Source organism: Condylura cristata, unplaced genomic scaffold, assembly GCF_000260355.1.
Source record: "Condylura cristata isolate star-nosed mole 26May11 unplaced genomic scaffold, ConCri1.0 scaffold00021, whole genome shotgun sequence".
Taxonomy (NCBI): Eukaryota; Metazoa; Chordata; class Mammalia; order Eulipotyphla; family Talpidae; genus Condylura; species Condylura cristata.
The window spans coordinates 10519736-10580387 of NW_004567122.1; the positions used below are offsets into that span (position 1 = coordinate 10519736).

The 60652-nt window shown below is 41.0% G+C and overlaps 1 protein-coding gene across 1 annotated transcript; it reads right to left on the reverse strand.

Annotated features, from left to right (window-relative positions):
- Positions 1-32100: 32100 nt before the first annotated feature.
- TNIP3 (TNFAIP3 interacting protein 3) lies at positions 32101-55495 on the reverse strand. The gene is made up of 11 exons (XM_004686488.1): positions 55418-55495; positions 52449-52529; positions 50725-50790; positions 49316-49447; positions 46930-47058; positions 42628-42747; positions 39580-39705; positions 36284-36334; positions 35367-35468; positions 32796-32856; positions 32101-32207 (listed from the first exon to the last, which is right to left on the reverse strand). Exons 1-11 carry the CDS (start codon positions 55481-55483, stop codon positions 32101-32103), a joined length of 1041 nt encoding a protein of 346 aa, XP_004686545.1. The 5' UTR covers positions 55484-55495.
- Between the last annotated feature and the right edge of the window lie 5157 nt (positions 55496-60652).

A 60652-nucleotide genomic window follows, 5' to 3' on the forward strand; every position in this document is an offset into this window, starting at 1 on the left:
ATATATATATACATACATATATAACAGTTGGGAATCAAATTAGAAAGATGTGACAGTATGCTACAAAAAAAAAAAAGACTATGGAAAATAGATATCAGAATCTGGTAAGTTTTGATTAATGATTGCAGAGTCACTAGGTAGATGAACAAAGTAGGGCCCACAGTCATCTTAACACTGAAATTGCATCCTAACACTAAAAGCTGACACTGACTTGCTTTTACTGCTTAAGTGATGGGGCTGACTTCAGTCCCACCTCTCCTGTTTATGCCAGGCGTCGACAGTGGGTAGTCATTTATCTTCTTAACCGCCTACTATCCCGTAGTAGAGTAATCAAGTTGTCTCGTCTCTAGGACTAGGGAATGAGCTGCGAGACGGCTCAAAGTACAAAGGTATAATAAATAAGGTGTGTGAATGGCATTTGTATTTGTACACATAATATGAAGTGGAAACCTAATGTTTGAAACTACATTTTGGCAAATGATTTAAAGGTGAATATAAAATTCCATGTTAGTTTTGGAGAAACTTTATTGGTTTACTACACGTTACTAAGTACGTTATGTAAGGAAGAACACTTACTCTCACAAATTTAAAAAACACTTTTCAGTGGTGAAGGTTTTGAAATTACTTGGAGAAGGTATTATAGTGATTTCTATGTGACAGAAGGGAAGAAAAGTACTCCCCTCAGCTTCCACAAGGAAAACAGAACCACTGTGTTTAGTGATGTCAGAGTGAGTCAGGCTTGCTTTATGAAATATGTATTCTTTGATAGTTCCAGTTATTGCCTCAAAGAGTTTGCTCTTAAGGGGCTGACGATTTCTTTTATTGGTTGTATGGGTTGACATGTGGAGGAAGCTTGTCATGAAGTTGGAGGTTTAAACGGCCGATAAAATGCATTTACAGTGCATCTTGATTTTGCTCCCTCAAGGCTGCAGTTCCTCAAGATAAGGCGTTAATAATGAATTTGCAAGCTGTGTTTACTTATAAAACATCATATGCCGGGCCCTTTCTGGTAGTGCATTGGGTTAAAGGGCAGCACTATGAAGCTAGCCATTTCAGCACAAGTTCAATCCCCAGCCCAGGCAGTGTGCCACAAAGCATGGCACACCTTTCCTGACCTGCCCGCTGCTCCCCTCAGCAGTATACTTGGTCAGTCTGCCTGTTCTGCTCCCCATTCTGTCTCTGGTGAAGCCTTTCACAACCCCTGCACCTCTGGCCCACATCCCAACTATGTATGCATAAATAAATAATTCTTAAAAAAAAAAAAGAAAAGTATCATATGCCACAGGATATTAAGTAAATGCTTTAAAAAGACTGGTCAGAAACATAGTATGAAAATGAAAAATTTCTTTAGAAGCTGCCTTAAATATACTAAAGGGGAAACCATGACAAATTTCAGTTAATGAAGAGAATTTTTATATTCATTCAGCAATGGCAACAGGGATGGAATGTCATTTGCATTAGAAAATGTCAAAATATGCACATTAAGTTCAGTTGTGTGTCCTGGGCTGGGAGACTGCTTGACAGACATACCACAGTGAAAGTTTGTGTGTGCTTCCGCACTTGGGTTTTATTATCTTTATGTTAAGCACTTGAGCTGTAGGGCTTTTATTTAAACCTCTATTTATTGTGTTATTTTTAAAAATTTCCCACTCATGATTTTATAACTTAGATATTTTCAATTTTTGCGATTAAGCTAACTCAGAATTGACTCGTCTTAACAGCTGAGAGATAAAAGATTTTGAGGATGCAAGCTGTCACATGACATGCATTTAATTGCTCGTGTCATTTATATTTTTGAAAAGTTTGCATTCGACCAGGGGCTCTGAAAATGGAGCTCTGTGGTGGGATCAGCAGCTCAGGCTTCACGCAGACTCTTCACAAGTCTGCACAGTTCCCTGGACGTCAGACTGCCAGAATAGACTTGATTCAGAAACCTGCTTTGCCAGACAAAATGAAGGGTTATTAGAGGAGGAGCACTACTAAGAGGTTCTGAGAACTCTGCCTTGCACATTAGGCATAAAAAAAAAAAAGATTGAAATATAGTTTACAGACTTTCTTTGCTATCAAGATACTTGGCTGCTGTGATATTTCAGTTTTATATGTGAGAGTAATCAATTTGTTTAGGAGTGGGAGAGTGTCCCCAAGGTTTCCTGGATTCATTTTGGTTCTTTAAAAAGGAAGGTCTGGAGGTTTTAAATGTGTGAATTGTCTTTTATCAATGCAAATAATCACAGTGTGAATGATCAGATTATCTTTCACCCTTCTTCCCCACATCTATTTTGCTGCTATCCACTGTGATTTTAATGCATTAAAAGTTGATTTCATGTGTACTCAACCTTAAGTGCAATTTACAGAATAAAAATGTTTCTTTAAGTGGCCCATTTTCAAAAGATAACGTTAAATAAAATACCTGTGTGACTAAGCAAGAGTTCATTTTAAAAAGTGAACAACCCTGGCCCTCCCTGGTGGCATGGTGGGTTAGAGCACAGCACTGAGAAGCTAAAGCCACTTCCGCATGAGTTTGATTCCCGCCTGCCCTGGAGGTGACCACACGGCACTGCAGACCTCTCCTGACCCGCCCTCTGCTCCCCTCAGCAGTGTACTTCGTCCATCTGCCTGTTCTGCTCCCCACTCTGTCTCTGGTGAAGCCTCTCACCCTCCGCATCTCTGGCCTGTACCCCAGTTCTGTACGAATAAATAAATAAATCTTTAAAAAAAAAAAGTGAACAACCCCATTAAAAAAAATGGGCAGAAGAGCTAAAAAGACACTTCTCCAAAGAGGAAATGCAACACGCATATGAAAAGATGTTCAACATCACTCATAATAAGGGAGATGCAAATAAAAGCCACATGAGATACCACCTCACCCCGGTGAGAATGGCACATCTTCAAACAACTAGCAACAACAAATGTTGGCGAGGATGTGGAGAAAAGGGAACTCTCCTGCACTGCTGGTGGGAATGCAAACTATTGCAACCACTGTGGAAAGCTTTGCGGAGGTTTTTCAAACTACTAAAAATGGAGCTACCATGTGATCCAGCAATTCCATTGCTAGGGATCTACCCAAAGGACACAAAAACAATAATTCAAAAGGACAGCTACACCCCTATTTTTTTTTTTTGCTGCCCCATTTACAATAGGGAATATGTGGAATCAACACAAATGTCCAAAAATAGATGAGTGGATCAAGCAGATGTGGTAGATATACACAATGGAATATTACTTAGCAATCAAAGAAAGATAAACTCATGGCATTTTTGGCAATATGGATAGAGCTGCAAAAGATCATACTTAGTGAAATGAGCCAGAAAGAAATAGAGAAATACTGGATGGTTTCACTAATAGCAGGAGTATAAGTAAAATAAATAAATAAATATAAACTGTATAAAGTAAAAAAGAACATCAACTGACAACTAGAAATCAGACACATTCTACGGGGGACGAGGAGAAGGATGAAAATCAAAACTGAGGTGGGAAGCGCATGGGACTATGGTGATGGCACATGGGTGAAGAAGTAGTGGTTGGAAGTCCATGGGGGGTACAATCGAGATGAAAAAATGTACAAAATTAAGAATAATATAAAAATGTATAAAATAAAAACAAAGATAAAAAGGGCATCATCTAGCATTATTTCTGATGTAACATTCAATGAGAAAGTTTTAGAAAAAGGTTCTTTCTGAGACATCATTCTCATTCTCTTGAAACAATAGTTCCATCTAGTGGACATTTTACTTAGAAACAAATCTTGGATACCAAATAGTAGAGAATTATTTTTTTCTTTACATTAAATCAGCGTGGAAGAAAAATAAGAAGGATAATGGAAGAGAGAATTTGTTTAAGATATGAAACCCACAGTTAATAAGCAAGACATTAAATGATTAAATTTGGAAACAAGCCAAAAGAGTCAATAAAACATGGGGTTCTATTTAAGAATACCCTAGAAATTTGGTTTAAAAAAGGTCACTCATCAATGGAGAGGGCCAAGTTGTATAATACTGGGGTGACTTTGATAATAAACAAACCACAGCTTAATGTTGGAAAAAATCTGTTACAAATATTTTCAAAAATACAGTGTCGGAAATTACTCATTTATTTATTTCAGCAGTGATACTTCTCAGACTTTGCCTAAACTATCTGCTGGTCTTTTTCTAATGTCTGTGAAACTGACCATTGCTTCAGTGAATTGCCCCAGATTTGCAGTTTGCAGAAGCAGGGCTACCTATCACTTCAGGGATAGTTATCTACAGGAGATGGATATGTGATGTTCACACATGATGGATCACTACTCAGCTGTTAAAATGAGCTCTTGCCATCTGTGACGCCATGAATGGAACTGGCCCTCCAAGAGAAGTAAGTCAGAGGGGGAAACTCAAATACCAGTTAGTGTCACTCATATGAGGTAGATAAAGAAACAAAGTGAAAGACCTTAGCAAGGACACATTATTTCAGGTGCAATAAGGGAAGGTCTTTTTGAGCTGGGGTTTTTTATTTATTGGAATTTGAACAAAGAACTTTAAACAGAGAAAGCGTCTTGCAGAAGATCCTTGCAGGAGGTATACATTCCTACCCTACCCTGCACCTGTTTTCTCATTGGTGTCTTCCTTCTTGGCTTTTGTGAGAACTGTGTTTGTGAACCTAGCCCAGTGCGATAGTCTGTATCAGCTGATCAGAGTATGTTTGTCACTAAAACTGAGCAGCCAGTGGGAGATTGTTTAGCAAAAACCAAGGTGCTTTGTTATGACTTTAAACAGCACAGATAGACTTGCTTTTTCTGTCATCTAATCAAATGCACATAAAATCTGCTAAGCACCTTGTATGTGAAACCTCAACTTGCATCCAGGCCATGGGAGGGACAGTTAAAACAGCTCACTGGGTTGCCACCTGGGGTTTCTGATGCAGCTTCGGGTGTGACCTGAGATTACAAGCCAGGTACTGCATGTGTGGCTGATCCGGGAACCACACTATTTGGGGACCTCCCTTGGTGGTTTTGGGGTTAAGTCTCAGTGCTGTCAATACTACGGCCTGAGTTCCATCCCCAGCCGGGATGTTGACCCACATGGCACAGCAGGTCTCCTGTTCTGCTGTCTACGCTGTCTGATGAATGCACTAACCCCATGCACCTTTGGCCTATAACTCAGCTCTTATACAAGTAAATGAATCTTAAAAAAGAGAGACAGAGAAAGGGCCCTCCCTGGTGGTGCAGTGGGTTCAAGCACAACACCATGAAGCTATACACAGCTACTGCAGCGCGAGTTTGAGCCCCAGCCAGGGAGGTGATCCACATGGTGTGGCAGACCTCTCCTGACCCACCTGCTGCTCCCCTCAGCAGTGTATTTCAGTAGATCTGCCTGTTCTGCTCCCCAGTCTGTCTCTGGTGAATTCTCTCACACCTCTGGCCTGTACTCTTAAAAGAGAGAGAGAGAAAATTATTGTTTGTAAACATTTGACCATGTCATTTCTTACAAGGAGGAAATCAGTGTTTAAATGACAAAAGTGACAGAGCACTGTGTAAAGCCACCAGGTGAAGATGGAATCTGCACCTGAGTAAATGCTCAGCCCCTGAGAGGTTTTGCCAGTGTTACCTGCTTACCCAAGATTGCATAATTGCATATACAAATGACAGGTGGGATGTGGAAACATTGCACACATTTCATCTCAGTGGAAGAGAAAAGATTTTATTTATGCATACAGAACTGGGGTTGACCCTCCCTGGTGGTGCAATGAGTTAGGTAGGATACAACACTGAAAGGTAGCCATAGCTGCTTCAGTATGAGTGCGATCCCAGGCCCCAGAGGTGACCCACATGGCACGGCAGACCTCTCCTGAACCACCTGCTGCTCCCTCTGCAGTGTACTTCATCGATCTGCCTGTTCTGCTCCCCACTCTGTCTCTGGTGAAGCCTCCCACCGCCCCTGCACCTCTGGCTTGTACCCCAGTTCTGTATGAATAAATAAACTTTTAAAAAAAGAACTTGGTTACAGGCCAGAGACACAGGGGTGGTGAGAGTCTTCACCAGACACAGAGTGGGGAGTAGAGCAGGCAAAGTGACGAAATACACTACTGAGGGGAGCAACAGGCCAGACAGGAGAGGTCTGCTGTGCCATGTGGTTCACCTCCGGGGCTGGGGATTGAACTCACACTGAAGTAGCTGTGGCCAGCTTTCAATGCTGAGTCCCAACCAATTGCACCACCAGGTAGGGTCTGGGATTATATTTTTTTCTTCTTTGCAAAACAGAACTCAAGCCCACATTTTAAGAAAGCAAAACCAAAAATACTCACCATTGTCTCTTATAACCCCAACTCTTCACCTCTGGTAGCCTCTGTTTGGTTATCATTATCCTGTAGTTTATTTTTATTTTGCCTTGTCAGTTCATCCACTTACTTTCCTTATGTTGTCCACTTAGGTGACCCATCCAATATTTGTCCTTATCTGACTATCTTGACTTCGCACAATCTCATTGAATTCCTTCTGTTTTGCTGCTGGTGCAAAATTTCATCTTTCCCTGTAGCGGAGCAGTGTTCCTGCGTACATAGCCCACATCTTTCTCCAGTTCTCTCTCCCTGGGCACTTAGGCTGTGCCCCTATGTCAGAATGTACACATTCTATAGTCGGTATCGTTTCACAATACCTACTGTAGCACACAGCTCTTCAAGGTGAGAGCTGATTCTATTAGGCAAGGCTGATTGGGTCATGCAGGTCGATGGAGGTCGTGAAAAACCTAGCAAGGTTGTTTTGAATTTTCTATTAAATAAAAAGGTCCCCTTCGATCCAATGCTGTAAGCCAGTGCTTCTATAAAATTGTTTTAATTTCTGCAAAGTCAATTTGAGAGCTTCTGTGTACTCCAGTCATGAATCAAATCAAAGTGTGTACCACATAGATCTTTGAACTTCCCCTCCGTATTTGAAGAACATTGTCTGCTGGAACAGGCACAAAGAGAATAGCATAGAATAGACTTCCTGGTGATTCCACAGGCAGGTCTGGGCACTTGCATGGATCTTAAATCAAAAGCGCCACCACTGAGATCCAGCAAGCTACCGCTCACCCGTGCATTATTTAAGCACTCCAAGATGAAGTGGCTTATTTGGCCTCAAATACATCACTGAAATAATTGGAAACAGAAATAGCTTTTGCACGCTCCTCCTTTCTCTGACTACTGGATACATCTCTTTGGTAAACAGGTTTCACCCTAAGACAAGATAAAGGTTCAGAACAACTGTAGCATGGACTCAAATTGGTGAAGGAGTTTCCAGTATTTATCTGCGAGAGACCAACCTTTCCTTGGTACCTATTACTTTCAAAAATTGGCCTATTTGTATACCCCTTTCAATCAGCAAGCCAATTTGGAAAATCAGTAGGCGATAGGCTCCTATTTTAAACGGGATTAGTTTACAAGAATATGGTTATTCTGAAAACTGGCACTGTGGGGTCTGCAAATAAAAACATGGAGGCCCTGAATAGGTATCATAGGAAAGCATTAGCGTCTCGTTAGGAATGCTGTTGGAGGGAGCTGGGGTGTGAGGGTGGAGCCCAGCTTCTTTAAGGGAAGGTAGGGACTATTGAGGGCTCCTCATTAAGCAGGACTTAAATGCAGGCTCCTGGCTGCGAAGGGAAGCCAGGCCTGCTAGGTGGAGGAGGAGGCTTCTACTAACAAGCCTGGTATGGGGGCTTACACAGCAAATCAGCACACTCGACTTCCTTTCTTGTTTCCACTAGGCTGTTATGTGGCGAGAAGGAAGGCCCTGACGGGTTAGTTAGGGAGATCCCTTTTGAGGGAGCCTTAGCAAAGGAGCCAGATGGTATAATAAAGACTAGCTGAGATCAATGTGACCCACAGCACCCCCTGGTTTCAGCTGTGGCATGCTGGAAAATACGGGTCTGTCCACTCCTACTTACGCACTGCTGTCTGGTGAGAGCCTCTTGAGTGTCCCCATGTAAATGCAAGATGCTAAGACCATCCCTGGACACACAAAGGCCACTAGGTGAGCAATTCCATGGTGTCTTTCTCCACCTGTGGTGCCGCGTTGAGAGCTGGATGAGCACAAGTCCCCAATGCACCGATGGGGAAATTCCTGCTGTGGCCCAGCCCACTCAGGCAGCTCGTGTTCTTTGAAGCACTTAGACATACTCAGCCTATGCTGACTGTCTTTACGGTTTCAGAACTCATGTCCACCTGGAGATGACCGGGTCCCTACAGCTTGTTCCCCACTGCGTGATTGTCCCCAAATGCACATGTCAAGAGGAAAAGATCAGCTTCAGAGCTAGAAAGTTAATATTGCAGGGCTATTTTCACGAGGAAGGTCTGAGGTATCATGTGCATATTTGCAGAACCTTAGCCCAAGAAAATGTTTTGAAAAGTGCTGTGGGAACAGTGGAGTAACATGTGGACAAGAAGCAGCAGCATCGGGTCCCGAGGCTGGAAATGACAGACAGTGAGAAGGTTTGCAGAATCTACCTTTATAGCTTCCTAGTTCTTGTTGCTTTGAAGGGATTCCGGAAAGAGATTTGTTTATTGCATCAAAGCAGCTGCCTTCTCAGAATCTCTTATTGACGCTAATGCCGGCTCTTCAATTTGCCAAATGAGAATTCTCGCCAGATGTTTGGCATCTGTAAAGTAGGGTTTCTTCTTATCTTCAATCAGGGCCAGAGGCTCAGTGATCTGATGCCAGTTCATGGCAGGGCCTGAGTGGTCTTGCCTTGGCCTCACATTGTGTCCAGTCAGCCAGTGTGTTTCCCTTCTGCTTTCATTTCAGGGAAATATTGTTGACGTTGTTTATTTTTTTCTTTTTCTTATTGTGTTATTTTTTATTGAGGGAACATGGGCTTACAACATGGGCTTGCATGATTTAGTGGCACAGGTTGTTACCTCTTAAGATTAATGTTACCCCAACATCCACACCACCAAAGAACCAGTGTGGCCCCACCACAGTTCCTTGGACCACCTGTTGTCTCTTCCTACCCCCAACCTTCCCTTTCTGGTACTTCAGTTCTACAGTCACATGCCCACGGGTGGTTTTCTCTTTCTTTGTTTTGTTTCTCTATAACCCATATATGAGTAAAATCATGTGGTATTTGTCTTTTCCTTCTGCCTTATTTCACACCCACCCCTCCCCCACCCTGTTCCATCTGTGTGGTTACCAAGGTCAAGATTTCATTTTCTTATAATATTCCATTGTGTAGATATACCCCATCTTCTTAATCTGCTCATCTGTCACTGGGCCTTAGATTGCTTCCATACTTTGATAGTGACTATTAAGCAAACCTCTGCCTTTTGGGAGGGTCAGTCTTAGGAATTTCATAATTGATTCTCTAGTGAAGGTTGAGCCACTGCAGTCGTGACATTGCTTATTGCCAGGTAGATTGCTTCTCAAGCCCCAGGCACGATTACCCGTCATGTTGCAGCCAGGTGGAAGCCTCTGCAAAGAAAAACCTCCAGCATCACCGACAAAACACTAGCCAGGGGATGCGAGGTTTCAAGATGTGAGCTAAAGATAAACAAGGTCTTCAGCGAGAAGACTCTGGAATGATTACAAATAAAGGATGGGGGCGAGGGTGGGGGGAACTTGTTTTCCAAAACCTACGACCAAAAATATTACAAAGACTTGCATGTGGCTTTTGTTTCTATACTTCAACATCTCACTTTAAGCACGGAGATCTTAACTTTGTTGTTAAAGCATTTCAAAGGACATCTGAAAGACTTTTGGATGGAGAAACAGAACTCACAACAGTCACAATGGCAAGATCATGTTGTCTTGCCATGTGGCGCTGTGTTGAGACGCTCTCAATGTGGTTTTGTCACCTGTCCCCTGGGCTGGACGAGTGGGGCGGCACCCTCTCGCCTTAGCCCACTAACCTCTACCTGTCTGACCTTCCTCACTGGCAGGGCTTGTGCAGGACGAACAGTGTCAGTCAAGGCCTCTTCAAACCTTTGTTTCCTCTGGTGTTCACCAGGTGTCTGAGCCTGTCCATGTCGCTATAATAAAACCCAGGTTGAGTGGCTTATAAACAACAGAAATTCATTTTTCACAGTCCTGGAGGCTGGAAGTCCTAGGTGCCAGCGGGGTTGGACTGGCAAAGGTGGCTCCATTCTGAGTTAAATAACTTTTTTTTTTTTAAGATTTATTTATTTATGCATATAGAACTGGGATATAAGCCAGAGCTGTGTGGGGTGAGAGGATTCAGCAGAGACAGAGTGGGGAGCATAACAGCAGATTGATGAAGTACACTGCCGAGGGGAGCAGTAGGCCAGATAACAGAGGTCTGCTGCGCCATGTGGGTCACCCCCGAGGCCTGGGATTGAACTTGCACTGAAGCGGCTGTGGCCAGCTTGCATGCTGCGTCCTAACCTGTTGTGCCACCAGGGAGGCCTGCAGAACTTTCTGCTGCTTCTTTTCACATGCTCTCATGTGGCACAAGGATGCGCCCACACTCTGTAGCCCCCTTTATGGGGCACTTCTCTCATGCTTGAGAGTCCTTACGACCGAATCTCCCCCCAAGCCTGGTCTACTTTCCCGGTCAGCTGACAACATAGGAACTGGGGGAGCGACCCTGCACTCAGACCATAGCACCTTCAAGCAGACATTCTATAAGTTGGAAGGGGATGCTGATAGAGGTTGAATTATATTGTCAGGCACAGGTGTTGAAGTCCCAGCCTCTGGAATCTCATCCTATGACTTTGCTTGGAAATTATACAGGGCAGGTATAATTAGCTAAGTTAGGATGAGCTCATTTTGCAATTGGATGACCCTGACTCCAGTATGACTAATGTCCTTTAAAAAGAAAGTCGCGCACAGACGTGCACCCAGGAAGAATGCCACGGGAAGTTGAAGGCAGAGATGTTTCTGCAAAACAAGGAGGGTCATAGATGGCTAATAATGCCATAAAGTGGGGACAGACATAGCACAGACTGCTCCTCACAGCCTTCAAAAGAAACAACCCAGCTGATGCCAGGAGCCCACCCACACCCCCAGCCTGGACCGCAGAATTGTAGTTGAAGCCATGTGGCTGTGGTCCACTGTGGGCAGTCTCCGTGAACCGGGGCTTGGGGAGCAGGCCCAGAATCAGGGGCTTCAGTGCCAGTTCTACCCCCGGCCAGGTGATCCACCAGACTGGCCTGCTGCTCCCCTCAGCAGTGTACTTCATCAATCTGCCTGTTCTGCTCCCCACTCTGTCTCTGGTGAATCCTCTCATTCCCTGCACCTCTCGCCTGCACCCCAGTTCTGTATGCATCAATAAATAAATCTTACAAGAAAGAAAGAAAAGAGAAGCAAGAGATTGATTGATAGGAAGGAAGAAAGGAAAGCTCTTCCAGAAGAGTGGAGTCCTGAGTGAGCAGCCAATTAGGAGGCAAAATGGAGATGTTTTAAAGTCCAGTGGACAAGGGGTGAGGGGCTGGCCATTGGGTGTCTCTTGCAGGACCCTCAGAGGCTCCTAGGCTACTGAAGTCCACTGAAGGGTCCCATTGGGGTTCCCCTAGGCTACTGAAGCCCACTGAAGCATCCCAGGGAGGGTCTCCTAGGCTACTGAAATCTACTGAGGGTTCCCACACTACCCAGCTCACCTTTCTGAAGCCAGCTTTGCTCATTGCTATTGTGCTATTATGTTGCTGTTCTGAACATTTTTAATTTAATTGGGGCAGGAGGCACCCTCCGGGGCAGTGATTGCTTCTCAGTCACCCTGACAAATGGACTTCAGGCTTAGGGCACCCAGTTACTAACAGACCCTTTCCTGATTTCCTCCTTTGCCATCAAGCGACACAGGCAGCAATGCCTGGCAGCTCTTCATTTGTGCTCTTGCTGGTCTGTGTGGATCAGCAACCACCTGTCAGGGCCCACTCAGCTGCTGGGGGCTGTGGCCTGTAGCATCTGACAACCTGATGCCCTCAGTGGCCCGGCAGGACTCTTCCTATTAACCTCAGTAGGGCCCAGGTTGGCTAAGAAGTTTCTGAAGCAGGAACGTGAGGATGGCGCCTCTGTGGCTCTGGAATTTTCCCCAGACTGAAGAATTCTAGGTCTAACTGTACACCAGGCCTGGGTGGGGCTGGGGGAATGTTTCCTTTGCTCACTTCTTCCATCCTTACCTGACCTGACCCACAGGGGTGCCTAAGACCTGGGGTGGACATGGTCTGGGAGCAGAAGCTCATGTTTAGAGCTGTGGCAGCATTGAGTTCCATTTCTCCTTGAATTTTAAATTAGATATTCATTTTTCTGTCACTCAAAGTTTGTCACCTTATAGAAGATTAATTCATCTAACTAGATTTTCAGGGTCCAGCTAGAATGTAGAGAAATGACTTGGAATTTAGTTTGAGGTCTGATGTGGCTTGATCTAGAGCTGGTTGAGAAAAGCCATGGCAAGTTCTTTGTTCTCTTGCTTCACTAGCATGGGCACTTCCATCAGAATCATTTTGGGGTGCTTGTTCAAAGATGTCAATGTCGGGACTCACCTCAATGGGTCTCTGGGGAATAGTTGTGTATTTGCCAGGCTTTCCAAAACTCAGATGCATGCAAGTTTGAGAAACCTTGTGATCCACTCTGTGTATATTTTTTGTAGACACGTAAACCTCTTAAATGCTAAGTTTACAGTACACGCGAATAAATTAAAATTAAGGGTAATATTACCCCCGTTAATAATAACGTTCAGTGCTGCTCTATTTATGCTGTGGTGATATGTCATTTCTGAGTTTGCTGAATTGTGACTAATTGCTGTTTTTTTTTTTGAATGCCTCGTATTCGTTAGGTGATTTACATAAATTATTAATCTTCCTAAGTTCTCAGATTTGTAAATCTTGCAATTAAGATCTAGGGACTCTGTGGCTAAAAAAATAAATAAAAACAATGCCAAATAAGTTGCTTAAGATTGTGCAAGTAGTAAGTGGGAAAAGAGCTGTGTTCACATTGGGGTCTAACTCCAAATCCTGTGGGTTTCCATAACCCTTGGCTGGTATTGTTTTTTTTTCTTTTAAGAGAAATTTATTTTAGTATATTTGGGAATAGCCTTACCTTTTTATTTTACAACTTTGCAAGGCTGAATAGGGTCTTTTCTATCTTAATAGCAAGTTTTGTATTCCAACCTCCAGGAAATCCTGGATGTCTTTCCAAGGGATGTAGTCAAGGCATGTACAGAATTTAACTTTCTCTATTTTCCTAATGGAAAAATCCCTACTTTAAATCAAGCTCCTTTATGGGCCTTCTGTACTTATAACGCTAATTTTACATAAAGAAGCAAAACAAATGAATAAAATAATTTCAGTATAAATAAACTTTTAGAATATAAAACCAAATTAGTGGGTACCAGAAGGGAAGGCAAAAGAGAACAGATATATCTGGTAGAAGGGATAATTGTAGGTAAAAGGTAGAATTGAACTTTTAGTGCTAAACTTATAATTGTGCGTGCAGTAATATATGACATATTGAGGCACATGTGAAAAACTCATACAAGATCATTTCAATAAATAAGGTTTAAAATGAATAAATAGTGTTCTAGTTAGTTTATGGACATTAACTGAATTTCCACCTTCCAGTAAATTATGTTAAGTGGTGGCACCTACTGACGATGTATGATATTGCAGTGTGAAATCACTAGAAGCAAAATCATTTTAAGATTTCAGAAGAGGAAGAAACTATTCTGTAAGTTTGAAAACTAAAGAATGCGTATTTCTGGAGGACTATGCTATGTCTGGAGTATAGTAACAGACTGTAGATCTCAACTTTAGTCCATAATGAAATGTATAAAAAAAAAGATGTATCACACATCAAATCGTAAAGTTGACCTGCATTTTTTTTTCTTTTTTAAAGATTTATTTATTTATTCATACAGAACTGGGTGGGGTACAGGCCAGAGATGCGGAGGGTGAAAGGATTCACCAGAGACAGAGTGGGGAGCAGAACAGGCAGATCGATGAAGTACACTGCTGAGGGGAGCAGCGGGCGGGTCAGGAGAGGTCTGCCATGCCATGTGGTCACCTCCGGGGCAGGCGGGAATCGAACTCATGCGGGAGTGGCTTTAGCTTCTCAGTGCTATGCTTTATTTAGCCCACTGCGCCACCAGGGAGGGCCTGACCTGCATTTTTAATCTGTGTTAAATTATATACTTCCAGAATATCCATGTTCAAATATAGTCCCTGTTGACTTGTCACTAGTAGAAAGTTTTAAGAAACATTGGTTCTGGCTCAACTCCTTGTGTGAAAGATAAGGAACTCTTCAGGCTCTGGGTCAGGATGACAGAGCTCCAGATTCTTATTCTATGTTCTTTCCATCAGAATTCATCATAGGCTCCTCATTTGTTTTGTATATGCCCAATCAAAAGCAGAAAATGTTCAAGTTAGGGAATCATAAACATGCAGTGCAAAGAACTTGTAACTGCTGAGTTCCACAACTTTGAATTCATGCAAAATTAGTACTGGTATTATAATGCATATCTCCCACTAAGAAATCTTTGCAAGTTCTCAAGGAACTGTGAACAACATGTAACAATCCAAAAACAAGCAAGTTTTTTTCTGAACTGGAACATTGGTGGAAGTTTTTATATTTTGTTCTATATGGAGTAGTTTTGCTTAGAATTTACCGTTAACTTCACCATGTAAGTTAACAAACAAAACATCAACATTAGCTTGGAAGAACAGTGAACAGTCTGAAGCATCTATTTCACATGATTAAGGATACTCAATGTAGGTCAGATTTTTAAGTTCCAAGAATGGCTTTGAAATAAGATTATAAGTGAGGCTATTTATTATTTCATTATAGTTAGTTAAATCTCCAGATTTTTTTCTTATGCATGTCTGTTGTTCTGCTTTGCTTTATTAGAAAACAAAGGGACTGAGATAGTAGCCTACTACTCACTCGACAACCACTTCAAAATTTCCAAACCATTGCTCGAAATACAATCATAGACTGAGGCTCACAACAAGAAGAGGTGAAAATGTGGAAAGACTCTTTCCTAGAGCAAATAATCCAAATCAGGAGTGTGCAAATTAGCTGCTACCATATTGCTGAAGAAGCGTTCCTTTGGATTTTATTGCAAGTGGTTTGGACAGTGAGAAAACCTGGTTCCATGTAAGTAGTGTTGCAGATGTAGGTCTCTGGGATTTGTTCATTCAGCAGCTCAAGAACACCATTGAATACCCAGACATTTCGTTATGTTCTACCAGCCTTGCCAGCTTGATTCATTAAGCCATCCTTATGCTTGCACAGTGACATTATCTGCATATTGTAGTCACTCAAATTCAAGTCCAAACAGTATCATGTCTCCTTTTTTTGTGTGTGTGGGGGAGTTTATTTGTTTATGCATACAGAACTGGGGTATAGGGCAGAGGTGCAGGGGTGGTGAGAGCAGGAAGCAGAACAGACAGATCAACAAAGTACACTGTTGAGGGGAGCAGTGGGTGGGTCAGGAGAGCTCTGCAGTGCCATGTGAGTCATCTCTGGGGCTGGGGATTGAACTCCCACTGAAGTGGCTGCGGCCAGCTTGCAGTGCTGCGTCCTAACCCACTGGACCACTAGGGAGGACCTCAACTCACCTTTTAAGAACTTTGAATCCTTTCTCACAAGTTACCCCGCAAGCCCCCATTCATATCTAATTACTTACCATTGGATTGGGTCTCTCTTCCCAAGTCAATCATAAAACTAGTAATGGTAAAAGAACCTATGATGTCATGGCTACCTTTTCTTCTGTTCTGGTGCATTCCGTCTGGATTAGGGTGAACTGTTTTATTTTTGCATGTTTTGATCCACTTTCAGTCAAGCCAAATACCATTGTTGCTCCTTGTTGGATTTTCCTGGGTTCTCGTGTAGTTTTGTCTGCCTTTGTATCAGTCACTTTCTATTGCCCATCACACCTGTTCCTCCTGCAGTGGTGTCTGTCCCAGCAGGGTCAAATGCTACACCCACCCAGTGCATGTAATTCCTTTTCCTAGCCTCTGATATGTCTGCCTGCCCCCTGCCTGGCGCTTCCTACTGGAGCTAATCCTGTCTTCAGGTGATGTGTGATGTGATAACTCTTCCAGGTTTTGGTCTCATCTTGTCATAAGCATTTATATAAATCTACATTTAGTACAGAACACTCACTTTTCAAGCCTCTGTCTTGCAGAGATGAACCTTTGAAAAGCATCAGGTTTTTGTGTTACTTCTATTTATGTTCTGTTTTCCACATGTCTTGAAATCTTACCATGCTGGGAACAATTCACAGCGTGAGTTTTTTAATTGACAATTTCACATGAAAAGACATGAGTGGTCTGCCATAAAAGTTGGGTCAGATAAAGCATTTCTTACGTTTAGAAGGACAGGAACTCCCTCCCTGAATAGTTCCTATCTCCTGCTATCAACTGGGCTTTAGGAAGTGTTTGTTGCCCTAGAGAAATCTCTTTAGCCAGCACAGTAAACAGGAAGGCACTAAATGGATGGAATACCACACAAATGCCAGACATTAAACATTTGACTCAGTTTTGTAATATTTAAAAAATATGAGATTTTTTTGCACAGTGACCTTTTCACAGAAAGTGAGGGTCACACATATTAGACACAGTGGCTCGTGTTCAGACTGGTACAGGCAGGAATAGCATCCATACTTGATTCTAAATTGGGTGATCTTTCTACAAAATGTTTCTGTACTCACTCATGTTCTTACTTGGGAAAAGTAGAATATTTTTTTTGTATGTATGTCTTTTGAGTAAATTAGTTAAGGTCATATTGGCTTACAACACTGTATGTGATTTAGAAATATAGGATCCCACCTCTTCAGGTGAAAGTTTTTGCTTACAGGACTTTAGGATAAAAGCTGTCAAACTATCTTGACTGCTATTGGGAAAAGAAACTTAATTTTACCTGATGAGTTTTTCATCTTCCTGGATAGCAGTTAGTACACACCTTCTTTTCCTAACAAGTAGAGGAAGTGAAGGTGATAAATTACTTGATGTTATTAGCATATTTGGTGAATATGCTAAGTTATTTGGTGATGGATGTTGAAAGGTAAATTTAAAAATTTGCCAAATGTTGTTGATAACCACTTGGAAAACATCTAACACTAGAAAATCCTTAAATGAGTTAAGTTAGAAACATTGGTTTTCCACATCCTTTGATTAAAAAAAAATTCCATTTAACTTATAAAATTTGTCAATAATTAACCTGTATTCTGGAAGTAGCTGTTCATATTAGGGAACGTTAAATTTTTGTCATATTGTTGGAAGTTTATAGGGCTAGGACTAATGAAAACATAAAAGCTATGTCCTTTTGGGAAAATGGTTCTAGATGTTGCTGATTGTTGTAATAGTATACAACAATGTTAAAAAAAAAAAAAAGAACTGGCCCTCCCTGGTGGCGCAGTGGGTTAAAGCACAGAACTGAGAAGCTAAAGCCACTTCCGAATGAGTTCAATTCCTGCCTGCCCCCGAGGTGACCCACAGGGCGCGGCAGACCTCTCCTGACCCGCCCGCTGCTCCCCTCAGCAGTGTACTTCGTCGATCTGCCTGTTCTGCTCCCAACTTTGTCTCTGGTGAAGCCTCTTACCGCCCCTGAGCCTCTGGCCTGTACCCCAGTTCTGTATGCACAAATAAATAAATAAATCTTTAAAAAAAAAAAACTGACATCATATTGGAAGAATATCTGAATATTCTTCTCAATATTCCGCTCAAGTCACATTGCCAGAATTTTCTGGTTATCTTCTTGATTTATATAAGGAAAATGATAATTCTAGAGATAATAAGAGACCCAGGAATATGTTGGAAATTTAAAAGTGCCTCTGTTGCCCCTGGCCTCAGTGCACCCTCCCCAACTGGTGGGATGATTTTCCTTAACAATGAAAACCCTGTGTCTTTCGTGCCACTCATGACTGTACATATTGTACAACTTCATGCCGACAAAGTAAATTTCTAATACATTTTGACAGATAATAACATCCACAATAAATAATTGATTAAGATGGATGTCAGAGTGTGTGTAGCATTAACCAACTCCACATTTTGTAATGCACCAACCAGTTCATAGAAAAATGGAAAGCCATTAGGGATTTTCCTTAACTTCTGCTTGAGGGACAGCTATGGAGGTAACATTGTGCTGCAGAAAGACTTGCAGTTTATAATGAAGAGTTTAACTTTGCTGGCCAGGAGATATCATCGCCACCACTGATTTTTAAAGTATAACTCATCTGGTATAGTTTTTCCACAAAGGAATTCTGTTTGCTATGACTTATTTATTAACAACCCATTAAAATGTAAATTATTGGTTATATGCAAGTAAGTATTCAGAAAAAGAAATGAAGAAATGAGACATGGGCCTTGGTTTTGTTTCATTGGAACTTTTCCCAAGGTTGATTCATTAACATATCTTCTTAAAGGACCTTGTCAAATTTAGGAGAAAATTCAAATGGAGAATTGTGTTTTACGTTTATTCATGGCATTGCCCACTTTCAAATAGATTGAAATGTACTGGACAATGATCTAAGGTAGCATTGTGCAAGACTGGCAAGCATAACATTTGAATTATTTAACTTGTCTAATTACAATGGATTCAATTATATACTATAAGGCTACCATCAGACTATGTTCTATTTTCAAAGATACTTAAGGAAAAAGATTGTGCATATATGTGTAAATATAAGCTCTCTGAGTTTTTTAAGATTTATTTATCGTGTATACAGAACTGGGGTACAGGCCAGAGATGCAGGGGTGGTGAGAGGATTCACTAGAGACAGAGTGGGGAGCAGAACAGGCTGACTGACAAAGTACACTGCTGAGGGGAGCAACAGGTGGGTCAGGAGAGGTCTGCCACGCCATGTGGGTCACCTCTGGGGCAGGTAGGGATCGAACTCATGCAGAAGTGGCTTTAGCTTTTTTGTGCTGTGCCACCCGGGAGGGGCCAAACTTTCTGAGTTTTAACTTCCCCATTTGCAAGTAGTTATGATTCTTGTTTCACACTAGAGAAACTGACTGACTTAATTTTGGGGAGATATCATCTTATTCTCATGGTTGAAAGGGAAGTCGTACACTATAATCAGTATTAGGGGGTCGGGGAACTGCCTGCCGTCCCAAGCACTTGGCTGTGTGGAGTTCATTCTGGCAAAGGACGATCCAGATGGCCTGCTTTAGACCACATGCTTGTTCCTTCTGAGACAGCTAGCAGGGCACTTTCAATCAAACTGCATTTACTAAGGAACAAGAACTTCCCTAGCGGATATAGAGGTGCTACAAGGTAGAATGAATATTTGGAACCAAGAAAGTGAATCAGGGTTTGGGGGACAGGCCTGGAGTCCCAAGATCCTAGGCAGTCCTTGTCTACAATGAGGAAAGAATTCAACGTCAAGACCATAGTTACAGAAAAGCAAGAGACTTATTGATAGATAAGGGAAAGAACAGGAAAGCTCTCTCAGCAGAGGTTTCCAGGGGGCAAGGAGTATGTGCTTAGGTGGGTATAATGGGCAAGGAGTGGGGGTTTCGGCTGTTAGATATGTCAGCATGTGTTTTCTGGCTGATTGGTTTGGGCCCATGGGTCCCCTAGGCTAATGAGGCCCAATGAGTCTCCCAGGTTACCTGGCCTGCTTTTCTGAAACAGGCTTTAGCCCTTTGCTTTAGCGTTGTATTACTGTGCTAGTGTTCTGAACATTCTACTCTTCACCAGGTTGGGGAGTGGAGGGGGTGGGCCCTTCCTGGCGTGTAATTGTTCTCAATCAGGCTGATACATGGACTTGGGGGCTTGGGGCACCCTGTTCCTAACCGACTGTCTCTACCCATTTCCTGACTTCCTCCTTCAAAATTCCTTCCTCCTCTTTGATACTTTTAATGACCCATTATGCTAGGATAACTCTCCTCAGAGAATCAGGAAACCTTCTATTGATATTTTTGTCAGTCTTTGACTATGAGTATGTGATTACAAACTAAAGATTTATAAGGAAAAATATTGTCAGGTTGCATTTAAACATAATTCGCACACACACAAATAAAACATAATTCACAGTGGATATCAGGGTGTATCTATCCAAAATTGAGCTATTAATAACTATTATCCTACTTTATGAATGAAGTAGTTACTGTATATGTAACTCCAGTTTTAATACCAGGATCACATAGCTGGAGAAACCTATTATTACAGTATTTAGAAAAATGGTGATTTTAGTCACAAATATCCATTGGGAGATAATTCTCTTTGGAATCTTCCTTATTTTGCACAACTTATAGCAGGCACTGGCTCATTTCCCTCTGGTTATCTTTTCAAAAATACTTTTTTAAGCATTTACAAGAACTGGGTATAGTGGTGTGGGAGGTGAGAGGATTCACCAAAGACAGAGTGGGGAACAGAGCAGGCAGATCTACTGAAATAGATCTGCTGAGGGGTGTAGCAGGTGAGACAGGAGAAGTCTGCTAGGCCATGTGGGTCACCTCCCAGGGATCAAACTCATGCTTCAGTGACTGTGGATAACATTATAGTATTGCTCTTTAACCCTCTGCACCACCAGGGAGGCCCCTCACAAATATTTTTATAGTAAGCAGACTTCAAGGATAGAATGAGTGTATCCCTCTGGAGGAAACAGCGGAGAAGTTTACTGTCCAGCTTAATAAAAATAATGTCTCCTCCAAGATCAAGGTCAGGCAGACTTACTACCTGTTTTAAAAGGCTGAGGGGTTTTTGGATGGAGCTGGAAAAGATCATGCTTAGTGAGATAAGCCAGAAAGAGAAAGAAAAATACCGATGGTTTCACTCATAGCAGGAGTATAATGGACCAGGCAAGAAAATAACAAAAATAATGAACAACCATATACCAGAGACATTCTGTGGGGGCGGAGTGGGGAATGGGATCAAAAACGGGGGAGGGGGGGAAGGGAGGGAAATGCACGGGTCTATGGTGGTGGCACAGGGGTGATTTGGTGATGGGAAACCCGCGGGGATTACAATTGAGATGGGAAAAAAATGTGCAAAATGATGTAAAAATAAACTTTGTAATAAAAAAAAAAAAGGCTGAGGGGTTTCTAAGCTTAGGGTTCCTCTCCTGTCATACAGCCCACTGCATGCATACAGGTTCCTGGCCTTCTCCACTTTATCCCATGGGAATCAGGCTCAGGTAACCGGCCCAAGAAGACACTCATACTACTGCTGTGAGTAACTCACTGATTCAGGATCTCGTGACTTCTGCCAGCATCCATCGAACTGTGGCAGGCTGACTTACAAAACCTCAGACCTCAACACTGCTTGACACTGTCTTCTAGACCTTTATCAACATTAACTATTTTCTTTACATTAGAGAAACTAAAGGATTTCTTGAGTCCCTACCAGACCCCAGATATATGTTAAGCTCTTTACCTGTATTATAAAAATAAGTCTTTGAAAAAAAAAAACAACTAGAAATTAATAACCATTGTTTTCATTTTGTGCCTTTGGACTTTGAGAAAATGGAATTCATGGATATCTGGAATACTTGTTGCTACTGAGGGAAGGGAAAGAGTTGAGAGGTAAGAAAAGCTCAGAGATTAGACACTGAGTAGAGACAGGTAAAAGGGAAAGTAAAAATAAAATAACAATAAGATAACAAGCTGTGATAATGGGAAAGGCAAGGAATGCGTCTTAGCTGGATATTTTAATGGGATGCTGGGCTATCATGACCCCACACATTTTCAGAAACAACTGTACAAACCATGAGAAAATCACTGCAGGGGCTAGATGTTGAATTTTGCATCCGGTGTGTGTGAAGTTTGGGAGTCACGGTGTGGTGGTAATATAGAGATAGCACCAAATAATACTGCTCTCCCAAGAGAAATGATTCCACTTCTACAGTTCTTTCCTCCTATGGAACCATAAAAACAAGTACAACTTGCTCTGGTAACCCAGAATGCAGAATTACAGCAAGCAGAAAACTGAGTGATTTGGTTCACAGTGTTCATTCATGGCTCTGCCATTTTCTTGCCATGAAACCTTAGGGCAAAGGCCAAGTCTCTGTGCCATGGATTAATCATGTGCCTGTAAGGAAGGGAGTAGTTATAGCTCTCCTGTTGGGTGATGGGAAGCTCAGTCTATTTATCAATTAATCTACTGGAAGTTAGTCTACACTTACTATTCACAATCTATTCCAAAATGCGTTTATTGATTAAAAAGGAAAATGGGGTCCCCCTCCCAAAAAATGTGAATGAGCCAGAGGCTGGCCTAACTCCCTGACCTAACTATGCCCTAAGGATGGTTTTCTTCTGACCTCTCATCACAACTAAGACAGAGTGAACACACCTTTCTCTTCCTCTGATATTTCAAGTCAAAGATCAAATTCTCCATGATCATCAAAAGTCTAAAACATGTCTCGTCTTACATTTCCTGAGGTGGAGAGATCATGGGGTATGCCTTCGCCTCCTTTCAAAGGGACACAGCTACTCCTCACACACTGTGTGTAATAATGAGGCCAGTGCCACACGGAGGCCTTATAATGAGTAGAGGCAGAGAAATCCCGAAACAAATGATCCAAGGAGACACAGGAGAGTTTGCACCTCTCAGGCCAGGCTTGTAGGAAGCTGGCTTCTTGACATGGCAGCAGGACTTTGAGCAAAGGTTTCTCTGTGCCTCTTCCCCTATTTGCAGTCACTCTCTGGGAGTTCAGATTCAATTAGGTCCCACTTAAATTGGATTTTTCCCATGACATAGCACTTGCACAATCTTTGGCAACTTGCTAATTAGTAAGAGGGTGGCTTTTAGTTATAGTAATAGGAGACAGAGGAACATCTTTCTGATGTTGAATTGCCCCACAACAAACCTATCAAGGGATACGTGTGTGGATATCTAGCTTTTATTCTGTGTGTGTGTGTGCATTGGGGGAGGGAGGGATACCGCCTTCATCTACTCCTAGAAGTTGATAGTACAACTTTTCCACTGATTGAGGCAATGGGAATGAGACAAAAAAATTGCCACCTTGTTCAGTGCCACTGACTTGTTCACTCTATTGTTTTTCTGGTTCACTTAAGCTGATGGATTGCCCAAGAATGATTTGTCTCTTTAATAAGTGGTAGCAAAAACAAAGCTTTGGAGAATAAAAGTAATAGAGGGATAATTCTTTCTCAAGAATTATGTTTGAGTAAGCAAAAATGGAAGCTGAAAGCTTCCTATAGTGCTTTTGCCTTTCCACTTCAGAAATTTAAAAAAGATAGTTTGAGTTAGATAATGAAAGCAACATAACTTCTGGAAATTGGAGCTAAGTGTCAGGATTGTTTTCTGTGACTGCATCTTAAGCTACAGTGTGTGATTTTCCTTAGAAACTTCTATAAGTGCAGACATCCCAAAATCTGACACTGCTGATGTAGCTCTTCACAAAGAGGATTTCCAGTGGGCCCTAGCAGAATCCATATGAAAAGGATGAAGTTAATGTTTTTCCATCTGTTTAGTTTTTGAACATCTGTCAGCCCACTGTGTCACTTAGTTGCAATAAAATTTGGGTATATTCATTTTCTACTTTAATTGGTTTGAGAAGTCAGAGTTGTGTTTTTCATTATTACTGAAGCCCTTAGAAAGGAAACACCCAGATTTAATTCGCATTCGTGTATCTCTGAACTACTGCTCTGTAGTTGAACACAGCAAAGCCCTCAGCATTACCCTGGGACTTGCCTTTCAAGATGGATGAAAGTAGCTGGCAGTTTCTCATCATCCCACAGTTCTATCTGAAGAACAGTTCCACAGTTACCATTTGATTCAGTCACCACTCATTTAGTTTAAGGAAACATATACCCCTCTTTGTATAGACATCAGGGACAATGAACATAGCAGCTATTAAAACTAGCGAAAAAATCGAACCGTCATAAAAGTAATGGGAGCAAAGTGAGCAATTTACAACCGCAGGCAGTTTTCTCCCAGGGGACATATACTTCAATGACCAAACACTGTCACCGCCTCCGAGGTGGTGTTGCCAACATCATCTTGTCAGCCCAGGGGCAAAACGCTGGAGGGACTTTGCAGGGAGCACAGAATCCGTCCGCCACATCTCATTCCTTGGAAACTGAAGTTGTGTTCAGTTGTCTAGTTCTAGCTCCTCAGTCTTGGTCAGGATCTCAGCTGTTACAGCCTCCCCCTCTCTTCATGACAAAGGGCAACATAACCAAGCACAGGGCAAGATGCAGGTGAAGTGCAGCTGCCATAGACACAGGAAAGGAACCGAGCGCCCAGTCTGTGTGCTCCTCTCTGCCGGCGGGGCTTCTACTGACTGGCTTTCTTTTCCGAGGAGAAACCTAAGAAAAAAAAAGCAGGGAAATGTTGCAGATTAGAACTTCAAGATGTATTTCTCTTCTTCTGGCGAAGTGCTACCATAAACTCGCAGGTAGGCAAGCAAATATTTTATTTCTGAGCTCCCCGTAAATTTGCAGTGAGAAACCAAGAGGCGGGAAATGAAGGGTTGTTATTTTAAAACACTGAGGGATTCTGACCATTTTCGTAAAATCAGTGTGGGCCTCATTCTCCTCATGCTGAAGAAGAATGTTCTAGAACGCTTCTCACTCTTGCTGTTTGTTTTTTAAGATTTATTTAATTATGCACACAGAACTGGGGTCCAAGTCAGAGGTACAGGAGCAGTGAGAGGATTCACCAGAGACAGAGTGGGGAGCAGAACAGGCAGATCAATTCAGTATGCTGCTGAGGGGAGCAGAGGGCGGTCAGGAGAGGTCTGCAGCACCATGTGGTCGCCTCTGGGGCTGGGGATTGAACTTGCTCTGAGGCGGCTGTGGCTGGTTTGCAGTGCTGCGACCTAACCCATTGCCCCACCTGGGAGGGCTGTTCTTGCTGGTTTTTGAGTTGCTCCAGTATTTGCTAATGGAAATCAATCGTGCAAGCTGGTGTGGGTTCAGCAATTATCCTACAGAAAGATACTTTGCCAAACCATAGAAAGGATTTCGGTTCTTAACATTTTATTTTATTTTATTCGGTTCTTAGCATTTTATTTTATTGTGATGTGCAAGATACAAAATGTGGAATATTTCACCATATACCACAGGGCTGAATGCCACACATAGAAGACAAATGTCAAAGAGCTGCATATGAATGTAAAGAAATAAGGTGTTTCCTCAGTTAGGATAACTCAGAACAGGTTAAATGCTTTCGACTTGCTGTTCTATAGTATTTCAAAGAGTCCTAAGCAAACATTTTGAGAACAGGAAGGTAATATGTTGCTTTCTATTTTTAAAACATGGGCTTCTGGAGAGAGGGAACCAGTCTCCTCTCCACCTCCCCACCTAAGGGAGTTGTTGAGATGCCCCTTTCCCAGTGCAGAACTATTTATTTTTTTCCTTTATTGTGTCAACTGGAAACAAAACTTTTTTTTTTTTTAAACATATCAGGGACAGGGCCCTCCATGGTGGCACAATGGGGTAGGATGCAGCACTGCGAACTGGCTGTAGCCACTTACGTGCAAGTTCAATCCCCAGCCCCGAGGTGACCCACATGGCGCGGCAGACCTCTCCTGACCCGCCCGCTGCTCCTCCCAGCAATGTACTTCGTCCATCTGCCTGTTCTGGTCCCCACTCTGGTGAAGCCTCTCCTCTCACTGCCCCTGTACCTCTGGCTTGTACCCCAGTTCTGTGTGCATAAATAAGCAAATCTTTAAAAAATACATTTTTAAAATGTGTTTAAAACAAACACATTTAACATAGTTCTAGCGTTGAAGATGAAAACTTCATGGTAACTTGCCTATTGGTCTTAAAAATATTGTGAGCTGGGACCTCCCTGGTGGTGCAGCGGGTTAAAGCACAGCACTGAGAATCTAAAGCTGCTTCCGCATGAGTTCTATTCCCGCCTGCCCCGGAGGAGACCACATGGCGAGGCAGACCTCTCCTGACCCGCCCGCTGCTCCCCTCAGCAGTGTACTTCGTCGATCTGCCTGTTCTGCTCCCCACTCTGCCTCTGGTGAAGCCTCTCACTGCCCCTGAGCCTCTGGCCTGTACCCCAGTTCTGTTTGTACAAATAAATAAATCTTTAAAAAAAAAAAATATTGTGAGCAATGGAAGGAAGTTCCTGCAGCCCGCCTTAAATTTCTATTAAAGAAATCAGTATCTTTTAAATATGTGAGATGTGAGGGCTACTTTAGTTTTCTCTGGTATATTCCACAGTAATGTATTTGTGGTTTTTATGTTAAATGCTTGTTTGGTTTTTTTTTAAAGATTTATTTATTTGTGCATACAGAACTGGGGTACAGGCCAGAGGCTCAGGGGCGGCAAGAGGCTTCACCAGAGACAGAGTGGGGAGCAGAACAGGCAGATGGATGAAGTACACTGCTGAGAGGAGCAGCGGATGGGTCAGGAGAGGTCTGCCATGCCATGTGGTCACCTCTGGGGCAGGTGGAAATCGAATTCATGGAGAAGTGGCTTTAGCTTCTTAGTGCTGTGCTTTAACCCGTTGTGCCACCAAGGAGGGCCTAAATGTTGCTTTTTGAGAGAAAAGAACATAACCCTAGACCCCTTTCCCAACTCCCACTCTCAAATCAGTAACCCCAAAGAGGAGGATTTAAAGGGCAAACACAGTGAATTCATTTTACTGCAATCTGAGCCATCTAGCATGACTGACAGTTCTTTCTCTTTTCTGTACATGCAATTATATGGTTAAACAAAAATGAGGATCATAACTAGAAAAAAAAAACGTGCCTGATACCTACCCCAGATGTCTTGAAACATTAAGGAAAATTAATTCTGCTGTGGCCTTTGCCATGCCTTTTTGAGATAGGTACATAGCACTCGGTCTTTCTCCTCATGTTTTAGATTAGCAGGGCCCATGGCCCAGAGCAGACTGTGGCAGAGTGGAAGTGTTCTTGCACAGGGAAGGTGGAGAGAGCCTTGTGTGTGTGTGGGGGGGAGGAATGGAGGGCGGTTATGGGGAGAGACACCTTCATAGACACGACGGCGGGAGAAACACAGCAAGGGGATTCTGGGCCCTCACAGTGCTAGAAGAGCTGGCTTTGCCTGGCTGGCTGGGAAGAACGCCACTTCCTAACGCAGGCCCGATTGTTAGGATGTCACGTTCACAGACAGCAGGTGGACAGCACAAAGCTACAGTGAACCCAGGAGATCTTAGCAGAAGCTGTGTCTTCATGGGACATGAAAAAGCAGCTGGATCTGAAATTTGGCTGGGATTAGGACAGGAGGGCTCCATGCAACAGGGTGGCTGAAAGGTCTGCTGTGATCCTGCTGTCCACGTGTCCACTAAACTCAGCGTGGGCGCTTAGGCACGAGCGGCGAGGACTTCAACGTGCTTCCCCGTTGGGGCACAATGTGTAGTATATACCTCACTGTCCTTCCCTGTAGATTTTTATCTCTCATTTCAGAGAATTACTGCAATTTCTTTTACCTGGAGCAATTGTGAGAGGTCTGGACACTACATTTTTTCTCATCTAGGCCCTATCTACTACCTATTGGACTAGCAATTATAAAAAGATACAACCTGAGAAATAAGGGGGTAAGCTTTTGAGATAGAGTATTAACCTATATTTGAATAACATAAAGGGAAACAATGACACCATTATAATTTACTTAATGTCCCACATGTGTAAGTTACTCTGTGAGCATTGGAGTCAGATTGCGTGGTCTATCCATGGTCTAGCCAACAAATAGTGTGTGGGCTTGCACAAGTCACTCTTCCCTCTGTTCCTCACTTTCCAGACTTATAAAACAGGGACGCTAGCAGTACTTATTTTATAGAATTGTTACAAGATTTTCTCTCTCTCTCTCTTTTGTTCTGAGCCCTTCCTCCCCTGAAGCTCACTAGTGTTAACTTTGCTCCTAAATAGCTTTCCAGAACTCTGTATGGTGTCCTATGTCTGCTAACAGACTTAGAGTTGCTATAAAAACCTGATGTGGGAGAGGGAGGGGGAGAGAGAGAGAACTGGAGCTGAGAGGGAGGGAGGGAGGGTGGGAGAGAGAGGTAGGATTATGGGCTGAATTGTGCCTCCCAAAAGATGTAGCTGCCTTGACTCCTGATATCTGTGAAGGAGACCTTATTTGGAAACAGACACTTTGCAGATAGAATCCTCTTAACATGTAACCATCCTGGATTAACCTAACTTAATACAACTGATGTCCTTATAAGAAGAAATTTTGGCACAGACACTGAGGGAAGATGACTGTGGGAGGAGAGAGGCAGAGATGGGGGTTTTGCTGTCTGAAGCCAAGGAACATCTGGGACTCCTAGAGGCTGGAAGAGACAAGAAGGACCCTCCCTAGGGGCTCTGGAGGGAATATGACCCTCCAGCACCTGCATCCCAGCCTCTACAGTGGTAAGGAGATGAGGTTTAAGCCACCCAGTGTGTGGTTTGGTTATGGTGGCCCTAGGAAATGAATCCAGTCAGTGTTCAGCTATCCAGTTATTATTAGACATTTGAACAGGCCAATTATCATAGTTGAGCTTTGATCTGTATTGTAAAGAAATCATTATGTTTGTTCTCAACACAATCTCACATGTCCCCATGTCATGTCTTTCAAATATGTAAGACTTGAGCTTCAGCTCATTAGAAAAAATTCAACTCTGTACCATATGAAAAGTTTGGAAGGTATGGAAGTGATTGGCATGCAATCTGGTCAGAAAATATAGACTTTTGTGGTTTTACAGAGGAAGAAACAGACAACCTATTTTCAAGGTTTACTCACTCTACCATAAAGCTCTAGAAACATGGGCATCGTTTTATATCCCATTCTGATAACAGGTATGCAGATTAAAATGTTCTTTGTAGAGACATGCTTTGTAGAGACATATATTCCTAAAGAGTAAGCCATGTCAGTTAACTGAACTTTAATGTATCAAACAGACCATTCTAAAATGCTATGCAGAGAGAAAGCCAAGCAGGTCCCTTACAACTTGAAAACCTTTACTACTTTTTGAAAGAAGAGTTGATTTTCAGTATGTCCCCCAAACACTGTGAAGTAGTCAGAGAAACTGAGAGCTAGAAATTAGCTGACCCGAAGACTGGTTTGTGTGGCACTTAGTACCTATCAATCTCAGTGCCTGCCTGTGGGGGAGGGGAGGGCTTCACTGGTCTGGACACTCTCCATGACCCTGCTCTGCTCTTCCTCGCATCACACCATCACAGCCCCCTTTACTGGTGAACCTGCAGTACTCTGGACCAAGCTCCTGGCACATACCCCGCCCCCTGTCTCCCAAGCAGAATCCAGAATCTAAAGTTGTCTTTAAAGTGGGTCTGTGTCTTGGCCTCATGTGGCCTTCGTACCCAGGGCAATGGCTGCTGTGGTTATAGGGTGGAGAGCAGAGAGGGGAAGTGCTGCTTAGCTGTCCTCCCACCCACACCAGAGACCCAAGACCCCTGACGGCAGGAAGGTGGATGAGAAGGGGTGGACCATGGCTTTGACATGCCGTGAGACTGTGTTCTTACACAAATTGCTCAGAATCTTAGAATCCTATTTACTCCGGCCTTTCCAGGCATATTTATCAATAGGTCAATAGGCTGCACTCTCTGTTTTTCAGCTTGATTATAATGATTAAATACTTATCCATATGCAGTTCATCATATACTCTTGCCTAAGGCGTCCAAAATTTTAGATGACGATCTATCGATATGTATAACTCTAAATCATGTGCAGTTTGACAAACTGATGTTACATCAAGAAAAACAAGAAACAATATTTTATAAATTGATCATTTTCCCCAGCAGTTGATAAATTGAGGTAAATAAGCCGTGGTGCACTAAGAAAAGAAGATATCCAGGAGTTAGTTAAATGTCCACAGCACTAAATTTAGTCAGAATTATGGTTATAGATAAAATATTTAGATTTTTGTTCTACTGAAAAAAATTAAATCAATAAAAAAATGTGATCACCCACTACTCTGCATTTCAAAAACCACAAGGCTACTTCTCTAAACCACTTACTACATAGATCCCAGAGCTGCTATTTCAGGTTAAGTTGTCATAAGAATAATTATAAGGGAAGAATGTAGGATAAAAATATAAAGTGCTGTATGTATTGGGGTCAGAAAAGTAAAATTGTCAGGAGTCTTAGAAAATTAATAAAATCTAGGACAACCTATAATATACAACATACTAATGACTACTAATTTAAATATCCACATTTCTGTAAGATTGATTTGCATTTAAATATATCTAAAATAGCCTAAGTATTGTACAAAAAAAACTTTATTTATAGATGGTCAGAGACAAGCTTATATTTCCACCCAGTTTTCCTTCCATTGTACATTTTTTGATACATTTAGTTATAAACGTGGCAATTTATCTAGTCTTAAAAGTGAAGAATAAATATGTAATCATATAATAAAACTGACTCCTACCGTAACAAAAAATCTATAGAATCAAAAGATTTCTAACCCTGTATTTATTCAACAATCAATACTGCAAAATTAGTTCTAGGTATTCTGTGCAGTGGGGTGGACCTACAGATCAAAAGAAGCTTTCCAACTATTGTAATCAAAGCCAGATGCAGCAAGAATCACGCCTGAATTTAAATAATGGCACAAGGGTAATTCTGGCTTCTGCCAGTTCTTATCACCTGGGTTGAAAACTGAACTAGCTTCAGTGGAGGCTATAAGAGGAGCAACAGGAATCCTGGGCAGGTAGATTTCTGGAGTGTAAGGCATTCTTTCTATGGCACCCCTTATGTGATGTGCTCTGCTCTGGGCTTGCTCCAGGCTAGCCACAGTCAGCTGCAGAACTGGGTCACTATGGAGAAGCCAGGTTCCAGGTGATGACATACTTGTCATTTTCACCAGAGCTGCCCAGCACATATTAGTTCATAATATACATGCCATGCGCCACGTACTTACTCATACGTGGTAGTGATACTTAAGTATCCAGTCAGTAGCACAGACAATCTATGCTGTGAATTCATGGGAGGATCACGTCAGAAAGGGTTCAGTATTAGTCATAACATTATTCAGGTGAAAGCCCCCATTTTCATTTTTGGATTGATCATTTTAGAAAATTTTAATATAGTAGGGGGGTAGGTTTTCAAGAGTACTGTAGAATGTGACTCAGAGGTTTAGGAGTTCTGTATCTGGAATAGAATCCCAGGACTAAATCTTACTAATGGAGTGATTAGACATGCTATTAAATTCTCTGTGCCTCCGTTTCCTCATCTTAAAGTAGTAAAATAATAAAGCCTGCTTCATAGTATTGTTGTGAAGATTTAAAACCATGTTTTCAAAATAACTTAGCTTGGCACATAAAACAGGTTTCCTTTTTCTGCTCTTTTAATCTGTGCACAATGTCACATATGCTTATATATCATTATATATATATATATCAAAATCTAGTGTATTTCTTTCCTGGTAGACACTATCAGTAGGCTTCTACACTGAGTTGAAAATTCTGTTTTTGCATATTTATTTAACTTCTGAAGGCCATCACTACTTCCATTTTCTATAATTTTTATCTTCTTTCACTTTGCTCCAGAAGATTCCCCTAGTTATATAAATGGTTTTATAATATTACTGAATTTTCTACTGTTTAATTTTATTTTCTAGTAATTAAACTCCAGGGAGGGAGAAACATTTTTCATATTCATTCCAGACCAATAGAAAATGGAAAATTGTAATGGGTGGCAACTCAGTTATTACACAACAATGGATTGCAAAAACACAGACATTATACAACAATCGTGATGGCTAATTGTATGTATTTCTAATAAAAGTTCTCCATTATGGCTGGAAACCATGAGCTTCACTCAAACCAATGACTATTTGTAATAGAAAGGAAAGGAAAAACTCCTATGACTTTCTGATAAACACCTAGACACTTTTTTTTTATAGAGTTCTAACTTTTTATCTTATCTTTCTTCTGGGGGGTGCCAGCAACACCTATGACCTTGACCCCTTCCAGGGTGGACGCACTCAGCTTCCAGGTTGCGTACTTCATGACCCCAGGAAGCCCAGTTTTCTGAGATAACATAGAAGGGCACCTTCGACTTGGGGAATTCACAACCTGCAAAGCTATCTGTGGTCTCCTTGGTTCTCTACTTCCACTCTGTGCTAGACATTTGTACTAAAAACTAGAATGCAAAGACCTCAGCTCTGAGCTAAATGAGATCAGATGAGATATGGCCTGAAATTAGAATATGGCTCATCTTCAGCTTTTCTAAACAGACTGAAATTTCTGGAGATATACCACCTACATCAGCTGCGGGCCCTGGTCAACTTTATCCACGTAGCAGACATTACTGGTCTTGGATTGGAGGTGATAAGATGGAAGTGGGATTACGATCGTAGCCCTGGGCTGCCAGGTATGATGCATAGGAACAAGAAGTAAGACTCACAGCAGATTCTGGAAAGCAGGAGAATGACAAACCGAAGAAAAACAAGATAAAAGGGGACTATTAGATGTGAGTAGCTGACTTTGTCGTTCTTCCTGCATGCATGGAGGTGGGTGTTGTGGGCATGCCCCGTCTAACCCTGGAGTCTGATGTTTAGTCTGTAGGGAACGTACTTCAGAGCCTTTATTTTCTCTGCCTGCCTGCCAATGACATTTAGAACACTGTCTAGCAAACCCAACCTGGAAGAGTTGGGTGTACACACTACATGGTCCTAGGTAGTAGAGTCATAGCACGTTGTCACTGTTACAATGCAACTCTACTGTGAGTTCACATTCTTACCCCCAGATGGGATACCGACTCTGAGTCTGGAGTAGAAACAGAAGCCAGGACTGAGATTCAGGCATTTCTGCATTTGAACATTTTCTCTTTCTTCGAGAGTTTGATTTAACCCCAGATGTATCAAATTAGAGATGTGTATGCAAGGCAAATTTCTAGTAGGTCCTCCCTGAGTATGAATGAATGTACGTTGAGTAAACATCCCCCCAAGATCCCATTAAAATGTAAACATGAAAGAATGCCCAGTACAGCTGTGGTCTTACCATTTGCCTTCTGCTGCACATCTGGCCGAAACTGGTCAGGAGCATACCACTGATAGTCTGGCTGCGTGGAACAATAAAACATTATTATAGCAATATGGACTTCAAACGTAACAGGGCTATGTTAATAATAATATACTGTGTGGTTTTTATTACGCATGCAACACAAGGGTAGTTTCTTTCCAAGCCTGTTGCCAATCTTGCTCATCTCTCTTACTCCCTCAGCACTGTTACCATGTCTCTCCACCCCTCCTAAATCCATTCTATGTTCAGCCAGAACGTCGACTAATTTGGGGTTATGACATGGTTGTTTTTTTTTTCCCAAACAGATGTGTTTTGGATAACTGCAGAAGTATAAACACTTTTGTAAAATTTTACTATAGCTCATAAATAAAACAAAGCAATTTACCATCAATGTATACTTTTTGTAAGCCCTCCCACAAGGAGGCAAAGGAAAGACTGGAGGGAATTACAAGTTTGATGTTCTGGGGGGAAGGCGAGCCATTAACTGGAGGCTTCCAGAGGCTCAGGCTGGCGAGGCAGGGCCACCTGCCCCTTCCTGCTCCTCTGTAGAGCCGGCCAGCTCAGGCAGGTGAGGCTGGGAGGCAGTGGAAAGAGAGTGCAGATTTGGGATTTTCCCTGGGGTTTACAGCTAGATATTGAACATCAGGAGACATGTCAGATGAATGGCCTCGGATAAATCCTATGTTATAGACTGGAGTTTCAAGATACAGTTTTCAGGCCAGTATCTTTATAGGGAACCTCTTGGAATGGAGTAACCCTCCATTTTGCGCTCGCCCACAAGGCCGGTCTGTCTTCCTGCTCTGAATGTGCCTGCTTCCCTCCCCGCCCCCAAACACAGAGCAGGCAGACCTTTTGTTCTGTTATTCAGTAACCTCCCGAAAATAACTTGGGACCTTTTACTAACAATAAGCCTATGGGTACCATTGCAGGGCTGCCAGACCACTGAAAGTAGCCGAAGAGTCCCATTACCTGTCGGGACATCAGAGGGGCTGCCTGAGCAGTCTCACCCCACCGTACCCTCACTCTCAGACACCTAGGCTCTTGGCTCCTTTCAGTCCATGAAAAAGCTAAAAGAGGAAATGAGATCACCTCTGTTTTTTATCTCCTCGTTTATTTTTAGATGTCTCACATAACACATAGGATAAGTGACGTGAGCCTCAGTTTTATATTCTAGGAGACTTGCCAAAAGAAGGTGAAGATGTTGTAATTTTACAAGCACAATTGCATGTGCTTAGAAATAAGTGTGAAGTATTCATTTAAAATTAAATCTGAGAGTTTTGGTAAACTCTATCATTACCCCAAGATTTTGTTTAAATGAACATTGTTTGAAAACAGAAGCCATCAGGCATGGCTTGGAGACTTTTTTCAAACACTGACCTTTATTTGGGCCCTCTTCCCCCCTGTAATCGATAGGGGAAAATTGGTGAGCTTTTTTAGTAAGTGAACTTCAACCTTCTTCCCGTAAATGAACTTTCAGAAGAAACAGTCATTTTTACTCCTAGAAAAACTTGAGTGCTTCGCTGGTTTTATAACTAACCTTTTACAAGAATATTTCTCCAATTTCCGCACCTGTAGGAGCTCATTCCAAAGTAAATTCCCACAATATTAAGTTGAAGGAATAATAACTACATTTGGAGATTTGCAGAAATGTTTCTGGTAAAGACCGAAAAGTAAGCAAACAGGTAAAAAGAAAAAGGAAATCCCAGACTGTTTATCTGTATTCACTTTATGCACGAAACATCCCTTTGGTTAAATCAGGTATGCTGAGGAAGAGGGTCTCGATGACATGGTATCTACTTGGTCAATGAATTGTATATAGCTCCTCTTGGTACCTTTTAGTCAATTTATTCATATGTATGAGTCCTGTGAATATAATGTCCCAAAGATGACTCCAGAGTACGTGGCCAGCGTAACCAGCACATTAGAGCCTGCCATCAAATAGGCAGTACATGTGTGCAAACCCACAAGCAGGTATTGTTTCTGCTCATAGAGAATACTAAGCTAGTTTTTTTTTTTTGTTTGATATGTGCCGTTCTCACTGGTGTGAGATGGTATCTCATTGTGGTTTTGATTTGCATTTTCCCTGATTATGAAGGATGTTGAACATTTTTTCATATGCCTGTTGGCCATGTGCATTTCCTCTTTGGAGAAGTGTCTTTTAGGTTCACTTATAGGAGGAAAATAGGGGAACCAAATAAGACATAAGGGAAAAAATAATTACAGTACAAAACAAAACAAAAACAGACATACAATTATAAACCAGAGATATCTTGCAGGGTTTGGGGGGGTGCTGGGGGGGAGAAGGGATCAGGAGGGAGGGAGGAACAGAGGGGACTTTGGTAATGGTGCACAGGGGAATTGGGGGAGAACATTCAACGGTATCTACACTTGAGAAGGGGAGAAGCTAACAGTGTTTTAAAATGAACAACAATGTAAATATATCTGTTATATGTAAATAAATAATAGAAGAAAAACGAAAGAGAAACATCATCTAAAAGAAAAAAAAAAAAAAAAGAGCAGGTATCTGTTAAAGTGAGAGCTCTGACTTACCTGAAGCTTCTGTGGCTTCTGCACGGCCCCAGGGCCTGTGGGAGTGCTGGGGTCCCTCAGGTGTTGGGAACCCAAGACGCAGTTACAGGCTGGGAAATATCTCTGAGGAGAAGGATGCTGTCAGTTTGCCAGAAGTGGGTGCTCACTCTGCCACTTGCTTTACAACCACAGCTTGGGTTTACATGTTAAGCTTTAGCTGGATTCTCGCATTGTCCGAACTCAAAATAACTGCCTATCCATGGGGTCTCTGGACTGGTCCAGATGAGGTTCACAGGATGAATTTTATTTAATTAACTGGAAATTAGTATTGTTTTCCCCCCTTTGAACAAATTCAAAAACATTCAAAAAGTATGGAGTTAATGTTATGTTCCCAAGTTATCTTCACAGAAGATCCTTGTTGAAAACAGAAGCTATAAAATAAGTTTTTTTAAGTTGCAATCAAAAACTCCTTTAATAGAACTAAAGTCTGGGCAGGAGATTAGGAGCTGAGAGAGAGAACATTCATCCCTTATGACTATTAGAGTACTGCGGAAAGAGAATGCTTCAGTGTCCAACATGCTGTTTTCTCAAAAGACGCCAACATCTTGGATGCAGCATTCCCCTGGAGAGCTATGTGAGCAGCTGGAAGAAATGCCAAGGAAAAGTATTTCCCAGGCGTTTGTGCATCTATGAAGAAATCTGTTTGCCCTGTCAGCTCCTGCTCCTGGTGACACAGCCCCCAGGGTCTTTCATGAGGGTCAGGATTAAGAGATCATGAAACGTGGTTGTTCTAGATCACCTGCAGCAGAACCCGAATATGTCTTTAATTGGGATGTGAGGGACAGCTTTAGCTGGCCATCAATGTGTCTGGGGAGCTAAAAGTTGCTGATTCAGCTATGATGAGGGGGTTTAGTGAATTTAGGTGAGGATCAGCATACCTGTTTTAATTGCTTTTCTAGTTTTTCTTTCTCCATCTGACAAGCTTTTATCTATGAACAAAACAAAGGCGTTTGTTATGAAAAAGAACAAATGAGATTGTTATCTCCAATACTACTCTTTATCCCACTGTCCCTAACCTGGTCAGAAGCCAGAAGGACGAGGCACTAAGGGCAGTGATGCCAGCACACATGGTGGAGTTTTTTTGTTTTTTTTTTTCCAGACAGTCATTAGTTCTCTCTTGACATTCTCAAGTAAAGTTTGGAAAAGCTTGATTATTTTAAATTTTCACTCTAAATTGCTAAGGGCTTTATATTTCCCAGTGTTGAGTTGATATGTTTAGATATGCTGCAAATACAAAAACAGTTTAATGAATGTAATTGAAGTTGGTGAGCCAAAGTCTTCCATAGTACATTTTAGAAGTAAGGTGTTCACTTAATACACACCCCATGATCATCTAAGTGCTTTATATAAAAGAACCCGCTCGCTCACTCGTGAACATGGGATACTTCATACTAGCCTGACTTTACAGATCCTGACTTTCCAAGTTTGATGTGTATGATGTATAGTTAATTTTTATGATTTCTGGAAAATCACTATAAATATTGAATTAGCAAATGGTGGGGCCACTGCTTCGGGGAAATACAGAGCTAGGTTCTTACACACCATTTTGTTCACTGACCAGTGCATAACTGTGTGTAATGTGTTTCTGCTAATGAATCTTTATTTGATATACATGTTGGTCCATTAACATTGAACTCACTCCTGAGTGAAACTCATCTACAACACATTTTCTCCTTAAAGCACATCTCATCCTTCCTTTAGGCGGGAACACTAGACAGCACCTCAACCCTGTGCTCAAGGGCCAAACTATGAAATCACCAACAAAAGCACAAAAAAATAATAAATGTAACACTCAAAGGGCCATAAAGAGAACTTTTTCTTTTTAACAATATGAGCACACAAGCAGAAAGATGGGCCTCCTTGCTGGACCATCAATGGGAGCCTGCACATGAGGTACTTGCTTTCTGCTGCCCTGTAATCTGTGCTATTCATGACTGATCTCGGGCTGAGCGTGAGTTTTGATGGGGAGAGTCTATCTACGTCCCCCTCACGATACTGTGTCTTTTAGTAGCATCCCTTCAGAATGCCTTTCAGAAAATATAGACGTTAGATTACAAGGAACTGAAAGTAGATGCTACTTATTCAACTAAAAGAAACTATGAAAAGTTCCCCTTTCCAATAGGCTAAAATCTGTTGAAACACCTGTGAGCTCACTGTTTTTCTGTATATATTTTTTTCACTTCACCATGAAAACAACTTTATGAAGTCATGGGGGAGGTTGGTAGTTATCTGTATTTTACCACTGATCCTCCTGAGAAAGGTTAAGTAACTTATAGTATGTTTAAAGACAGAGGTTATAGAGTTATGGAAAACATTTTCGGAGTCATCTGGTCCCACTTTGCCATTTTATAGACAAAGAAAAGGAAGCACAGAAAAGTTGAATAATTTGTTCATGGTTATCAGTGATTGAGTGTCAAAGGAGGCAGGAACACCAGGCTTTCTCCCCTAAAATTTTCACACTCTTACGTGCCCCTTACTGTCTCTCATTTCACTGAAATGCCTGTTTTACTATTGTCTATGTTGATAAAATAAACAAACTGGTATGTTAGCCACCAATGCCAGAATGAGTTTACATAAAAATTCCTATTTTGTCTAAATGGCTCACGTGGACAACAGATAATATGCTAGTCAAATAAGGTAATGTCATTTCTGTTATAAACAGCATTTAATCTGCTGTTGGTACATTTAACATAGATTGTTAAATCATCTACCATCTTTTTGTAAATTCTATCATTCTTTTTACTAGAGTGACTGAGACTTTTGAAAAGTAATGGTTAGGCTATCACTTTAAAGAAAAATGTTGATAGTTTTAAGATACCACTAAGATGGTCCCTTACTCATAAACATAATTACACCAAATTATATTTAGCTAATACATTTATTTTGTTGATGTCAATGAGAAATTATTTTACAGATGGACAAAGGAATGAGAATTACTTGTGGATTATAGTAATAAGTAGGTGATTGCATGTTCCTCTGGCTATATTAGAACTTCTGTAAGGTTATTCCCAATACTAGAAATTTATCATAATCTGAACTTAATGTAATAGAGTGAACAAAATTAAACTATGGCAAGCGGTAAGGTAATTTGTGTAGTGACAACTTGAAAGGACTTATGGTACTGTTACATCTAAGACATAAAAATTGAGAGAATGTTTTCCTCCCAAGAGTAATCAGAACATTTTCTCACTTATTATTGTATAAGTAGGCTGCATGACTTTTTTTCAGAAAAACATTTTATTATATTTTATCCCCTTTAATTTCTTTAGGAAAAAACTGTCAGTTTTTCCATGTAAAATTAGGAACTTCAAATTGATCTTTGAAAACATGTCAGAGAAGAAATTAAATTTAATTCACAATCTGCTTTGTATGAGGAAGGGGTAAATGACAAATAGTTTAAAATTTCTTCTATAACGAAAGATCTTGGGCTGCCATAGCAGAACATGTCCCACAACCATTTCCTATTACTGAAAAGCATTGCATGATTTTGCAAATCAACAATTTTGTGGTTCATTTTCTTAAGCCAAAACTGTGTTAGCTGCAGTTTCCTTCCCTCACATCAATATTGACCCATGGTGGTGACTTCCTGAGTCTACTTTTGATATATTCTCTTAGACTTAATTTCAATATGCTTCCATTTACTATGTTCTAGCCCAACAATGTGGTTAACATTATCTGCCTTCTTTAAGACTGCTCTAGTTACATTAAATCTAGGAGCCTAATGAATCAAGTTCTTGGGCTAGAGATAGAAATGATATTTAGAAATATGTGTGCTTTTGGAAAGCACTCAACATTGCCCTTCAAAGAAAATGACAAGAATTTAGAAACGGCTTCACTGTACTTGAGTGTTTCAGATCTGAATCTCAACAGTAGGTAGGTCCACACCCACTCCAGCAAGATAAATATTATGAGAAGCAGATCAAAAGAAACAGATTTTATTAGGAAAAACTCTGGAGTTCAGTTTCTTGGGTAACTCCTTAATACACTTAAATTAAAAGAAATCTTCCATCTTTTTCAACTCTTTACACGATTGTTTAAGAATGATTTCATCTCAGGTGTTAACCTCTCAAAAAAATTCAAGATCAATTAAAAGACAAAAATTCTTGATTTAAAAAAAAATGATAAAGAAAAACTGTGTATGTGCTCATAAGGATTGTCTTGTTTTGACTTATACCTTAGAATTCAGCCTGCTCAACTGGGATCTGGAAGTTTGGTTTATCTGTTGTAGCTCCTCTTTCTCTTGATTAAGTCTTTCTCTGTCCGATCGTTCCTTTTTGAAGTCTTCTTCATATATTTGCACCTAGGAAATATTAACTTGATGTTACTGTTAGCTGCCTTTTCTCTTAGAGCCATTTAAATGAGTTCAGGAGAGGTGCTAGTGGGTTTTTCCTATCTGAGGCATTTCTACCCTCTTTTGATGAATATTTCTGTAAGGTGTGACTCCATTCTGATACACAGGGCAGTAATTTATCTTTCACTTTATGGAGCATATATAAGGAATTCAGATGTAAAGTAATAATATTGTCATTTTGAGATTATCCCCCTTATCCATTATTCTGCTGCATATTCCAAAATATTCTATATTCCATACTGTGATGAACCCTTGTGGTGAGTGTGATGACTGTGATTAGCACTTAACAATAACAATATTGTCTCATTGTTTTGGAGCAAGTCATCCACCCCTTACACAGGCTGTGACATGTGAATACAGCTTGAAGTTCTAATGGACAGCTTCCTGGATATGCCAAAGTCTCCAAATACTTTGAATACAAAATAGAAAGGAAAGGTTCATGTATGCTGAAAAAGCACAGCGTGATGGCTGAAAGGTATTCACAACTATTACCCCAGTGATTTGACAGGCATCTCATATTTAAAAAAGAAACTAATATTTTAGCGAGTACCTCTGGAGAGGCACTCCAAATATTCCAGAAAAGGAATTAAAAAAAAACAACTATATGATTTTATTATTATTTTTAATTGGTACTCTGTTGACTAATGACTTGTAACTGTGAAAACAAATGAAGTTTCGGAAATGAAGCAAAGGAATTCCTCTAAGACCATAATTCAAATCACAACTTACGTTAGAAGTCTATGAACCTAGTACACATTGCAACTTCATCATCAACAGTGTGGTCTATCTTAACTAGATTTGAAGCTACATTAGAAGTTTATCCACTTTGAGTCAGTAATAATAATGGACAAATTGCAATAGGAAAGGAAGAAATGAAACATTTATATAACTCTGGATGCAGATACGTGCATTGAATTTTTAAGGCTTTATTCACCAGAAGCATTGCAAGTGAATTACACCCCACCAGGCTGACGTGTGGTGTAACTTTATGCTTGAGGGCTGAGCTTCAGTTAGTCGAATGCTCTCCAAACACTAGACACATTTGAAATGGGAGAAGGCCAGCCGATCAGAATGGGACATTCTGTATCAGACCCAGCACCGACAGTGATGTTGTCATGTGAGTCAGGTGCTTGGGATGCCAGCTCAGTTTCTGTGTGGATTTAAACCCTTCCATGTTTCATGGGCACTGGATGATACAATGAGTGTGGGTGCCCAGTTAGAAATATACCATTAAAATACATATGCAGAAATTTAGCAAAAGAAACACATAAAAACCAAGGGGATGGATTCTGATCTGTTCTTGGGGAAATTATGGGAGAAAAAAAAAAAAGAATAACTGTCACTATCTGCATCAAATAGGAGCTAAACCATGACTGTAAACTCCATGTGTAAGAACAACACTCTCGCATGTGGTGTACATTATACAAGAGCATGGGAGATGATTCAAGGGTCAGAACATAAGCAGTGCTTTTTCCAGAGAAATCCTGGCTAGCGCCAATAGGACTTGAGGGTTGAGAATTTGGCAGGGAGCCTTATCACACTGAAACTACCCTAGTCTTGTCCTGGGGTTCTTTTTAAGCTTGATATTTGATCCTAAATGTAAGGAAGTAGACTATACAAATAGGGTTGATAGAAGAGAAAATCCAACTTTCCCAACAAGTGCTCTGACTTTTTCAGATTTACAGATAGACTACTTCCTATATATAAAGGAAATAATACGACCATAACACAGTTGCTTAATTCTTTTGTGTATTGCATCAAGAATCCTTCTAATTGGCACTTGCTCGGCACAAAACACCTAATAAATCATACCCAGGGATATTTGAAAAATAATACTTTCCAGCTCTTTGTTTTATGAGATCCCCTCTCCCATGGCTCATCTGCAGCTGACAGTGTGTGCTTCAGGGATGGGAATTGCTAGATGTGTCCTGTAGTTATCAATAATGCCATGCACTACTCCAGCTACATTAATTTATTGAACCTCTCACGGGAGAAGGCAAGTGATACGCATGGGTGGCCTTCAGTTAAGCCAGCTTCCACTGGCTCAAGTAGTGTGGCCAGAGCTATGGCCCCACAACACTATGCTGCTGGTACACACAGAGGCTTAAGGAGGATGTGCTGTATACTGTAGTGTCCCCTTGGCAGTGGATGGGAGGGAGAAACCACCTTGATAAACTGCCACATGGTGCCATCCAGGGGTAGGCAGATGCAGTGTTTTGTTTTTTTCTGTGATAATAATCAGTCCATAGTATTCCCTTTAAAACTGCTTTCATTGAAGGAGTGAAGGCCTATAGCTACAGAATAACATGCCACTTGCAACAGCTTTCTGGAAAGTCCCAGAGTTTGGGTTAATATTGTCTTCACAAATAAATCATGTCTACATGAAACTCTCTAGGCTCAGGACTAATAGAATCTCACCAAAAGTTTAGCTATATGTCTCTCTGTTAACAGTGTGATCTTGGGCAAGCTGTGTCCTCTGTCTGAAACTCAATTTCCTCTTTTATAAAGTGTGAGTTGGACTCACTGATCTATATCCTCTGGTCACACTTGAACAGTAGGTAATTCCAATGAAAATAAATGCAAAACTCTTGGACATCGAGGCTTCCCGAAATGAAGCCTGAGGAATGGGACCTGTGGTCCTTCCTGTTTCACCTTACGTTTCATAGCTTTGGTATACTCAGGAAAAGAATAACCATCTTGTGTAGAATGTTTATACATTTTTGCATATTTCAATTCCCACTTAAATTTTTAAAGGCTTTCACTGGATCTATAAATTAAAATAAGTTTGTGCTTTCCTTGAAATACACTTATTCTTATCACAAGCATTTTATAATTCTGTATAGATGTCTATTTTCTCTGTCAACATCTCACCTGCTGTTTGAGAACTTCCATTTCTGTTCGCAACTCCTCATGATTGCAGTCCTTCTCAGACTTCCCCAAGCAGTGCTTGGGAAATGGGGGGCTCTCGATTTTCAAGGCATCCTGAAGAGCCTGTGGTATGAGATAAACATGCTGTTCATCTATGACTTACCATGTCACGTGAATTTCTCTGTAATGTTAGTCACCACAGATGCACACAAATAACAGAATGGTGTTTTTAATGCCACTGCCATGACTATATTTCTTTGTTCATTCTGATTCTCAGAAATACATTTTATTTTTATTTTTCAGAATTTCTGTCTTTTCTCGATGATGAGTATTATGTTACTCATCTGTGTTTGTTATCAGGGAGGGCACTGATGGGGAGGTTCTCTCCCCCTAACCAACCATGACAGGAAAACAGAGCCAGATACTACGCTTCAACCAAGTATGAGTTCTACCAAAAGGTCTCAAACTATAGAGACCATCTGAGTCATCCTGGGCACTGCCACCAATCCCAAATCAGTACATCTGAGGGAGCATCTGAGAATCACATCCTCAAAAGCTGATGCTGCTGGTTTCAGATGCTACTCTGAGTAACACCCTAATTTACAGCCAAGTCCCCAGGAGACAGAGGGAAGTCCACTGAAATACAGACTCAGGCAGATTCATCTTCCGATCTGCTGCCCCTCTCTTCTTCCCTGTCCAACATGCAACAACTTGGGGTGCCCACCATGGAGTGAGGAGGTACAGGGATGAAGAAACTCTGAACTGACCAACAGATTCCCATCCTTGCCATTAGCCTGTACCACTCTTCACTATACTGCACTTTGCCAAAGTGTAAAATAACATTTCCGCTATTCTGAAGAACTTTGGTTCATAATGAGTTCAGGAATACAGCTGCCAAAAATTGTGAGAGAACCTATCTCAGCATGGGGAGGTCACTCCGTCGAACTACTTGCTCAGTATCAAATGAGGCCTCTGTGCAGTTAGAGAGTTTGTTTTCAGTACTCTATCAAGAACGTACATTCTCTGTCAATATCTGAGTAGCATCAATGATGTGCTTTTGGTCACAATATTAAGAACTTACTCCCTGCATTATTATCCAGTGGAAAGGTAGGAAAAGAGAAGCAAATTTATGGTGTTGAATATGGGTATACAGACTGGGAATATCCTAATAAAATGTCTTAAAGACCGAGACCGTCAGCCTGATCTACAATAATAATAATACAATAATACCAGTTTTTTTCAGGTAACTGTAGGAGAAACAAGATTTTTTTTCTTCCTTCAATAAGAATGTAAAGAAACAACTTTTTCTTTCTTTCTTTTTTCTTTTTTTTTTTTTTTTTACAATTGATGTTTTGTTAGAGTTTGTTGCTAACCTGCATAATCTAGGGAGTCCATAATAGTTATAGTCTTAAAAAATATGTTCATAGTCAGCAGAGAGAATCTAGGGTGGGTGAGGCAAGTGAGGCAAGACAATCAAGTATGCCAGTTTCATATCCTACATGTATAAATAGACTATTTTTTGTGGGTTGTTATATGTGAATTTCTTAATCTACCTTTTCATGCTATTTGGACTTTCAGAAACTTGCACATAAGTCACAAATAAGAATGTGTCTAATAAACATTCATTCTATCATGGGTTTTTCTAGCTTCCTTGAGCAAATGCTGTTCTAGAATAGTTACTTAATATTAGCACAGACGTGCTACACAGACATAACCATCTCCCAGAGGAGAGAAGTCAGGCAAATCAGTTTTGCCCTTGGGTGGCACTGGCTGACTAGCCTCAGGTAATTTATTTCACTTTAGTTAAACATCTGGCTCTTCTTCAAGAACTTGATGAAAACAATGCCCTGGAGTATTTCCTTTCAAAGCAAATAAGTGGATTTGAGCACACAGACTTGTGTGAACTTCTGAAAACCATATGTTAATGACTAAGCTGACACGCTAAGGGGTGAATGGCTGGGGTTGGGGGTCGGCTTGTGCAAGTAGGGTGGGCTACAGACACCCCACTGGGATGATGCTGTGCACGTCAGCTCCCAAAGCAGCCCTCTGAGCAACTTGTCCCTACCAGGGAGGGGTAGGGTGGGGAGGAGAATGAAAAGAACAATTTGCAGTATAAAAGTGTAAAAATGAAAAGAAACCTAATGCCTTACATTTCATTAGGCACGAATACAAATACTAAATGAGAGAGACTTTTCACGGCTCGTCACTTCATAGCTATGTTTCTGGAGTGACAGTTTAAGGTATAGATGTATGGAATGCCACCTTTTCTGGTTTGCACATCCTTGAGCAGTCAGATGTAATGAGTTACGGTTGTGTGAAAGCACAAAAATCAGGTCCACATTGGCTATTAAACATAGAAGACACCAGCTAATTAAGTGTATTAATTAATTCATCCATTCAAAAAGTAGTATTTAAGAACATACTATGAGCCAGGCCCTATTTTAGACATTCAGGACAGGACCCAGGAAATGTATAAAATATAAAAGAACAAAATATAGAAAACTCAAGGCTTAATTATGGTTATTGCTTTTGTGAGTCTCTTCCTTCAATAACCATATGTTAAAATTATATTCAATCACTATATTTTTATCAAGATAAGTGTATGAGTATGAAAGCATTTTTGCAACCTAAAAGTTCATGCTTTCTTCTGACTTTAAGAGAAATTAAACATATTTATAGGCATCTGAAAGTATTATGGGCCTTTGACTGTACCTGAAGTATCTAAAAAAGAAAAAAATTCCTACCTTCACTGAACTTATGTCAAGTTTGGGAGACAGGAAACAAGTAAGATAATACATATGATACATTCAGTAATACTAAATTCCTAGGAAAAATTTAAAAGTAAACATAAAAAGCAGAGTATGTAATTTTAATTAGAATAGCAGAAAAATCCTCTTTGAGAAGGTGGCTTTTGTAGAAAGACCTGAATTTTACTTAAATTATTTTTTCTCACCGAGACTTTATATTATAAATACCAGAATCTAAAGGTCACATTTTTCCTAACTTAAGAATGTTTCTGTTGATTGTAAATATGAATACAGAAAACTGAAGGCTCACCTGAACATGGGCAAGAAATAGAGTTCATGACTGTTCTAATTTCTAGAGGTTTTATAGCCTGTGCCTACGGCTGGGTAAATGAACTTGAGAATGTAAAATAGCTTACATCCAAAATGTGAAGTATTTTAAATATAGTGTCACTCAATGTCAGTTTCTCTACGGACAGTTCACTGATGGAGAATTTCCAGCAGAGACAAAAAAGGAAAACTCATTTGCCCTGAATTTATATCGATGAACATAATTTTTCTGTCTCAGAGGATAAAGAAATACATTGTGCATGAGGCCAATCTCCACTTTCCCATTTTTTCCTGAGTTATAACTTGCCTAGCAAACAGGTCAAATAGAAACATCAGATTTGTAAGACACTCTGTGGACTACATAAGCATTTGGGGTGGGGAGTATTTAGTGCTTTGGGGGGTCTAATTAACTATGACATAGATCACTGTCTAAAATGCAGACTCTAACACATTTTCAAGGCCAGTCAACCACCTGCTCTTACTCTAGAAGATGATTTCTATAACTTTGGTCAAGAAGTACTGAAAGATGCCCATCCTCACTGAACCATTTATTACCTGTATTCCTATGGTTCTTAAAGGAAACAACTAAAGATTTCAGTTTCTTCCCTGATTAACATCAGGATTATTTCTCCTAGAAAATTAATCTGTGTGCACACACACACACACACATACACAGAGACTACCCTTTAGCAGCAATTCCCAGGTAGAGGTAGCCCCTTTGAGCAGCTAAGTTGAGGGTATTAAATCCACTCATTTTCCTCCACCACCCCTCCATTAAAGGCGAATGTTGAGCTTATTCTCAGGAAGGCAGCTTTCTCAGGCTTGCGGTTGGCACTTAGAATAAGCTTCCCTGCAGTTGGTATTGCACCTAGCTCCAGAGTGTTGATCTTAAAAAGCAGTCTGTTTTCTCAGGAAACTTCTGTGGTTGACCAAGAGATGCGTACTACTTCAACAAACACCCACTTGGCTTTATGTGGTTCTTCAAATTAAAAAGAAGTTGTTACTGCCGTTTATCATTTCTTCTTGCTTCTCTTTTTCATAATTCTTTGCAGGAACTACAATCCCCGAAAGCTTCTTTAGCCAAATATGGATGAAAGATGTAGATGGGAATAGTTTATAAAATTACAGAGAAACTCCTGCACGAGCCTGATAGCCACATGACAGTGAAGTTTGGTTGTGCCGCTGACTCAGGAAAGTCTCTGGGGATCATCCCACTAGCCCTGGACCATACCTTATTGAGCCGCTTAATTTCACATTCATACTGGTCCTTCTTCTTGTTTGCAAGAGCAAATTTTTCCTTCCAAAGCTTATTCTCTTTCTTCAACTCTTGTATTTCTCCACTTAGGCTCTCTTTTTCCTTCTGGAGTAAAGAGCAAGAAAGTAATATCAAGATATTATTTCTGAAATAAAATAAAAACAGAATCTGCTACATTTTCACTTAAAATTCTAATTGCAGATAAGGTTAGCACAGGAGAAATTTTCTTTTTCTTAATCCTAGTATAATTAATTTTTGTGACCCCCAGAAAAGACTCACCATCCCCACTCTTCACTTTCTTTTCTTTTCTTTTTTTTTTTAAGATTTATTTATCTATGTGTAGAAGAACTGGGGTGTAGGCCAGAAGGTGTGTGTGTGGTGGGAGGGGGGGATGAGAGGTGGTGAGAGGATTCACTAGACAGAATGAGGATCAGAACAGGCAGATTGACTGAAATTCACTGCTGAGGGGAGCAGCGGGCAGGTCAGGAGAGGTCTGCCACGCCATGTGGGTCACCTCCAGGGCCAGGGATTGAACTCGCACTGAAGCAACTGCAGCTGTCTTGCAGTGCTGCACTTTAACCTGTTATGCTACCAGAGAGGTTAGTATCTAGTTTCTTTTAAGAAACCTATGTCAGAGGAGTCATTTTCCTAAAAAATGAAAGCATTTCCTTTGGATTTTATTTAAATAAAATGGACCTAAACATGTACAAAATTTATGAGGTATTTTTAAAACAGAAAAGGAAAATGGAGCTATTGAATCTGGGTAAAATCAAAACAGCCTATTTTGGCTATTGAGGGTCAGCTTGCAGACATATCCAGGGACCTGGGGCAGGTCAAGTAGACACCTCATCCACCCCCAAGTAGAAAGTGAAACCAAATAGGTGAACCCTGGACCACCCAGGTTGAAATTCACCCAATCACTGCAAGCCTAATTCTTCACCTACTTCTCATGTAAATCCACCAATCAGAACTTGATTGACTTCTAGCCTAATTTGCATAGTGGACCAGGGAGTGATCTAGCCCACATTTTCTTTGCCTATGCCAGTCCTCCCCACCTGCCAAATCTCCAGACAGGAGTCAAAGGCTTCTTGGGTCTTTGTTTTAGGTTGCAGTCCCAAAGCCCCCAGGCATAAACTGGGCTTCCTTGTTCCATCTCCACCAGGTTTCAATTCCTGATTTCATAACATGAACTAATAATTTTCAAATGAACATAATTTAAGAGAAAATTATTTCAACTAGAAGACCATACCAACTGTATGAGAAAACAAACAAACAAACAAAAACAAAGGAAAACAACAGCAACACAGTGATTCCTGGTTTATGTGTGAAGGGAGAGGAGAAGGAGACTGAGGCTTGATAGAAAGGGAGATGTTGAACCCATTTTCCTGACCCTACTTTAGCCAAGTAGGGACTCTGGGCTGACAATGTCAGCTGCGATTTTTACACAACTCTTAATACTTGTACATATTTTAAAATACAACCAGTGCCTAGCTGTATAAGTCTTCAGTACTTCACCTGAGAATATTTGCATGTTTTGTTTTCTCTTAATAAAAACAAGAAGCCACAGAGCTCAAGGTTTTCTTTCCTTATGCACCCTATCTTCTTTCCTTATGCCCCTATGTTATCCAGGTGTCCAGTAACCGATTGTAAAGCCAGGAGGCTTTTTTAGGAGAAATTTATCACCTCAATGCCCACCCTTTGCTTTTCAGCACAGTATGACTAGCAGAGTCTTAAGGTCTGGAGACCAGGTACACCCCCCAAAGGCACTGTGTTATCAGTGTTGGCAAATCACCAGCCCCCAGCAGCTCATTTTTCTCATCTCTAAAATAGCAAAAATAAAGCCTTCCCCAAACCTGGGCTAAAAGGTTAACAGCTCACAAGAATGAAGGACTTCTGAAATATTACCGAAAAAACATAAGCTTCATCTTGCTACCTTCACATCGGTCGGTACTTCCCAGTTTGTATTATGAAACTTTAATCCTTAAAATTATAAAAGTCATGCGTATTTGTAAAGCTTTCTGTCAGCGGAAAAGCAGCTGTACAAACGCAAGGTATTATCATATTATCCTGAACACTAGTAATGAACATCATAACTATGGATAAAAGTAAAAACAAACAAAAATTAAATTTCTCCTCCTAGGCTGAAATGCCCTAGAAAATTATCACCAAATCGTTGGAACCGTTCTCTGCTGGTGACGCCGGAAGGGCACCTCCTTCCTTCAGATTCCAGGGAAGTGACCCCCTGTCTGTGTCTCAGGAGACTTGCATAACCCCTCGCACATCATTGCTGGGCAGTGAGCTGATTTTGGAAAAGCGCGGGCTTTCCAGCAGGAGCCCCCTCCCGCTCCCGCCCGCCGCCCACCTCTTTGCGATGCAGGAGACCCAGGGCCAGCTCCCGCTGCCGGTCGCTGGCTCGCTTCTCCTGTTGCTGCTGCTTCTCCGCAGTGCTGAGGAATCTTTCCGCGGCGTCCAGTTTCGTTTTCAGCTCTGCCACCTGAGGAAGTCGTGGGCAGACGGTTGCAGACCTCTTCAGAAACGCCCCTCTCCCCACAAAGATCAGGATATTTGCATTTAAATAGGTGCTTCCCCTACCAGCTCGTGGAACACCTAAAACCTCCCCGCCAGGGTCTCCCTCTTTTCTCGAAATCTCGCCCTTTGAGGTGGATTAAAGACTTGGACCTTGCCCTCGGTCTGGTCTTTCTCTACTCCGCTGTCTAGTTAGCTTTGCCTGATCGAGAAAGGGGTGTGGGGGGTGCAGAGTAGGCGAATGTGCATACCTCAGGGCAGAAACAGCTGGTCTTTCACTCCTCAGTAACCTACAGTGCTTGACCTGCTGCTCAATGGCACATTAGAGTGAGGAATTGGCCAGAAGCCTTGGGGATTGCCGTCTGGGATGAGAAGGACACCCACCGTGAACCCACCAGGCACTGGGGTGGTGCTCAGCCATTGCGTCTCTGCTCACGTCTTTGCTATGTGGAGTAAAGCTCCGCCAGCCTGAGAAATCTTGACAGGGTGGCAGTGACCATGGCCTAGTGTAAAGGAAACAGCATCCCACATTTGCCTAAATTTAGTCCTTCTAAGTATCAAAATGGGGAAGTAAAGAGCAATACTCTATATTCCTCATTTGTGGTCAGGTTTCTTAATTCAGAATTACACAGGGGGATTTACTTTTTCTTTTCTCTTTTTTTGAGCATGGAATGATTTTCAGTCACAAACGGAACATTTACCCATGAAAACGTATCATCTCCAAAAGAATTAATGTCTTTGTCACCAAAGCCAAAGCTTCTGGACAGAGAACTTCAGAGAGAAGTGGGGATGCCCCCACTTTCCCTCACACTTTCACTGTCACCACTGTTGTTTCTTTATCTGTGGAAAATGGCTTTTGCTGTCTCACTGAGGAATGAGAGATCTAGCTTTGCATATAAAGGGCATGAACTTTAAACCCCTGCTCAGCTCACGTGTATACCTGTGTATTTATGGCTGAGTGCAAGAAAACACCGCCCAGGCTACACTGCCAGGTTTGATAAATGTACATGGGAAGACGAGAGCCATCTCTAGAGGTTCTCTTTAGGGCCTTTCTTTGGCCATGGTCAAGACAATTCAGATGTTAGTCGTTGATCCTCAGGACCAAAGGGCTTATAATGCACTCGGCATACTCTCCCCATTATTTCAACAGTTGATGCTTTGCCCATTTCCTTCATGTGAATCTTCACACACTTGACCAGCCACATGACGGACTTCAACAAATACCTGAAGGAGAAAGCTCTTTACCTTTCTTTCAAGTAACTCTTTCATACTTCTAAATTGCTGGTCCCATTGATGATTCACATCCAGGAGCTGAAATTGTTAAACATAGCAAATCAGTCAAGGATCTCTGTCCATTTCGGAGTTTGGCCAAAATTTCATCAGTTTTTGAAGTTTTTTTAAGTAGGGGGAGCCATGGAGAAGACAGTATGGAAGTATGGGCCTCACCAAGTTCTGGTGGGCTGGGATGATTTGACAAAACACACTCTCATCTTTTCACAACTGGTTCACATATGAAAAGCTAGCAAGTCTCGGGTTGAACTTGGTTAGTCAGCTGAACAGCGTATCAGCAACTTTTAACTTTGTTTACTTATTTTAATTTTTATCTTCTTTGTTCACCCAGAATCTGGCAGATTTATATGCATGATTTTTTGTAAGGTTTTACTAAGACATGAAAGGTCTTTTAAAAACTTCTCCATATTTTCCTAGACTTACACTGATGACCATAGTGAAATAGTTCTTTCAGTTTTTAAGAAGCAGGCTTTATAATAACACATTCCAAAACCCCCTTAGCAATCATCCTTTGCCTGTTATAGCATGCTTTTAAAAACAACACATCATTTGTAATATGTAGTTTGTGAATGACTAACGCCACCTTTTTACAAAGTAAAGATTTTCAAGGAGTGATAGTTTTATTATAAGGTAATATTCTGACATAATTTAGGCTCCAAACAATTTGAAGTTTTAAAACTGTGCTAAATAGAAGGAAAAAAGTAGTATGACCCATGTTTCAGTTTTCTTTAGACGGGAAGTCTACACCTTCTTACATTAAAAGTAATCCCAACACATCAATGTGGGACAGACATTGAGAAGAGAGTCACAGTGACCAGAAAAAAATAGCAGGACTTTCTCCTAATTAGGAAATAAGAGTGCCAGTTTTAGGTAACTCAGGCTGAAAATAGATGTGAGAAGTTAGTATCAGACTATACAATGTTATGTAAAGATACCTGATCTGTTGACATTTGGGAGATTAACATTTCTGTGCTATGGTATCATTACTCTGTTGCAGTTTAGTGATTTTCCAGAAAGGTGTGCCATTTTATGTCTTATCAAAAAGGAGGAGTAGAAGCCACAGAAGAGAATGTGAACAGTGTTCTCTATAGAATGACTTAGAAAAGGAATTACAAAATTGACAACACACACCGTGCTAACATTGTCCTGCTTTTCACCTCTTCCTCTGTCAAGAAGAATAAAGAACTCTAATATTCATTAAACTCAGAAAAAATAGAACTCAAAGTAATAGCTATCCTCTTCTCAAAGAGATTGTAGAAAGAACCATTTTTCTTTCCTCCATAAATCTCTATATTTGGATGCCCATCTCATGAGATCATAGCACCTGTACTTAATGCTTTTGACAGTGTGAGTTCCAAGGTGTGTCAATTGCAGAGGCCTAAAGAACACAGCTGATAATCTCACATGGTCCGTGCAGAGGAAACTTACATATGGAGAACATGAAGATTTTAATGATCAGATTTATGATGTCATTTTTCATTCATTTGTGCAAATGCTTATCAAGTAAGAAGTATGTACGGGAAGAAGAAATAAGCATTTGCTTTCAAAATAAGGCAGTCAGTATCCGTGAAAACAATACTGTGAGCTGATAAGAGGTGTAAAAGGCAGCAGGTGAGATACTCCCTATTCTCAATGTTAGCCCATGGCATACATTGCTTCAACTCATATTTCTAGATTACCTCTTTTTTCTGTTTTTCCAAGCACCTTATCTTTTGTTCAAGAGAATTTGTCAAGTCCTTCCTTCTCGATGGTTGAGCACACTTAAAAAAAAAGTGAAATAGAATAAACAGGAGAAATGCTGACCAGCATTTGGTCAACTCTTACGTTGTGATTTATAGAAAGGTCTTATTGTAGCTGTGACAATCTTCTCCCCAAAATAAGCTTTATTTTACATTCTTTGTGTGAATTAATTGCCAAAGTAATTCCCTAATAAATTATCAATATAACTGTACAATATGCAGCAAGAAATTAAGATTTCATGAATTTGGATTCCAGCTTGTCCCAAATAATGAAAATTCATGCTTATAGATATCTTGTGAATACACTTTAGGTATTTACATAGTAAGTATTTCTAAAAATGACCCTGGGAAAAATCAGAGGACTGATAGACCATCAAGGAAAAAAAAAACAATTAAATTGCTAAAGGGTAGCAGACTGATTCTAAAGCCTTAATAAGTGAGTTACTGCAATACCACCATACAATTATGTTGTAGGTGAGTGAAGATTTTCCATATTGTGGGAATTTAGCTAGTTGTTGAATAAAGCCATTAGGTTACAAGTCTGTTAATTATAAATTATTGACACCATGTAAAAGTTAACCACCTTTTTATTTCTACCCCAGCAATGGGGTGTTCATTTAAATCAAACACAGCAACTCTGAAACTGCCTCCCCTCTGTCTAAATCGACCACCAACAAAGTCCATTGAAGTGCTTTTTCCTCTTCTAACGCAATAGTCTTGTTACTGTCATCTCTGAATCACGTAAATAATGTAATGAATCCAGTGATGAGGGTCGTCCCCAACTGCTGTTCAGTTTAGGTTCAGTAGTTATTGTGGATCATGAAATTACTTAAAGAAATTCACCAGTACTTAAGAAATATTTTCAAAACATGTTGGTCTTTGCCAGAAACGTTTACAGGAAATGCTCTTTGGCAATTACCATGGGATTTCAAGAACTTTTTTAATTAAATGACTTATAGAACTGTTTTGCTGTCTTCTCTATTTACCTATGTTGCAACATTTTAGGGTTTGAGAATTGTACATCTCTATTGATGCTGTTCTTAGCTGTCTTAGTTCTTCCTATTCAGACCCGTGTGTAATTAAATCACATTTTTTAAAAGACAGTGCTCTGTTGGTCAGTAAATTGAGTGATTGAACTGGTTTCTGAACTGGGCTTCCCCCTTCTTTTACAAGAGTTTAAAGAGCCCATTGTGGATCAGAACAGACCAAATATTTGACAGCTTTTATCTGGAAATGTGGTATCTACCTACTTTATGTGCTCTGAACTCAGCAAAGCAGAAGTGCAGTAACACTGGATTCTAGCCAGAGCACATCAAAGACATATGGGAGCTTCCTCAACATAGGACAGAATTTCTGAACCTGAATCAGAATTTCTGAGAAAATGTCATAACACCTGTTTTTTTTTTAATAAACTGCAGTTTTAGGTTCACTATAAAATTGAGGAGAAGCTACCAAGACTCCCCATATACCTCCAGGGCCCTGACTTAAGTAATTTTCCAGATATCAGCATCCCTCACCAAAGTGGAACATTTACTACAACCTCATGGACGTTGTCACCCCCAAAGTAGTAGTTTAGATTAGGGTTCACTCTTGGTGGTGTACTTTCTAAGAGTTTGTACAAAAGCATAGTGACATATATCCACAGTTAATATAGCATACAGAGTGGTTCCACTGCCCTAATATCCTTTCTGCTTACCTACTTACTCCTCGCCTGTTTTTAATAACTTTCATGGGTTATCGTGATTCATACTGATTTTCAGAGCTCTCCCATTCCACACGGTGCTTTAGAACATGAATTCGGTGTCCTTGAAACCCTCCTTTCTATTTGTGGTATAGACCAAGAAAAGGCTACTCCACAAACATTTGCCTGACCCTGCTTTCTGATAACCTGGACTGAGAGTAATTAGATAATGTCTGTTTTCTTGGCCTTACATAATTTTATCTGAAAAATTCAAATACTTTTTATTTTATGATAATAAATATTTAAAAGCTACACTAAATTTTCAAAAGAGAGGAAAGTAGAATAATAGGAATAGCATTTAAGCCATCTGAGTATCACCAGGAATTTCTCTGGAAATTAATCAATGTCTTACCAGGTACATATCACACGTATATATTCAAGTGAAGCAAGCACAAAATTTTGGAGGAACTTTGTTTCATTTGTCTTTGCTTTGCTTTTTAGTCACTAATGAAGGCATATGATATTACTGTTAAGTACAGACATTTATAATCAATCCAGAACTTACAGACCAGTTGTTCTTTATTATTATTATTAATTGTAAACTGTATTTAAATTATGTGACTGTTTCTTTCTCATAACATCCAGAGTGATATCTAAGATAGTCAGGTTTTGACTCTGTCAAAGTAAATACCTAAATGAATGAAAGAGTTTCATGTACTTTCTAATATGTCTTGGTTATCTTAAAAAAAAGAAAAACTTTTATAAAGCATCAATTCTTCCAGCTAGGAAGAGTCTGTAGCCATCAAACAGTCATTAAACAAAGATTTTGGTATTGTACATACAAAATTGTTTTACTGTGAGCTACTGCTATAATGTCTTCTATAGGTAATCACACCAGCATATTATTCTTTCTAAATCTTACACTGAAGCAGATTTCTCTCAATCAAGAGCAGGATATGAAGCCTGTGAAGGTGGGGAGCTGAAAGGAATTTGGATGATAGAATCTCATTTGGTTAAAGAAGAAACAGCTTAGAGAGGTCAAGGGAAATGCAGTGAACACCCAGATACTTTTTCTTTGTTAAATGACATTAGTTAAAATTATAGCAGATCTTAGCTAAAGAAAGCAAGCCAGTCATTTCTGCCTTTATTAATCATGGCATAGTTAACCATGAGAAATGCCCTAAGTGCTATCTGTGGCCAATTTCTCCCCTAGGACACGTGTTCTTACCTCTGCAACCTCTGTAGAAGATTCTGCAGCATTCATTCTACTCGTATCCTGTACAGAGTGTGCCATGCAAGTAGTTTTTCCTGGAATCTTGGAAAGCAGGGAAAAAAAGAGAGATGTTGCCGGTGTTTTCTTTTTTAGGGTAAGATGAAATACGCAAAATTTTGAAGACCACACAAAGGGTTAACAGCAATCGTTTTTCATTAAGAAGGAACAGAAGTGACTCTGTATGTGAATTACACAGAATAAGATTATGAGCACAGCAACTGTGGCTTTAATTTTTCTTCTCTTCCAAATAGGGGTTTCCCAGGATTTCTCAAGTAGACAGGCAGTGACTAAGGCAGATTAACCTTGCTATGGTATGTAAATTGTCATTCTTCCTTTACTGGTAGCTTCTCCCACTGCTTGAGGAAGTTACCACAGAAAGCCTGGGCAAAACCATATCTTTCCTCAGTCTTCTACCTAACTTTATTAGGCATAACTTTATTGTACTTCCCAGAGCAGTTACGTAACTGCTGACTTTTTGACAGCAGAGTTCCTTGATTCCCCAAAGGCAAGATTTTCTGGCAGTGCCTTATGAATCCGAGCTTTGCCTTGTGAACTTAGTGAGTCATATATAATTCTAGAAGTGCTACTCATTCTTATGGGCTGAAAAGAGAAAATAACTTCTTCCAATGAAAATTGGCATTGTTTGCCAATTTAATCTTTTCTAGTGAACATGGTTCTCAAGTTTGAGATTGTCTTTTTCATGATCAGGTCCAGATTTTCTCCATGACTCACTGGAAAGGAAATAAATCTCACGCCACTAACATTTTAGCTTTAATTCATTTGCTCCTGTAATTTTACAAGGTAGTAGGTAGGGTAGATAAACTACATGCTGGGGGATGCTGTGGAGCAGAAAACCCTTGAGGAGAGGGAGAGGGAGCCAGAGAGGCAAGCACAGAAAAAGGAAATTATTGTTGTTAACAGGAGAAGAGAAAATTGTGGTCAGTCATTTAATTTACTTTTTTCTTTGTACTTCTGCATGCAATATCCCATCTACAAAGAATAAATCCTAAAACTCATAAAATTCAAATTATTTAAAGGGTCACTAAATGGGGGTGTCCAAGCTTTGGTTCTCCTCTTTCTGTGTCTCCCACCGCTCCCCCAATTCCCAGTGTGCCAGGCAAACTGAAATCCTTGTATTTAATGAACTGACTCGTGTGTCTGAATACATGCTATTTTCCCCCCTTGAAAAGTGCCTTCCCTGGGTCCCCCCAAACAAACCTGGTCATCTGGGAGTCCTTGGTAGTGCTATTTTTGCCCCCAGACTTCGCCTGACCTCCCATGAGTTCAGGCCGAGATTTCTGCTGGTATTTACACTTGCTCCGTCACGTGTTATGCGTTCATGTCTGCCCACAGCTCTGTGGCTCAGACCTTGTGTCCAACACATTGTGCTGAGTGAGAAAATTGATAAACAGCTACATCGTAAAATTTAGAGCTTTTCTTAAGGAAGGGTGTGTATGTTTGTTTACTTTCTGCCGAGTGGGTGGGGGGGAGGGTTCCTTGGACTCTGAAGGTATGCATGAGTGGAATGGAGTGATGTTTCCTTAAGGCAATCTCCAAAAATACAGGTGGGAATCAAGTGGTTCAGAGTCAAAAGTAAAAGTGATGACTCACATCTGATCTGGTTTTAGAGACTAGAAAAGAGATTTCCTGAAGATTCACACTCCATTAACACTTAAATCTGCTCATCAGGAAAGCAAAAAATGCATATATTGTAAAAAAATTTTTCTTTCAAAAACACACACACACACACACACCATAGTTGACTTTGTGGTCTCCTCCACAAAGGGATCCTGGCCTAAAGGCATTGTCGAGCCATCTTGGTGTGATTGCTCTGTTGACTGTAAATTCTACACCTTAGCATTTTTTTCCATTACATTTCCTCTGCTATGCAGCTGGACAACAAACACATTTTCTACCAGCTCCATAGAGCCATGTGATTGATGAACAAACACTAACTCTTTCGGAGAACCCCAAGTTGGGTTTGAGAAAAGGGAACTTGACCAGGCCATTCCTAAGAATAAACTGGATATTTTCTGTGACATATGCCCTCTCTGTCTCCCCTTCACACCCTCACATGCACTGTTTCCATCACGAGACTGGCTTCTAGGCCCACTCTGCTTCATAGGAAGTCTTATCAGCTTCATTAACTCAGAGAAACAGACACATTGCTCCGTATTTCCAAAGCAGTTTTGAAGGGTGCTCACTACACAAGTGATTAGGATAGTCTATAGAAGGAAATAATTAACAGAGAAATGCAGTAAAGGAAAAGAGCAAGGAATGACTATTAATTGGTCTGTAATTATTGTTTGAATTGATGATTGTTTTTTTTATAAAAGTAGGCCCAGAAAGAAAAATAAAACATAGATTTTTATTTTCTCTTAGAATGAGGGTTGAAAAGCTTCCTCTGCTCCCTGAATGTTTGCATGAACCTTAGAGTAAATGCGCCATCTAGCTAGGAGAAAGTATTTAGTGGCCAGGAAAAGATCTGACGTTCACCAGCTCTTCCAGATTCCTGTCTTAGCTCTTCCAGATTCCTGTTTCAGCCCTGCCGTTTCAATACCTGTGACTTTGGGAAGATGCTTATGGCCGCTGAAGCTCCAGTTCTACATTTGTAACGTAGAAATCATAATACTGTCCTCCACCTAGGGTTGCTAGCTAGGATAATGTGTGAAGATCTGAGATAAAAATAAAAGATCTTAAAGAGAAGGCCTCAAGGCATCTGTGCAGTAAATGATTCAACAAAAAAGAAGGGCTGTCAGTCACTAATGCATCATCACATGCACTTGATGCTGAGTAGGTCTCAATTGAAAAGCAGCAGAGGCCCCTGCTTCTGATGAAACAAATGATATGTACCTATGTGTGTGCATGCATGCACTTACACACACGTGGGTAAGAAATAAGATGGGTGGGCCCTCCCTGGTGGCGCAGCGGGTTAAAGCACTGCATTGAGAATCTAAAGCCGCTTCTGCATGAGTTCGATTCCCGCCTGCCCCGGAGGTGACCACATGGTGTGGCAGACCTCTCCTGACCCGCCGCTGCTCCCCTCAACAGTGTACTTCATCCATCTACCTGTTCTGTTCCCGCTCTGTCTCTGGTGAAGCCTCTCACCGCCCCTGAGCCTCTGGCCTATACCCTGGTTCTGTATGCACAAATAAATAAATCTTAAAAAAAAAAAAAAAAAAAAAAAAAAAAAAAAGAAATAAGACGGGTCTCCCTGATGGTGCAAGGGGTTAAATCTCAGCTCTGTGAAGTTACTGCCAGCCACTGCTGCATAAGTGTGATCCCCAGCCAGGGAACGGACCCACATGGCACAGCAGACCTCTCCTGTCTCACCTACTGCCCCCTTCAGCAGTGTATTTCAGTCACTTTGGCTGTTCTGCTCCCCACTCTGTCTCTGGTGAATCCTCACCCTCTATACCTATGGCCTACACCCTAGTTCTTGTGTGCATAAATAAATGAAAAAGATCTTAAAAATGAAATCAGAGGATACAGAGTTCTTTATTAGCTATAACCATTACCGCAGGAGTGAGTTTTCCCCAGGCCTTGAGAGTGGGGAAATGTGTTGTTGTAAGAGGATGAGATATATTGCTTTAGAACAGCAGTGGACAATCCTAGGCATGAGGGAATCTAACCAGCCCAGTTTAACTTTTGTGAGATGACCAAAAGTTGATTTGGGTCAGATTGTGAAAGGCATGAAATTTTGGATTATGAATTTTTGCTCTAATTGCACAGGTCACAGGAGGCTACTGAAGAACCTTGAGAAAAAGAGTTACTTGATAAAAGTGGTCTTTTAGTCACAAGAAGCCTGGATGGGTGCATTATATACAGAATGAGTGAGGTTGGCAACTGCAATAGCAGTTAATAGAGAGAATCAAAGGTAATATTCAGAATATTGAACCAAGTTGTGGCAATCAAAATATTGGAATTTCACAAACATTTCATCTGGGGCACTCAGGATGAACGACTCACATGCCTATATAAATTGCCCACCTGCCACCTTTGTTTCTTGATCGTCCCCCTGAAACTTGTCTTCCACATCATCATCAGAGACAACTTTCATTCTCCGTACCAAACATTATGAGGTCATCCTTGACATCTCCATTTCTGTATCCCATCTACATGAACATTTTGTGGACCCTTGGAAGCCACGTCCAAAAAGGAGAGCAGCCCACTGCCAAATGAGCCTAAAGAGTGTGTGATGAGGTGCAAAAAATGTGTCTTTTAAAATAACTTTTTCAAAAAAAAGGGAATTTTTATGTTTGCTTCCTGGCTTTGTCTACATGGAAACCTATCAAAAATGTGTTCAGTAGTGAGTGATGTCTGTCTTTGGCAAACCCCAGTCCCACCATGTGTTTGGTAAGCTTGGGCAAGAAGCTTAGCGCCTTTAGGTTGACCATCATATCTTTGGTATTATTTTTTCATTGAAATGATATGGGCTTTCAATACTCTATGTGATTTAGGGGTACAGGTTCATCCATTCTTAGATGTGTGTCATCACACCACACCTACCACCACACCATCCTACTCCTCCACCAGAGTCCACAGGGCCCTCTTCTGCTCAGGTAGCCTCAGAGCTACAGATTCTAAGGGTTTGTGTTGGTGTAGTACTGTCTGTTCCTTCATTTTCTTTCTTTCTTCTTTATGACCCACTTAGCTGCATTACTGCAATGACATAATGGCCTCCCTGCCACACTCATGCTCCTCCCCCAGATATTATCAATTCACTAGTCACCTGGAATCTTTTTAATGTGTCATTGCACGTCACTTCTCTACTCGAAACCTTTCAGCAGCTTCCCCTGTCACTCAGAGTGAAAGCAGAACTCCTGGTAGTGGCCCACAAGATCCTATGTGGTCCAGTCTGTGCTCCCTGACCTCTTCCTCAGCCCTTTTCCATTTGCTTACTCCGCTTTGTCTGACTTTGCCTAGGACCAGCTTTCTTCTAGAGATTCTCGTGACTTATCTGCTCCCTTAAAGGACAGTTGCTCAGGTTGTCTTAGCACTATGAGGCTATCCGCAGCCACTGCAGCATGAGTTCAGTGCTGGGCCAGGGAGCTGACCCACATGGCACAGCAGACTCCCCTCTCGCCCGCTGCCCCCCTCAGCCGTGTATTTGAATAGATCAGATCAGTCTGTTCTGCTCCCCACTCTGACTCTGGTGAATCCTCTCACCACCGCCCCCCCCCCCCCCCC

What these genes read in the sequence shown, in the direction of transcription:
- TNIP3 (XM_004686488.1), bottom strand. Translation starts at nt 55,483, where the DNA reads ATGGCACACTCTGTACAGGATACGAGTAGAATGAATGCTGCAGAATCT. An exon ending in GTCTCCTGCATCGCAAAGAG is followed by an intron (nt 47,059 to 49,315) that starts GTGGGCGGCGGG and finishes TCTTTACTCCAG; the next exon opens with AAGGAAAAAGAGAGCCTAAG. An exon ending in TGGAAGTTCTCAAACAGCAG is followed by an intron (nt 39,706 to 42,627) that starts GTGAGATGTTGA and finishes AATATTTCCTAG; the next exon opens with GTGCAAATATATGAAGAAGA.